The following is a 72,089-nucleotide window of genomic DNA, read 5'->3' as shown; positions in this document are numbered from 1 at the left end:
AATGGACCAATTTCCATACTTAAGCCTTTTTTTAAAACTAGCAAGGACCAGATTTGACAAAAAGAAATGTATACATAACTCTCTTTTCTCTGAAAATTAAAATAGAACCAAAGTTTTTCCTATGATTGCAATTTTTTGCCAAGGAAAAGGCCACAAAATCATGTATATACAGCCAAGATATACTCCTTTGAACATACAAAATGCTCTTTTATGACATAAAAACCAATTGTAATATAAAGTTCCGGATAAGACTGAACGTACCAAAAGGGAGTGACACGAGTCAAAGTATGAGTATGAGACGAATTTAACACTATGAAAATACAAAGAACTTCGCTTTTCTCTTAACTTATGAAATATAATATACTCCTTATATATATAAAAGGAGACTATTTATACACGAATATTGTAAATCTAAAAACTACAATACCCCGTATATAAGGGGGACATATTCAAATTCTTTTTTTCAAAATGATATGCAAATTTACAAAAAAAAATGATAGTTTCTTTAAATGCGAGAATAAACACAAAATAGACAGTGTAGGAAAATGCTCATACTTTGGAATTCGAAGGTCAACCGTATAGTACGGATCCTTAATACTGGGGTGCCTAACACCTTCCCCAAGGGATCATCAGAATCCTTACCTAGAACTCTGGATTACGAAGGTTTTTTCACGGCATTTGAATAAACTCTTCAAAATCGGTTTTCCTAATTTCCAAAAATATAGGTGGCGACTCTTCTAAAACAAAGTCTAAAAGAGCGCCAACGAGTTCGTAGTAGCCTTTTACGCCTTAACTACCGCGTGAAAAGCGAACCGCAATAGATAAGGAATGTTAATTGGATCCCAAAGAATCCGCAAGTATAAGATCTTAACCTTTGGTATACGGGGGAGATGCGTAAATAGTTAGTGAGTCCAGTGGAATATTGAAAACACGAAGGGTTAGCATGAGATATGAAGAACCTTAGTTCAGTTAGGATGGGTTAATGAGATAGTCTCCATAAGGAATATGCCTCGCATGTAGAAGAAACCAGAAGCAAGTAGAAGGATCGTCGATAAACTTACGTCCAGATCAGTTACTATCGATTAAGTGACCACTAAAAATCTATAAGACCATGCCCAGTTATGTGTCACGAGGGTAGTCCCATTGCCCGAGACACTAATCTTCAGGGTGCTAGTCAAAGACTTAACGTACAACAGTACTATGAGTAATTCAGGAAGTATCTTAGAAAGAAATCAAGTATGGATAGTTAACTCATATTGAGGCAGACAAGAGAATTATGACGAGAGGAGTTCACTGCTTAGAAAGTCAAGGAGTTCGACTTTTGGACTCTAAGGATGGTGGTGGTGTTGTTCGGAACAGAGCTCATTCCTCCTTAGTTATCGAAGTTAAAGAAAAGCAGTTTAGTGATCCCTACTTGTTGCAATTGAAAGAGGGGATTCACAAGAAAACGCCGGCTTTTGAACAAGGGGAGATGACGGTACCTTGAGATACCGAGGTAGATTATGTGTTCCAGATGTAGATGGACTTAGAGAGTGAATTATATCAGAAGCTCACCATTCTGGGGTCTCTATTCACCTATGTTCCACGAAAATGTATCGTGACCTTAAGGAGAGTTATTGGTGAAATGATATAAAAAAGAATGTAGCAGATTTTGTGGTTAAGTGTTCAAACTGTCAGCAAGTGAAAGTCGAACACCAGAGGCTTGGAGTGGTGGCCTGACTCAGAAAAATGATATTTCTATTTAGAAGTGGGAAATTATAAACATGGATTTAATAAGATGTCTACCTCGTTCATCCCGCAGACATGATTAGATTTGGGTGATTGTCGACCGACTTACGAAGTCAGCGCACTTCTTACCAGTAAAGACAACAGATTCCGCAGAGGACTATGCTAAGTTGTATATTCATGAAATTTTCAGATTACATGGGACTTCAGTGTCCCTTATTTCAGATCGTGGTGCCCAGTTCACAGCTAATTTCTCAAGATCCTTTCAGAAGGGATTGAGTACCAAGGTAAACCTCAGCACAGCTTTTCATCCTCAGGCAGATGGCCAGGCAGAGCGTACCATTCAGACTCTTGAGGGCATGTTGAGAGCATATTCCAAGATTTAAAAGGTAATTAGGATGATCATTTACCTCTTATTGAGTTTGCTTACTTTAACAGTTATCACGCGAGTATTGGGATGACACCGTTTGAAGCTCTGTATGGGCGAAGGTGTAGATCACCCATTGGGTGGTTTGAAGTTGGTGAAGCAGAGTTGTTAGGGCCATATTTGGTCTATCAAACTATGGAGAAAGTCAAGTTAAATTAGGAGGGTTTGAAACCGGCTCAAAGTTGCCAGAAGTCTTACACAAATGTAGGACGAAGAGACTTAGAGTTCCAAGTTGATGATTGGGTGTTTCTTAAAGTTTTTGCCCAAGAAGGGAGTTATGAGATTTGAAAAGAAGGGGATGTGATGGTTCGCTTTTTTGCGCGAGTTTAGGGCGCAAAAATGCTACTACGAACTCGTCGGTGCTCTTTTGGACTTTGTTTAAAAGAGTCGCCACCTAATTTTTAGGAAATTAGGAAAACCAGTGGTGAAGGGTTTATTCAAAAGCCGTGAAAAAACCTTCGTAATCCAGAGTTCTAGGTAAGGGTTATGATGATCCCCTGGGGAAGGTGTTAGGCACCCCAGTATTAAGGATCCGTACTATACGATTCACCTTCAAATTCCAGTGTATGAGTATTTGTTTAAACTGCTTATTTTGTGCTTATTTTCCCATAAAAAGAACTGTCATATCATATTTTTTGGAAGAATTTAAATATATCCCCTATATTTATAGGGTATCGTAGTTTTGGATTTATTATCTCCGAGTGTAAATAGTTTCCTTTTATATATAAGGAATAAATATAAGTTTATAAAGAAGAGTAAAAGAAAAATTGTCATTTTTGTAAGTTATTTAGTTTGTACTCATACACCGAAGCTCAGGTTGACTCGTATTGTTACGTTTCAGTCTTATCCGGAACTTTATATTACGCGTAGGTTCTTTAAATGTTTTATGAAAGGTTTTTATATTTGAACAAGTATACCACGTCTGAAAATATAAGCTAATTTGAGCCAACATTGGGCCAAAATAGTGTTTGTGCAAAAAATTGTTTCTGTTTTCCAGAAATGAGCTTTCATATCTTGGTGGGAAAAATCTGGTTTTGTTTGAGTTAAACACTTGGTCCAAGATTTTTTCAAAAAGATTTGCAACTTATTAATACAAGTTAAAACCAATTGCGTTACATTATTCTATTTGAAACTGATTTTTCAGAAAATTCAGTCATTAAGTTAATTAACTCATTGTTTGTGAAAATATCCCAAAATGGGATTGCCATTTTTAACTTTTAGAAAATCAATAGTGATTTATTATTTTTTTTATTTTTTTTTTAAAGCAATTTGAAAAGAAGGTTTTATTTTTTGTACTTTAGTTGTAAAAAGACATCATGTTTGAGTTCGTGGTATTTGAAAGTTGCGTACGGGGACCTAAAGTCGACTAAACGGCATAAGAACCGTTGTCCTAAGACGTCTAATTCCATTCATAAGTATTTTTCACTATAATATGAGTTGAATACACATAATTACATACACATGGGATCATACATATATGGAAACAAATTTAAACTAGCAGCGTACCGAGCCCCCAGTGGACATTTTTCCCATGGCTGGGCCTTCTGCGCGCCTCGCTATTATTTTCTTCCCGGACTCGATCTTAATTGAATAGAGGTCCTATTGGGCCTTTGGCCCAACAGGAGGCTGGTCTTGACCCGAATGGCCATGCAAGTGGAGAAGGGAAAGAAAAAAAAAGGACCCGGTTAGTTTATAAATGTTGAACTTATCACTAAGGTAAATGACTAAAGTTTTAAATACACACACACATATATAAGATTAAGTATACGCACATACACACATATATATAAGATAAAGTATACGCACATACACACACACACACACATATATAAGGCAATCCACACTTGATCCATACTTACCCCTTCGCCTACTCCAATAAAGCTCAAATTATCCTAAGACTTTAGAAATGGCATGGGGACTAGGTCTTGATCTCGTATTTCCGATGTCGCACAAGTTCCAAGGGGTTTCGAGGAACCCCAGGCATGGCTAACACCGGGAGATTAAGACAACCCCGAATTACCACACTTGGCCTTAGCTTTATTTGGGTCTTATTGACAGAGGACAGAGAGAGCACAGAACCAAAAGTGCTATAGACATACAAGTAGCATGCTAGGAGTTAGTTCAGTTTCAATAAGCAGCTAGGGAGCAATATACAAGTATACACACTGAAAACAGACATTGTGGAGAACCTTGATGTCACAAAATAGCACTTTGACAAATTCAAAGACAATTTCTTTTGAAGGGGCAAAGGCAAGCAGCACCAACAGTGGCAAACAAAAGGCAAAGGGGAAGAAAACAGACAGTTGCCCAGGACAAACAAGGCAAGCCAAAATTACTTGTATAGGCACAAACAATTAAGCAAGATGACAGCCAATCTCAAGAAATACTTGTATAAGCATCTAATGTCTAGTAGAATGATAGCCAACCTCAACCAGTTTAACCAAATATGACTAGACTTACGCAAGTGTGTCAAGTATGCACACTAAAGTGAGAAGAGGTATGTTTAAATTTATTCAGAGGAATGTGAACATCAACCATGATCACATACTCAAACAAATTGAAAAGGGTCAAATAAGTACTATAGAGTGGTGGCTATGTCATGGCATCACAGGGATGGGCAAGGGCAAACCAGGTTGATAACCAACTAAAAACATCAATGCAGAGCTAAGTGGAGTATGACTTCATATAGTAGGAATAGAGAGGTGAATACTCTCAAGTATGAGGGGGCACAGCAGCAGACTCGTCATGGGTTTGGAGTTAACAATGGCATTGCAGCTTGGCTAAGAGCTCAACACACTCATGCAGGTACAGGGATCAAGTTATGGTCACAGGATGCATGACCAGGTGCAGGTAGCAATGCCAAGCAAGATGGAGTGCCTTGAAGGTCATGAGATCACACACACAGATACAGCTGCCAAGACAAGGTCAAAACATGATCATAAAAAAAAGTTTCACTCCACAGGTGCAAATAAGAAAAGTGTCAATAACAATGCCACATGGGTATAGGGCAATTAAAACAAGAGGCTGGGGACTTCAAATGCCTCACAACAGTTTGGTCCTAGCTCTATACCATGGGAGGGGGACAAGATAGAGTATCAGCAAAGAAACAACATACACAGTCATAGACAAATAGGGGTTCAAATAATATTTTAGACCAATTTCAAACAAACAAACAAGGCTCAGGAACCTACAAACCTTTCAGACAAAAGGATTTTTTTTTTTAAAAAAAAAAAAAAGCAAAGTAGGGATCACATAGCACTCAGACTGGGCAGATATTTGCAGTAGATTATTTAATTCTAGGTGTATCTTTCCTTCCCTGTTAGACATGCTTAGACTGTTCTCCCCTACTTTTATTTAAACGTATGCCACTTAAAGCTATCTTGAACCTAGCATGATATAACAACATTTAGAAGAACCTTTTAGACTTAATCACATCACAGCCACTCAACCCACATGTCCTGCTCAGGAGCAGTCTAACAGGTTTCCACATTTTTTACCATAAACAAAAACAACCAAACAAAAGGCACAACTAAGTGATACATCTTGTTCAAGTTAAAGCTCTTCCCCCAAGAATCACCCCTTTTTTAAAACCTTTGTTTCAATATCTTATTACAGCCCCATAGTGCATAGTTTTATCAAGTAGGCAAGGTTCAGGTGAGACAACAAGAGTTAGGCCAAACAAAACAAACAAGAATCCACAGAGAGCACACATGATAATTACCAGTTTTGGAATCAAAGTGCCATTAGAGAACAGACATGGTCTGTCCAGGTCCAGCACATGACAACTTCAAACCTTCAAATAGACCAAATCACTAAAAAAAACAATGTAATACCTAGAATGGATCCAATAAGCTTGTGACTTCAAACTAGCCTCATGAACCTAATTTTATTATATGAGATACACAGGACTAGACCATTCATAACTTCAACAGACCTATCCTGACCTTAATTCACAACACAGAACCTGTACTAAGTAATGCACTAGCATGAACCACAAACTAGACCCTTGCATGAAACACTTAAAAGTATTTAGACAGTCATGATAAGATAAAAAAAATACAAAAAATAAAAAATAAAAAGGGACCAGAAGGAAATCCACATTAGACAAACTCTCTCCCACTTAGACTATGGTCCCAAAACTACCTTCAGGGGTCTTTAATCACAACTGAACAGCCAAGGGCACAAGTAGGGAAGCTAAATGAAAATATAGGTGAGGCAGGTTCATTGGCTTAGTATTCTAGCCTGTGTTAGGTGCTATGAAAAAGGACCAAACTAGTTGTGCAAAGCATGAACAAAGATCCTGACTAAGAAGTTAAATCAAAACAATCTAATCAGCTTGAAAATTATTCTGTAACTCACATGAGACTCCCTAATTGAGTAAAAATACAGACAAGATCAAAGAGGAATCTCAACAAGTACATCAGGTTTGAGCTTTGCTTTGAGCCACAAGCAGTTACATAGACTAGGCACAATGTGGACACAAAAATAAAAAAGAAAAGAGTGAATCAAGCATATTGACTTAAACATCTGCCCTAAACCCTACACATACCTTGACTAGGGGTAATGCCTGCAGAACCAAGATATAAAGGATGACAAGCTAATACAGTAGAATCAAACACCATCATAGACCATACAATTACGCTACCTGGACATCCTCAAACAGGAACTAAACATAAAGAACAATAACCACTTAATCCTCATCATAAAACTCTCACATTATCCTATTAACTAAGCATCATATAAGCATAATTCAAGTAAGAAAAAATAATGGACTAGAATGCTACCATAAACAAACTTTCTTCAACTAAACTAAACTGAACACAACATAAACAAGAAAGCAATAAATAAAGTACTAGCCTAACCAGAATCTTCATGAACTAAACAAGACATAAAATAAGAAAATGCATTAAACTAAAAGGTACTTACCTTTTTTGAGTGCAACCGGGGCACAAGCGATGGATTACACCTTTATGTTCCAAAACTCCAAACTCAGGCCACCACCAACACCAACAACAATAAAAATACAAATTTTAGAACTGGAAACTTAAAGAAACTTAAGCTTAAAACGAAAATTTTAACTTTGGAACTCTTAAGACTAAATATGGCAAATTTTCAATCTATATGTGGTTTTCAACCCTCTTACTCGAATGAATGGGGGTTTCTATTTATAGAAACTAAAGAATGGCTTTGAAAACTACCACTATCGATGTGGGACTTGCAAACTTATGCAAGTCATACTCACAAACTCGAACCTACGGCCCAGATCTATGGTACAACAATGAAATCAATGGCTTACAACCCTCCAAACCAACATTAATAGCAGAAAATAAAAGGGAAGGGGAGTCGTACCTTTAAGGTTTTGTTTGGCCCGATTTTAGGGAGAGAAGGACGAAGCATTGAATGCTTTGCCTTCTCTATTCACGCCACCAGCTATTTTAGATAGGACGGGACCATAAAAGGGGAGGGGGTGGGTGTTGAACAGGAGGCGGCACTAGGGATTTGCTCCCTAGCCGCCTCCCTCTTCTTTTCTTTACAAACAGACCCCTAAGGTCTTTCTTTTTGTGGACAGAGGAAAGTATAATACTCCCCCCATTTAACTCTTATTGGATCGGGTCTCGGTCCTTTGGGCTGGGCCTGGTCCGTTATTTTCTGAAAGGAGCTGGGCCTAATCCCTTTATATATATATATATATATATATTGTATATGCACCATGTATATATACACATGGTGTATATACATATATGCATAAAAGGGTCGGGGAAAAATAAACTAGTAAAGAAAAAACTAATTATTAGTCCATTGGGACTCAAAATAATTTAAAACATGACTCATAAACAAAATAAAAATCATTTTTGCAGATACTGCTTTGAATTAATTAACTAGATAAAAGAAACATTAATCAACTACGCAAACGCACACAGAAGCAAGATTTAAAGGGTAAAGATGGTCAATTCTTTTAATTACTCAAAATACCTTGGACGGTAATATGGAATAAAATCATCTATTAATCTAATTTTTCCTTGATTTAATTAGTGAGACAAATGATTATCAAAAAGGGTTTTCTCGTCCCTTTGATTAATTTCAACAATAAAAGAAAATTCTTCAAATACAATTAACTTCTACAAAAAAATTAAAAGTAACCTGGAAGCTTCTTTATCAATTTGAAAAGGTGAGATATTATCCCAAATGATTTCATAAAAATTTACCTAGACCCTTTAGGGTACTCAACTGATTTTATTTACTGTCCAAGGACTCCGAGCACTTAAAATAAATTACGGAAAGTTAAAAATTAGGTGGCAACAGGGGAAGCTTAGTCCCACTATATTGGACCATACAGAATCCTGCAAATGGTTGGTCAAAAGGCTTATGAGCTCGAGTTGCCACAAGAATTGGTTGCTATGCACCCAGTATTTCATGGGTCCATGTTGAGAAAGTGTCTGGGAGACCCATCGTTGGTTGTCTCGACTGATAGCATAAAAGTCAATGATAGTTTGACTTACGAAGAAGTCTTAGTGAAAATCCTTGATCGTCAAGTTCGTAAGTTGAGAACGAAAGAAGTTACTTCAGTGAAAGTCCTATGGAGGAGTCAGAAAGTTTAGGAGGCTACGTAGGAAGCCGAATAGGACATGAAGTCCAGATATCCCCATCTCTTTGAAGACTCAGCAAAAAAAAATGTTGAAGGTAATTTACCTTCCTATTCAGATTCCATTCTATATTTTCCATGTCTTTCAGTCAGTCCAGTAGTCACTCAGTGCAGCGTACATTCAGTTAGTTCAGTAGTTATTTAGTTCAGCAAACTATTCAGTTCAGTATTCCTTTCAGTTCAGTGTTCATGTGTTCATAACAGTAGTGTACATATGTTCCAGTCAGTTTAGTTAACCAGAACCCGTTATTCAAGGACGAATGAATCCAAGGAGAAGATAATGTTACACCCTGTATCTTAGAACTAAGGTTAGACTCGTATCGTTAGAGTTTTAGCGCAAAATTTGAAAGTTTGTACATATTACGAAAGTGGTTGACAAGCCTACTTCGGGCATCCGTAACCCCTTGATTCGTTGAGAATTTGTAAAAGGTTCCTTAGTGAAAGTTGTAGTATGTAGAAACACCTTTCCACGCATATAAGGACCAGGCCAATTGTAAAAGGTTCTTAGGATTCGGTAGAATCGACTAAGTTTTCAATACGTCTGCCTTCTAGCCCAATTTTGGGAAAATCCATTGATAATTTGAGAAAACTTAAAACATAAAAGTTGTATCCCTTTGAAATATCTTTCCAAAGGTATATTGTAGAGCCCGAACGGAGCTCTATGCTAGGACCTATGCCCATTTTACTGAACGCTATCGACTGAGTGTAAAAATGATAGGGGAGCTCGTCGAGCTCGCCTCAAAGTTAGGCAAGGGCTCGCCTTGGACCGCGCTCAGCGAGGTAGGGGTCCAAAAGTGGGAAAAATTCAAGAAAACTTTCTAAGTGCAAAATGGACAAGGGAGCTCGCCCCAAAGCAAGGCAGGGGCAAGCCATAGACCGCGCTCGACGAGCCTGGGGGTCCAAAATGCCCCATGCTATTAATTCAACACTTAACTCGAAATTTCAGTTATTAGACATTACAACTTCCTTCTAAATTCCTAAGAAGTTTTTTCCTCCTCTCCTCATCCTCCCACGTCAAGGTAAGATCGCTCTAACGATTCCTAAGTAATTCCAACATTTATTCATGATTAGTAACATGATTCTTCGACCAAAACATAGGATTTCCAAGGTATATCCTTCTCAAGCAATTCAAACCTAGAGCTTTGATGTTCTTCGTTAGAAAAGCAGTTTAGCTCGTTAGATTGGAGCGATTACAGGTATGTGAAGCTAACTATCTACGTAGGGGTGTTCATGGTCCGGTTTGACTCGGTTTTTGGTTAAAACCAAACCAAACCAAGTAAGTCAATTTTTTTTAATATTCAAACCAAACCAAACCATTATAGTATAAATTCTATCGGTTTCGGTTTTATCGGTTTGGTTCGGTTTTTGCGATTTTTTCGGATTTTAAGAATGTATTAATACAAAGAACCTTTGAACTAAATGGTAACTAAATACGGCTTTGACCGTGATCCATTCAAATCTAAGAATCTTCTTAATTAATTCATTAACTTTGTTTAGGTATAGGCCTATGGATGTGGGTATAGGAATTGCAGAAACATAACATCTACTTTTCATGATTCTAGTTACCTCCCTACATATAGCCTTTTGATATTACGTAGCCCTCCGAAATTTTTGTTATCTAGACTCATCGTGTTTATGAAGCATTGAGAAGAAAGCACAAAAGTTAAAACGGAAAATGATAAATAGAAAGACAAAGTCATCCCAAATCATTTTATATTCCAATTGCCATTTTCTTCCCTTTAATTTGTTACGGATAAAATGCTAGTTTATTAGTAGTAATTCAGATGACATGTAAAAGAGGGAACCGTAAAACTGGATAAGGGAAAAAAAATATTTTACCTTTAGCAAATTTTTTTATTTTTATTTTACCTTAAACTTAAATGGGCTACCCTTTTCTTTCCAATTATTGAATTTGTGTTGGACTTGGAATGAGCCAATATAAATATATATATATATATATATATATATATATATATATATATATATATATATATATATATATATATATATATATATATATTTAATGTGTAAGTATCTATTGGTTTGGTTCGGGTTTGTTTGCTTTGACACCAAACCAAACCAAGAATTATCGATTTTGAAAAAATTGAAACTAAATCAAGTCAAACCAAGATGGTTTTCGGTTTATTAAGTCAGTTTGACTCGGTTTACCGGTTCGGATCGGTTTTTCGGTCTCATTTGAACACCCCTATATCTACGTTAGGGAATATTCATGATTCTCCCTACACCTCATTGTACATGCTTATCAGTAATTTGACTCAGAATACAGTTTAGCCCTAGTTTCTTGAATAGTTGTAGAACTGCTATCTCCTAGGGTTTTAGTTTCATAATTCATTCATGGTGATCATTTTGAATATCATGAACTCAATACGTAATCATTATAGAGTTGTATATTGACATTGCATGAGTCTCAGTCAGCGTATAATCAAATATTGGCTTAAGTTCCATAATCAGAAACAGTTATCATGCTATCAGTTTTAGCCAGTCTCAGTCTTGTAAATTGTTTAATGTTGAACAGTTGTATCTGTATTTTTGGGCCCTAGGCCACAATTTATGCATACGTATTGCTTGGACCTGAGGCCACAGTTTTGTGCACATTATTTGGGCCCTAGGCCACAGTTTATATTTACAGTCATACAGGTGATTCTTAATTCAGAAAACAGGGAATATTCTTATCTTTGCTCCACATGTTAAGTTCAGTTATCAGTTTCAGTTTCAGTTTCATACTTACAGTCTTTCCTTCAGTTTGTTTTACATACCAGTACAATTCAAATGTGCTGATGTCCCTTTTTATTGCTTGGGGGCCTGCATCTCCCGATACAGGCAACAATATACAGGTTGACAATTCAGCAGGCTAGGACTGCCCGTATCAGCTACTTGGTGAGCCCAAGTTCCTTCGGGGCATTATGCTGCTTTCAGTCTTTCCAGTATTTTAGACAGTTATCTTTTCAGTATTCTTAGAGGCTTCATAGACATAGTCCAATTCATAGTCCAATTAGTCAGATATTAGTAGACTTTTGATGTGCTAGCCTTGTGGGCTATTGATTCAGATTTTACAGTATTTCCGCAATTAATATTATTTCAGTCAGACTTTTAGCAGATCAGCACGTGTTAGTCTTATTTCCTTATTTTAGCATATTTTGATATCACATGTTGATTTAGACAGCCTATGGGTTCGCTCGGTCACATGCAGTTAGGTATCGAATGTCGTGTTATGCCTAGACCATAGTTCGGGGCGTGACAAAAATAGGGTGAACAAATGTCTAACATAGCATTCAAAAAGGCTAAGGGTTCACATTTGGCTTATCAAGAAAATAGGTATGGATCAACCAAGCTCAAAAAGGGTTAATTTTGGATATTCAAGCATTAAGGTAGGTGAATCTAGGCTCTAAGGTTCACAAGAAAACCTGCGATTCTTTCCAGCTCAAGAATATCCTAAAATTTTGCCTCAACTCTCATTTTAGACAAGTGCTCGATGATTAATAAGGAATGAAAATTATTTCTGAAAGACAACTTGTCCACATAAGTTTTCCTGCATTTTCTTGGGAATCACAACAAAAGATCATAAAGAGACTACAACTAGGAGTCCAGAACCTAAATGATCCAAAAAAAGAAGAGATGAACCAAAATACCGTAAGAAAAAAAAGTGGTACGAAAGTACCTTTAACGCAGCTTTTTTATGCGTTATATAAAAGTGAGTTAACGTCCCCTGTTAAATCCGGAGTTCGGAACCAAAATGGCCCAAAAATAATATTTTGAAACAAAATACCCAAAAAAAAAGGTTACAAAAATACCTTTAGCACAGTAAAATACTGCGCTAAAGCACTTCATCGTAACGGTCCCGTTAAGTGCTTTAGCGCATTATTTTACTGCGCTAAAGGTATTTTTCTCTAACCTATAGCGCAGTAAAATACTGCGCTATACCACCCAACATAAATCCCGTCGGGTTCCACCACTGGTCCCTCCAGTGGCAAAAGTGCTTTAGCGCAGTATTTTACTGCGCTAAAGGTATTTTTCTCTAACCTATAGCGCAGTAAAATACTGCGCTATACCACCCAACATAAATCCCGTCGGGTTCCACCACTGGTCCCTCCAGTGGCAAAAAAAAAACGCCATTGGAGGCGATACAAAGGTGGTCCCCACATCCAAAAACATCGTTTTCTATTAAATTTTGTCGGGAAAGTTTAGATTCTCGGTATATTCAAGTCAAGGAGCAAGATTCTAAGTTCAAATTTTGGGAAAAAGCGGCGTACAACTCGATTAAAATAACTCTACAAAAAATCTTCGATTAAGGTTTTCTACTATGAACTTTTGTTATTATTTTGTTATATACATTATATTCTAAGATTGTGTAACATTTAATCCTTGTTATTTTCCAAAAAAAAAATCAATTTTTTTTGTTCTTGATCGGACTGGGCAGTGGCTTTTGCCACTGTTCCGGTTTTTTTTTTTTTTTTTGCTTAATTTATTATTTGTTAAATGTTTATGAATTGTTAATTTTTAAATGTTTATGAATCTTTAATTTGTTATATGTTTAAGAGTTGTTAATTTGTTAATTGTTTATGAATTGTTAATGAATTATTATTTTGTTAATTGATTATTTGTTAATATTGATTATGAATTAATTAGTTGTTAAATATTGTTTATGAATTGAAAGAAGTTGATTGGTAATGAATTACTCCCTCTGTTTCAATTTATGTGAACCCATTTCCTTATTAGTCCGTGTCAAAAAGAATGACCTCTTTCTATATTTGGAAACAATTTACCTTTATGCAATGATTTATAGCCACACAAAATATATGTGACTCATTTTACACCACAAGTTTAAAAGTCTTCTCTACTTTCTTAAACTACGTGCCCAGTCAAATGATTCACATAAATTGAAACGAAGGGAGTATTATTTTGTTAACATTTTGTTTGGATGATTGTTATGTATTGTTTCATAATGTATCGTATTGTGTTGTACTGTATAGGACCAAATCAGTTGTTACATAAAATAGGACCTTTCGTCGTTACATAACGATGGATTTAACGATACGATACAATAAAATTAAAGTAACAATCAAAGCAAACATTGTATTTAAACTAACAACACAATATAATACAATAGGTAACAACCATCCAAACAAGTTGTAAATGATTATGAATTGTTAATCTATATTATTTTAAAAGCATGAATATATATGTTAAATAAAAAAAGATTATCTACAAAAGAATAGTTAAAGTTCTTTTTTTCATAAATACATAAGTTAACGATAAAAATGTAAAGTTTGTAGGAAAATATGTGGTCGACGAATATACTCTTTTAGTCTAATTTTATCGTAGTTGTGTTGGCAATTTGGTCAACTAAAAATGTATCACATATTCAAAATAGAGTTCTAAACAAATATTACTACTGAATTTCGATTCCCAAACTAATTAACTTAAAAGTCTTTGCCATCACATAATGCAAAACTAATTAACTTAAAAGTCTTTGCCATCACATATGTGTCCTTACTATCACATATTAAATTTACTGCATATCCCATGTTAATTATTCACAAGATATAATACTACATAATTCACATATTCCCTACAAATTATTCATTAGTTAATATAATTTATCTTTCATTTCAAGAATAATGACTAATTTAGTTTGTACAGATCGGACTCTTTCATGGATCCGAATGTTCCCCCTAGGCCCGATGATCACCCGGGGCCCGCTGATAGATCAGTATTGTCTTTGCAAGGCAATCATAGATCAGAGATATTATGAGTCGGTACTATAGGGATATCTACTAGGCTCCGTCCCCGTAGGTTGCAGAGAGCGTGGACTCTTTTACGCGAGCACCCCCCACACCCTCACGTCTTGGAGATATTGTTTCGGGGCGGCATCTACCGTTGTGTGTCCGTTGGTCGGGTACAGCGTGATTGGGCACTCATCACGGCTATGGTTAAGCGGTGGAGGCCAGAGACACATACCTTCCATCTTCACACTGGTGAGGCCACGATTACACTTCAGAATGTGGAGATCCTCTTTGGATTGCCGGTAGATGGAGAGCCACTATACACTCGGTACGAGCCTCCTCCTGGTCAGACGTGGGTGATAGAGTTGACTAGGCTCACCCACTTCGTGCCTGATGTCGCGGCCCAGATATCGGGATAGATTCGGGTTCAGCTTAGTGCACTCTACACTTATTTGGAGGGTCTGGATCCGGTTGTTGATGGCACCCCGCAGGACGATGTTGATCGTCATGCCTGTTTGTACCTGCTTATTATATTCTGGGGCATCTTGTTCCCGAACTCATCGGGTGCCTTTGTCAGTTTACGTTATTTGGTTTTCTTGGAGCATTTAGACCGCTTGAGAGACTACAGCTGGGGTGGTGCTGTTTTGGCGTATCTTTACAGATGCCTGTGCCGAGCGTTTATTGGTGCTGTCAGAGATGTGTGTGGAGTTTTTGCTCTTCTCTAGGTAATATTTTAAGTGTGTGTTCCTTTAATGTAAACAAACCTCTTGAAACGACGACATAAAAATCGTATTTTCTAATATCGCTTACAGTTATGGGCAAGGGAGAGGATGCTGCCTTTTCAGCCCGCACCTAGGCATCACCTCGAGATCGACGTGCCTTATGCGAGGAGGTGGACAGTGGGTTTTGACCGGGATATGGATACGCACCACAGTATTCTTCCATTCCGGGACCAGCTTGATCACATGACGGACAATGCGGTAAAACTATTTAACTTTACATTATTAATTTAATTAAACGTCTTTTCTACTTGGTGATCACTGATTTGTATTTATATGTTGTGCAGCTATTTATATGGACGTCGTACACTGCTATATTAGATGATTTGTCGGCCTTTTGCAGGGCAAGTCAGGGGGTTTGGAGGTCGCAGTGTCCATTGATACACCTGGACATCGTAGAAGACCACATGCCCGAGCGTATCTTACGACAGTTTGGGCATACACAGAGTATACCCCCTGACGTCCGTCATGAGTTCCGATACGACCAGCGGGACGATCAGGCTGTCGTTGATGATGATTTTCTGGCATTCATGGATGTCTAGCTCCAGCGTTGGGAGAACAGGTTGGGCACTTTAGCGGTGGTCGGCCATTTGACTCCCATTGAGGATTACATGCGCTGGTATCATCAGATCACACGCCGATTGATCGGCTACCCAGCTTTGCGTCCCGCTAGGGATGTAGGATACTCAGCACTCGCGGGGCAGTATGTGGCATTGGTAAGTTTATCGTATTTAGATTTATTTAATTGCATTAATTGTTACGTTTTAAAAAATAACTCTTTTTTTACTTTGAACACAAATGCAGCTGGTGGCCGTACAGCGTTTACGCATCTTGGGGTTAGAGCATATGCCTTACCCCGGGCTTGCGGGGCTTCCGTCGGAGATGGTACGGATATCCGAGGATGGTATCCGGCAGGCAGGAGAGATTAGGCGCATGGAGGAGCCTGTTCCGGAGGCTGAGTATCAGGTAGCGCCAGGAGGAGGACCAGGTGCTCCCAGAGGAGGAGGCCGTGCTGGCAGAGGACGACGTGCTACTGGAGGACGCGGTGCTGCTGCTAGAGGACCTGGTGGTGGAGGACACCATCTGGTAGATGAGGCAGATGAGGCCGATCCCATTCCAGAGGACGTTCCCGGTCTAGTCCATCCGCAGCCGTTCCAGGCCGGTGGCAGCTCACTTGGGGACTCACCTACGTTTACGCCGGCACTCCTACTTGCTGAGACACCTGAGTCTTCATCACAGTCGAGCCAGAATGTATACATAGAGGAGCGTGATAACGACGATTAGGTGGCGTTACGCGTTTCATTAGCTAATGAGCGACCTGTGGGAATTTAGAGGGAGCCAGGATTCTTGACTTCGATGAGTTTTTGATCCCGGTTAAATTTGATCTCGGTTAGTATTTAAAATACTTATTTGTTTATTGAAATTACTTATTTTAAATATATATATATATATATATATATATATATATATATATATATATATATATATTACTCATTATTTAGTAATATATTATATTTTAGGATTCGGTGCCAACGGGTCCACCAGAGCCACCCACTCAGGCGTTTTCTCATGGGCCTGCCGAGCCAGCGATGTCTTCCCATGTGACTGTCGAGCCACATGTAAGCTTTTTATTAAAATTAGTTTTATTCAATATAAGGTCAATATTTAATATACATATTTGATTATTTAAAGTACTTATTTTAAATATGTATGTTACTTATTATTTCGTTTTTTTCATATTTTAGGATTCGGCGCCAGTGGGTCCACAGGAGCGACCCATTCAGGAGCATTCTTATCAGCCTACCGAGGCAGAGGTATCTTCTCATGAGACTACCGAGGCGCATGTAAGATTTTTACTTAAAATTAATTTTATTCAATATAAGGTAAATATTTATTTAATATTTATAATCTTTACTTGGACTTCAAACGGCATCTCGTCCAGGAGACTACCTCATATTCACCACCAGACCCATCTCAGGAGCCTACTCAGGCGCCCGTTGACACACAAGTTTGATTATTCAACAAACGTTAATGTATTCAATATAAATAAGAAATGGTACTAATTATTATATACTTTTCAGGTTCATCCTTCGGTGCCTGCGGTGGCGACTCCCGACGAGGAAGAGATCGAGTTTCCAGACCCAGGTCAGCATGAGGTTCTGCCCGTGCTAGCGGGACCAGATCCCAAGAAGAAGCACATTCTAGTCAATGGCGCACGGGCTAGGGGAAGAGGAGATGATCATGACCTGGAGCGCCCGATTATTAAGAGGGAAAAGGGCGATGGAGACGATGGCGAGGGCGGTGGGGATGGTATGAGCCTTAGGCCTAGGGATAGTCACCGGCATACTACATGTGGGACCCATCCTCGATAGTGTATATACATTAGTGTTGTACAGTTTATCGTAAATATTATATATTTTTTGCATATTTATAAATATTATCTTAGTCTTTATTATTGTTTATAGTTTTACATCCTAAATTGATAATAAAAAAATAAAAAAACGTGACACATTCGAAATAAAGTTAAGCATTAATTTAAAAATAACACGAAACCGTAATGACTACAAGTCTTCAAACAAAAAAGGACTTCGAGCACTTTTCAACCACTAAAACGACAATCCAAACTTTTGCGAATCCTTGATGTATTGAGCCTACCTTATTAATTGTACAAATATAAGTAGGGTTCAATATAAAATATTGAAGTTCCGGAGTCTCAAATCATGATTAATATACGGCTAAACTACGTAAAAAAGAGTGAAAATGTAATAAGAGGCTATTTTTGGAAAATGGTGAACTCCTATAGCACAGTAAAATACTGCGCTAAAGCACTTAACGGCTCCGTCATGGTTAAGTGCTTTAGCGCAGTATTTTACTGCGCTAAAGGTATTTTTGTAACCTTTTTTTTTTGTTGGGGTATTTTAGTTCAAAATATATTTTTGGGGTCACTTTTGTTCCGGACTCTAAAATCCGTTACCCGAATTTTCTTTTTTTTTTTTTTAAAAAAAAAGCCAAATTACATAACGCACTATTTTAGTGCGCTATGCAGGCCATGAATTTACTTAACTAACATCTAACTATGTATCCATTTCAAAAACTATGCAAAAGTTTCCATCTTTTAAAATATTTATAATACTCCTCCGTTCACTTTTACTTGTCTAATATTCTAAAATTACATTTTCACTTTTACTTGTCACTTTTAGCATATTAAGAGAAGATAATTTTTTCCCTATTTTACCCATAGTAGTAATTACTCATTTTAAATCATTTTCAAGTCCATTAAAAATTTACATCAATTAATATGAATATCGTGATAAATTATGCATTTCATTTATTATTCTTAAGGAATGTGCAAAGTTCTGGGCAAGTAAAAGTGAACGGAGGGAGTATTAATTTATCTTCTAATACTATAAGAATCTTTTAACAAATTGTTACCAAAGTATGTATTCTCTTATCTCTTGATATTTATAAAAAACATTTATTTTTATAGAACGTATTTATTCTCTTACTTTTTAATAATTATCTTTTAACAAATTATTTATCCTCTTGTTCATTGGCTTGTTGGTTTTTTTTTCTTAATTAATGGTCGTTTAGCTAATTCTAAAAACAATCTAAGTCTAAGATCTATTTACCGATAAAAATAAATAATTTGATTATAAGTGACGATTAATTACACTAAATACCAATGTAAATAAGAATTAATTCGAGGTACATACCTTGTATTTTAAAATTGAACATTTACACTACTTATACTGTGAAAATCCTACCTTTGATTTTAAAATACAAGGGGTGTATCTCGAATTATTACATGAGTATTTAATAGAAAGATAATTAGAATTTTAACGCATTTGGAAAAAAAAAATCTTAATTAAAGTGATGTATTCCTAATTTTCAAACAAAAAACTTAATTTCTTAAGAAATATTACGCAAATGACAATTTATCGGAATAAATAATTTTTAAATAATTTTAAAGCGGAAGAATAAATAAACTAAAGATAAGGAATTCTTATATAATAAAATATTATAACTAAAATAACTTGCTACTTAATGTGCGAGACAGTTAATAACAATAGTTGGTATATTTTATTAAGTAATTTGTGTTATTTATAATTTTAATTTATCTTTTAATAAATACATTTAGTTACGACTATACCCCATAGAGAGTGTATGTGCATGATTCTCATAGTATAAATGGTGTAAATGTTCGATTTTTAAATACAAGGGGTGTATCTCGAATTAATTTTTATTGCATGAGTATTTAAATAATTAACCCTCAATTATAATAGAAAATTGTTTACTTTTGTCGGTGGTAAAAAGATCATAGACTCGATTGTTTTTAGAGTTAGCTAAACAAACACTAACTAAGAAAAGGGAGCACCAAGTCAATGAACAAGAGGTTAAAAAAATTGTTAAAAAATATAATTATCAAAAAATAAGAGAATAAATATTTTTATAAGAATATGTACTTTCATAAATATCAAAGATAAGAGAATAAAAATTTGTTAAAAGGTTCTTATGGTATCAGAACATTAAATTAATATTATAAATATTTTAGAAAAAATTAATGTTATAAATATTTTAGGAAGTTTGATTAGCTACCAACAAATATATATATTTTAGAAATGGAAACTTTTGCATAGTAATGAATGGATACGCTAAGTATAGATGACATGGCCAATTTGGTTACATAGCGCACTAAAATAGTGTGTTATGTAATTTAGTTTTTTTAAAAAAAAAAAAGAAAATTTGGGTAACGGATTTTAACGGGAGACGTTAACGGGTCCGGACCAAAATGACCTCAAAAAAAAAAAAATTGAACCAAAATACCCCAACAAAAAAAAAGTGACAAAAGTATCTTTAGCTCAGTAATTTACTGCGCTAAAGCAGTTCACGGAGACAGAGCCGTTAACTGCTTTAGCGCAGTATTTTACTGCGTTATAGAAGCAGTTAAATTTTTTTTTCTATGACGCAGTAAAATACTACGTTATAGAAACAGTACCAAAAAAAAAACATTTGGCCAACTTTATTTTTTGCAACACTTAGTGTTTTTTTCCATACTTTGACCAATGATTAGTCGTGTGTCAAGACTCCGAAACGTTAATATTTTATATAGAACCTGATATTTTTTTCTGCATACAATAATGTAGGCTCAATATATCAAGGATACATAAACGTTCGGATCGTCATTTTAGGGATTGAAAAGGTGCCCGAAGTAAGTTTTGTTTGTAAACTTTAGGTTTAAGTGTTCTATATACATAGACGTCCATTTTTGTTTGAAGATTTGTTGTCATTAGCTTAAAAAAAATTTATTTTTAGGGTTTAGATTTAAGTGTGTTATTTTTTAAGCGTAACTTTATTTCGAATATACGCGGTTTTTTGCGCTCGGACGTCTGATTTACGCAATTTTTTTTTTTGCAACATATTCAAAATAAAGTTACGCATTAAAAAATAACACACTTAAGGAACACTTAGTGTTTTTTTCCATAAAAAGATCGCAACATCTTATTTTAATAAATCTTTTCTTTGCAGCACTTAGTGTTTTTCCATACTTTGATCAACGATTAGTCGTGTGTCAAGACTCCGAAACGTCAATATTTTATATAGAACCTGATATTTTTTTCTACGTACTATAATGTAGGCTCAATACATCAAGGATACGCAAACGTTCGGATCGTCGTTTTAGGGGTTGAAAAGGTATCCGAAGTAAGTTTTGTTTGGAAACTTTAGGTTTAAGTGTTTTATTTTTTAAGGTTTTGATTTAAGCGTGTTATTTTTTAATCAAGACATAACTTTATTTTGAATATAAATATAATTCTAAAAAAATATAGGGAGAAAAGCTAGTTGTAAAGTGGTCAAACTTTAGATGGTCATAACTTTGCGCTCGGACGTTCGTTTTACACATTTTTTTTTTGAACTTGTGTATTTTTTCGAGATCTACGCGAACAAACTACCGCAAGGCGGTTTGGCCGAGCCGATTTTTAAAAAAACACCTTTTATCCCATTCAACTTCAATTTTCCCCCAAATTGGCGTGAAATTTTCAGTTTTATTTACTTATAAGATGATGATACGCAATAGATTGCAACGTAAAAATCCCGGGGTAATGTAGCTGTGAATGTCAATTTCACTTTTGCGAATAAAGCTAACTAATTTTCTCGACATATAAAGTTGACTAAAATAACCTTACAGTCAAACACTAAGTTTTTTCAAACAAAACTTACAGTCAAACAAGTTTTTTCAGTTGACTAAAATAACCTTACAGTCAAACAAGTTTTTTCAGGCACCTTTTCAACCCCTAAAATGACGATCCGAACGTCTACGTATCCTTGATGTATTGAGCCTACATTATTGTACACAAAAAAAAATATCAGGTTCTATATAAAATATTGACGTTTCGGAGTCTTGACACACGGCTAATCGTTGGTCAAAGTATGAAAAACCACACTAAGTGTTGCAAAAAAAAAAAGTTTGCCAAATTTTTTTTTTTAGTGCTCGCTATTTTACTGCGCTATACAAACAAAAAAAAATCTTTAGCGCAATAAAATACTGCGTTAAAGTAGTTAAAAACCTTTTGGCAACGGCTTTATTTTCAATAAATCTAAACCCTAAAAATAAAAAACCTTAAGCTAATGACAACAAGTGTTCAAACAAAAATGAACGTCTATGTATATAGAACACTTAAACCTAAAGTTTACAAACAAAACTTACTTCGGGCACCTTTTCAACCCCTAAAATGACGATCCAAACGTTTACATATCCTTGATGTATTGAGCCTACATTATTGTACGCAGAAAAAAATATCAGGTTCTATATAAAATATTGACGTTTCGGAGTCTTGACACACGACTAATCATTGGTCAAAGTATGGAAAAAAACACTAAGTGTTGCAAAAAATGAAGTTGGCCAAATTTTTTTTTTTTGGTACCGTTTCTATAACGCAGTATTTTACTGCGTCATAGAAAAAAAATTTAACTGCTTCTATAACGCAGTAAAATACTGTGCTAAAGCAGTTAACGGCTCCTTCTCCGTGAACTGTTGCGCTAAAGGTACTTTTGTCACTTTTTTTTTATTGGGGTATTTTGGTTCAAAAGGTTTTTTTTGAGGTCATTTTGGTTCCGGCTCACTTTTATATAACGCCTAAAAAAGCTGCGTTAAAAGTACTTTCGTATCACTTTTTTTTCTTGGAGTATTTTGGTTCATTTCTTCTTTTTTGGGGTCATTTAGGTTCTGGACTCCTACAATTACTTCTTGGACTCATATGTGCTTCAACGTGCACTTTTCTAATCGGAAAAGGATTAGATTTGTCCTTGTACTCCCACGAATAAACTATATTTATCCGTCATTATACTTTTTGAAATATTTGTCCTTTTCATTCAACTTTCGGAATATATTTTCCCTTGTACTCTAAAAAAAGGGTCATATTTACCCCTACTTCGTTAAATCCCCGTTTCCACCTTAGTTTCCCTATGTCTATGTGGCAATTTTTTTAAGAAAATCTGGAAATACTTCTTTTTTTCCTTTCAAAAAAGTGGTTTTTAAAAAAATATGAAAAAACTGCTTTTTAAAAAATAAAATATGTGGAAAACCCATTTTTTAAATCTAACTGGATTTTTTAATTCAAAAAATTGGAAAACTGATAATATTTTTCTAGATTAAAAAAAAATCTAATTTTGCGGAATTATTTTTTTTAAAATGATTTTTCCACATTTTTTAAAAAACCAGTTTTTCCATATTTTTATAAAACTCCAGTTTATTTTGAAAAACAAATCCACTTTTTTTTTAAAGTGTCCTAAAAGAATCATGAAATTCTGGAGATTTTACACTTTTTTTAAAAATATCCAGTTTTATTTTATTTTTTTTAAAATCCATTTTTTCCAGATATTTTAATTAAAAAATCTAGTTTTCCATTTTTTTTTAAATTAAATTTTCCAGATTTTTTTTATATAAAAAAATCAGTTTTACTGTTTTTTAAAAACAATTGCCACGTAGCATAGGAATACTAAGGTAGAAATGGGGATTTAACGAAGTAGTGGTAAATATGACCTTTTTTTAGAGTATAAGAGCAAATATGGCCCGAAAGTTTGATGAAAAGGACAAATATATCAAAAAGGTATAACGAAGAGTAATATAGCTTATTTGTAAGAGTGAATGGGCAAATCTGACCCTTTTCCGTCTTCTGATTTATATTTGATTAGAATTAGTGAATAATATTATCTATTTTATATGCAAGTATGATCATGTAATACTTCCATTACATATATTTTTATGGATATTCCATCATTTGAAAAGGAGATGATCCCGCTTTTCGCCTCAATTCGCTATCAATTAAGCATGGCAATGGTTCCATTTAGTAAACGTATTAAGTATAGCATGTAAAGTCTACGCCAAATAACCTTCCACTTAGTGAACTCCATGAGAACCCAAATGTCTTTGTCCCATGTAGTTAAAATTGTTTCCCCCTTCATAGTTCTTGTTTAGCTTCAAATTTGATTAGTAGTCATAAATGTACTAGTGTCATTTGGCTTGTGCTAAGCCCGAGCCCAAATCAACATAAAAATTATTTGTAGACAAGTTTTTAAAAAAATTCTGCTCTTACTTCTTTGTTTACGGGTCTGATCACCTAAAATGGAGAATTGACGTGGGAATACCTTGTATTCGTTTCATATGAATATGGTAAAAAAAAAATATCTTAAAATGTTGGTTAAAGCTTTGTAGTATGACTCTTGAGAGGTGAAACATGACATGTATTTTGAGACGGAGGGAGTAAATGCTTAAACCTCTTATATTGAAATTTCATCTTATCCTAATGAGGTGGTCAAGTTAATAAAACATGAATTTTTCCGTTATGACTTATGCGCTTTCGACTAAAAGAGTTTTTTTTATACTTTCTTCCCAAAATATCTATCACGTTATGCTTTTTGAGAGTTAAATTATATAAATTTTGACCAACATTGTAGGATATATTTTTTCACCATATTAATGTGAAGAGAATTGCAACTTACGTAAAAAAAAATTTACTTTAAAATATTAAACTAATCTAGTCTAATTTAATTCCAACAATAAGTTAAATTAAAATGCGAGAAAATAAAACGTGACAACTCTTTTGAAACAAAGAGAGTAAAAAGCTTCCCTTATAAGTTTTAAGATTTTCTTGTTTTGTTGACAAAGGTTAAAAAGAAAAACCAGCACACGTTGATTTATCCATGTGGCAAACCAATGACTAACCATCAATACATGAATGACGCAAGAGGGACCGGAGACTAAATTTGGGCCTTGAAAAATTTCTCAAACGTTGCCATTATTCACCAAGCTACGTGGTGGCAACTGAAGTAAAATAAAACTAACAAGGGTAATATATAAAAGAGGGACAACTCAAAATGTAAAAGTTGGACAACACATGTAAAGGGTATTTAGAAAATACCAAATCTAGCCCCGTGAGGACGACAAAAGCACAACATCCTCTCTTATATATAGTTATAGTTATAATTTAAGAAGTGTTAAAAAAAGGGTTAAATATATCGATAACCTCTTAAATTTATTAATAAACTTCATTTAGAGATTTGAACTATTGCATATTTAATTGAGCATCTGAAGATATGATAAAAAAAATTAATTAAATCCGTCCAAATTTTGGGAAAATGTTTGTTCGTGTTTTAGAACGCTCGTTACATAGTCACATAAATAAGTTACCTCCTTTAATTAAATATTAACATCAATAAGGACATGTCTGAGGTTTTACGGCTTATTTAGGCTAATCCGTATAAGTAAAGGATATGTCATATGACATTTCAAATTGGATCATAATTTAAATGTCTAAAATTTAAAGGGCAATTTGCACGATTGGCCTTATCCGGGGGTGGTCTGTAAGTTTTGCCCTTTCGCCTAAAAATTCATGGGTTCCAAATTCGAACTCCCGCTCAGTCAAAAATTTAAAAAAAATCGCAAAACAGAGTTTGAATTCGCAAGACAGAATTTGTCTGAACTCTACCTTAAGATAGAGTTTGAACTTTAAGGCAGAGTTTGCCTTGTAAATTTAAAACTCTACCTAGCAAATTTATTTTTTAATTTTTGATTGAGCGAAAATTTAAATCGGAACACATAAAGTTTTAGACAAAAGACAAAAATTAAAGCCCAGTAAAATTAAAGACGAGTGCCTTTGAAGGACAATCCGCGCGCCTAAAGTTTAGAAAAGATTTTGTGGAATAATGTAGAAGCTCTTCTGTCTCTAAAGAAGATACTAGATTACACTCGAATTGTACCAGTTTCTCGATTCACCACCTTCGTTTTCAAGACACCCCACTATAAATATCACCGCACCTTCTCTCTCGTTCATCATCATCATCAAATCAAACACTGTAATCAAGTACATCCTCTGTTTTTTCCAACCAAATTGAGCAAACATGTCTCTGATTCCAAGTTTTTTTGGTGGTCGCAGGAGTAACATTTTCGATCCATTTTCACTCGATGTATGGGATCCATTGGAAGGCTTCCAAATCTCTAATATCCCATCCACTGCACGTGAAACCTCAGCTTTTGCAAATGCAAGAATCGATTGGAAAGAGACCCCACAAGCCCATGTTTTCAAAGTGGACGTTCCAGGGATCAAGAAAGAGGAAGTGAAAGTCGAAGTTGAAGAAGGAAGAGTTTTGCAGATTAGCGGTGAGAGGAACAAAGAGCAAGAGGAAAAGAACGATCAATGGCACCGTATGGAGAGGAGCAGTGGTAAGTTTTTAAGGAGATTTAGGTTGCCTGAGAATGCTAAAATGGGGGAAATTAAGGCTGCGATGGAGAATGGAGTGTTAACTGTGACTGTTCCGAAAGAAGAAGTGAAGAAACCTGAGGTGAAGGCTATTGATATTTCTGGTTAAAGAAGAGCGGATCAGCTGTGGTTGATGGAAGTACTTGTTAATAATGTTTGTTTCTTCTAGTCTTTTGGTTGGTTGGAGTTTTAAGGTTTTAATCTTGAATTATGTGTCTTGTGTAATTTCTGTGGCTGTGGTCTTCTACTTGCAGTTGTGATCAAGGAAATATTGTGAGAGTTTGATTACTGGATTATTTCCTTGATATGTATTTAATGGTTGTTGTTTCTCCTTTTCATTTTGTGGTACTGTTTGTTAAAGAAATGATCCTCATGAAAATATGCTTTAGAAACTTAATAATCATTGGAAAAATGGCCGGTTCAGCAACTGCTGATCATAAATCCTCGCAAGGAGGGGACAAACTGTTCACTGTGAAATGATCTGAATCAACCGAATGGGCTGTGAGAATTATTCTCACCCAGCCAAAAACCACACTCCTATTTAGGGTTTTTCGAAGATCACCTTCCATTAGCATTTCTAGCGTATAGCATTGAGATATGTTGAAGTACTTCTTGAAGGAGTATTTATACATATTGCAGAATGACATGTCTATGTAATAGGGTGAAGTGCTACGTATTCATTTTGGCCTTGATAAATTTATGCTATTATCACTCACGAAGCCGTAAATTTATGTAAGAGAATTTGAAAAATTATAAAATTGTGACACTTAGAATTTGAATATGACTTAAAACAAAATTTGTATCCTTTTACCAGTATAAGAATCTTCCTGTTAAGGAAATTCAATAAGTAGTTTATTTATGACTAAAAAATTTCGTTTTGTACTCTGCTTATGCTATGTAATTTTCGACCAAGGTAAGTCAATTAAATCCCCCTAATTTTGTGTCATTTAGTCAAAGCACAAAAAAGTTGTGATCAAAGATTTAAAGCGATTACAGAGGAGAAACCAACTAACCCCACGACCTGATCCGCCCCATCAACTAAAACCCATTAATTACTCAAATTTTCCTCATCCATCGAATTGCAGCTATATGCTTTGACAGATGGGCTAAATGAAGTAATGTTCTAATCTTTTTACTCCTACTATTACTTAGTTGAACCACATTGATAGCTATAAAGTCCGCATCTTGCACAAGCGGTTTCTTAACACTGAAAATTGATGATAAAAATAGTCAAACCAAATATACTTGCAAACATTGCGGCAGCAAAAGCCTCGGATTGACCAAGCAATCCCTTGTTGATATGAATGCCTACACCAGAATGCTCAAATGATGACTAATGGATATGCACATTTTATGTTTAATAGCAGATTATCCATTGATGTTCGGCCAAAAATGCATATAATTAGTCATTATTGCCTCACATTCTAGTACTTTTAATAGCCTTTTGAGTATTATTATATCAATTTGTGCTTAGTATTATAATTTCATTTTGTAGGAATAAAGCACCGCGAGAATGAGAAGATTTGGAGAAAAATGAAGTAATGTGTTTGAAATTAAGAAAGCAGAAAACAAATTGGACGACGTAAAGTTGTAGCTGCAACTGCATATTGCTAGAGGAAAGTTCAAGTGAATATTGAAGATGACCTCAACAAGGAAAAGAGAAGTCTTGAATTATTGTATTATATGGGGAGGGAATTAATTAACATATAAGGTGGCATTTGTTTATGGTATAAAGTACAAAAGGAAGGTTGTTGTAGGAAGGATTAAAATAGGAAAAAAAAAGGGCTGCTGGACGACGTGAAAGTGGGACTCCTAGTCCCACACAGTAAAGGACGGCACAAAAGAAAATTTACTTACAGTTGGCGTGCCAAAGGGATGCGAAAAAAAAAAGAAGGCATAATGTGTAACTATATAAATACACCTTCTACACGATTTTGGGGATAACTTTTGATATAGAGAGAGCTTAGAGCCGTCGTGGAGGCCGGAGTTATAGGATTTTACCTTCTCTTCTCTGTAATACTTATTTTGACGTTTTTATTCAGATGATTTGTTATTTTTCTTCCATGTCTATGTGAAGCTAAACTCTTTAGTTCTAGGGCTTTGACACAAAAATGAAAGTTGAAGTTTGATTATCGTTTCTATCTATTGATTTTTCATCTTTGGGTTATTTATTTATTCTTGGTCTTAATTGTTTAATTACTTGATCACTAATTAGACACTATCTGTGGCGTGTGAATTGAACTAGGGATAGGGAATTTACATGCGTAATAAGAATAAATAGAGTCTGTTCGATTAATCGTTTCGCTAATGAGGATAGGAATATACTCTTTATCCTTGCTTAGTTGAATACAGAGAAGTAAATGTATTCTTGTTACCTCTGGCGACCATATGAATATAGGCGTTATAGTAGCATCTACAGGCTTGTGAGTGTAACATCCCGTAAATTTGAGTTAGGTGTCAATGTGAAATAATTGGGGTTTAGACGTCATTTTAACCTTTTGGGTCCCTTTGGGATGGATAATGGTGTTAAATAATTTTTTCGGGATCAAATGACATAAGGAAGTTCATTAAAAATCCTGAAATTCGTCTAAGTCTGAGACAGTTTCAGTTATGCCCAGTTTTCGAATATTTTTGTTGGGAATTTGTCAAAACTCAAAACGTGAAAGTTATAGGTATTTGAAATACCTTTCCATCCATATATCATGGAGGTCAAAAGAAGGTCTGTACAAAAAGTTATGACCGATTTACCAAAGCTGTATAAAATGGAAATTCAATTCTTGTAGGATTAGGTTTTAAAGCCCAAGCCTTTATAATAACCTATAAATACAACCCAAAAACGTCCAAGGAGAGGATTTTTCCATCAGAGCCATATATCATCTCTCTAAGGTGAGTTTTTACTCAAATCCCTAAGTTAATTACCTTAACAAATTACTAGATTAACACCAAATCATTGCATGAAATCGTTAGATTGTGGAAACTTCATTCAAGGTCAAATATGGGATGAAGCTTTGGGATTTCTTCAAAAAGGTAACACCCTCACACTTTTATGGATATATGGAATTATTATTATGTTTTAGACATGGAATAGTTGGTAGAATCATGAAATAGGATTGATTTAGATGCACTTTATTAAAAACAAAACCCTAATATGTTTGCTGTAAAATTTCCTTCGACCAGCCATATTAAATTGACGTTTCCGCTAATCTAACCGTTGGATCGAGCCCAAATTTTAACTGAGTGGTCCCAACATATAGGTATTAAATGTGAACGGTGAAGATCGGATTTCAAGGTCTGTAGCTATGCGTTTCCAGCTATGAATAGTAGCTGCAAATTTGGTGGATATATATAGTTTATTGGTCATACAAACCTCAATTAGATGTAGAATGATTCTTTGAAGCATGGAGCTTACGTTTGGATATTTTAACGGGATTTAAGGTATGTCTCTTTTGAACATACTCTTTCTATCGGTTTTTACGAACTCTTTGGTTGTGATTTGTATGTCTCTTTAAAAATAAAATCCTTTTTGCATATAAAGGTAATTTATATGTCTCTTTTGCAAACTCCCTTGAAAGATTGATTCTTTAGAAAAACATGTTTTGAATGATATGATGAGTTGGTTTTACACTCTTGAAATTTATTACATGTTTTGATTAATGGTTAATGTGCGTGAGGGGACAAGTCTACATTAAACCTTGATTGTATTATCCTCTGTATACGTATATGAAATCATAATCATGTTCTTCTATAAGAGATGATCAGTGATGATGGTTAATTGTTGGTATTGATGATTTTACAAAGGAACTATGACAAAGGAATCTTGTTTAAAGAAGTGGAAACATTTTCAGGATTATCTATGAAACTTTGGATTTTCGTAATGGCATAATGAAATTTAATGCTATTTGATGGTGTGACTACTTTGAGATAAATTGTGAATCGGCTTCTATGCTATGAACTCTGTTGATGTGTTTATGCCTAGCCATTCGGGAGGATGAGTGGTCACCGAGATTTTTATATTCCAGTGTGTTTATGCCTAGCCATTCGGGAGGATGAGTGGTCACCGAGGTTTTCATATTCCGGTGTGTTTATGCCTAGCCATTCGGGAGGATGAGTGATCATCGAGAATTTCATATTCCGGTGTGTTTATGCCTAGCCATTCGGGAGGATGAGTGGTCACCGAGGATTTCATATTCCGATGTGTTTATGCCTAGCCATTCGGGAGGATGAGTGGTCACCGAGGATTTCATATTCCGGTGTGTTTATGCCTAGCCATTCGGGAGGATGAGTGGTCACCGAGAATTATATGTTCCGGTGTGGTGCGCTATGCGCGATATGATTGATTCTTGGGCCTGTATTGGCATGTGTGATATTCTTATTCTCTCATGGAACTGTTGTTGACAATCATGATGAATTTGCAAGGCATAATTGAAAGTTATAAATTGACAAAAGGCTTTGTAATCGGTTTTGATAGTTATTATTGAGGTACATATGCTGAATACCTGTTTTTATAATGATTAATGGCTTTGTAAACTGTTTAACAAATGATATTAAGAATCATAAAGTGGAATGATTGTTTTTATACTATCTTTTCATAACTGATTTTTTTATGTATTATTATATTTTATTTTTATAATACTTGTTGTCCCCGAGGCACTCACTGAGTACGAAAGTACTCAGGTATACCATTGTTGTTTTTTATGGTATGTTAGGTACCTGAGAAGAGCAGGTTCGTGATACTCTCGACGCTTAGGAGAACTTGCTGCTGCTGTTGATTTGGTGAGCCCACATCCTTGTTCGTGGGACACTTCCTGTTTCATTTAATATTCTAGATTTCCGGGTTGCGTCCCAAAGTTAGATGATGGTTGTGTCTCTTAGAAGCTCCATAGATAGTTGTCAGAATTGTAGGTAGATTGTCAAAGTCTCGTACGACTTAATGGGTGTTTGCCACGTTTATGACTATTTACTTATAAAGACTTCCGCTGATTTAATTCATATATTCATGATTTGTTACATTTAATTTATAAACTGTTGGAGGCGAATGTTGAACCTGGCGGGTTCAAGTATTATTATTGTGTTGTTTTGGTTCTTCCGATGTTGTTCATGACGTCGGATGCCGGTCACGTCTAGGGTGGGTTTTGGGGCGTGACAGTGAGCAACTCGGAAGATACTCATAAAGTTATAATTAACTCGTCAACTAGTAACCCGCAGGTAGAATGATTTGAAGGCCCAACTGGATTGTTAGTGGTCATAGCCCTAGATCTATCTCTTCTCCGATAAAAATCCGCTCTTTCTTGGTTAAAGTTCATCATTTGTTTTATTTTATTTAGTTAGTTTATAAATATAACTTTGGATTTTACTTCTTGTTTAGATAATTAGCAATAGTTTAATTTAGTACACAGTTAATCATAAGTCTCTGTGAGATCGATATCTGGACTTAAAAATTCTATATTACTTGTACGACCGCGTATACTTGCGTGTGCGTTTGGGAGCAACTAGTTTTTGGCGCCGTTGCCGGGGACTTAGAAATTAACAGTTTGTTCTAGATTAGATTTTTCCTTTTATCTTTACAAGTTTTTATTCTATTTTATTTTTGCTTTGTTTTGTGTATTTTTCTTTACATGGAGTTTTCATCTTGTCATTACTTGGCATCTTTGGAGTACAACTTTAAAATATATGTTGCTCAACGTTGTTGACACCCAATTTTGTCCCTCCTTTAGTTAATTCTATTCATTCGGACGTCTAAATTTATTGACGAGCTAGATACTTTATTTTTCACTGCTATTTATATTCGCTACTTTTTAACATTACAAGTATTAATTTATCACAAATTTTAAATGTTCATCGTCATTTCACTTTCGGGTTTTAGAATCGTTAAATTAATTACAAGACAACACTTTGTAAATCCTTACTTTCTATATACTGTTGACACCTAATTTTGTCCCGCATCTCCTCCGAAATACCTATTTATACTTCTGGTATTTCGAGAAATTAAAAAATATGCATTTAAGTTTTACTATAATTATTAGTCTTTTATTAACACCCACGTTTTATTTATTCTTCTGCAGTTTATTATTATCATTATTATTATTATTGTTATTATTATTATTATTATTATTATTATTATTATTATTATCCTTAAATTATCATTTATTACTAATTGTCATTTATTATTATCATTCTTGTTATTTCCATTATTATTATTATTATTATTATTATTATTATTATTATTATTATTAATTACTAATCATTATTATCAGCGTTATTTTTTGTTATCAATTATTTATCATCATTATCATCGTTATTTTATTATTAATTATTATCATTATTTTATCAATAATTGTTATTTATCGTTATTATTTTTTATTTATTAATTTCTATCATCTTTATTATTATTATTATTATTATTAATTATTATCATTTTTTATTATCAATGTTTGTTATTTACCATTATTATTATTATATCTACTATTATTTTTTTTATCACCATTATCATCAACATTATCATTATTACCATTATCATTGTTATTTAGCAGTATTACTACCGCTATTTATTTGCTACTATTATTCAGTATTATTGAAATTTGCATTTCTCAACATTTCTACCAACTTCCGCACACACATCACATTTATTTCGCACATTTAAATGATAGCGTTTGTTATTAAATATTATTGCACGGTCATTTGCGACATCATATAATTTTTACCCGGGTCTTTTTATAATTACATATTTCCGTATTAGGTGATATTCTGGCACCCTTAGTACATCGTTAATCAAAATGAGTCTCTTATTCAAATTTAGAAGCCAAACTATTTCTTGCACTCGGTCCGTATTTTGACTTACCGGACCCCAAATCAAAGTCCGATTAACTCCTAATATCTTTTAGACTAAACCATATTTTTTATCTCAAATTTTTAGACCAGGCTATGTTTTTAATTCTAGACATTTCTTTCAATACTCAGTCCAAAATTTGACCCAGTCCACAAATGGACGGGGTCCGGCCCATTTTCACTCAAATTAAGGGAAAACCCTAAAGGGTTTCCCCCTTCACTCTTTCCTTTCCTTTTCCCTCCTTCTTTCCGCCTCCCACTCTCCTTTCCCATCTCACTCCGCTCCCTTCCACTCGCCGCCTCACGCCGCTCCCACTCACCCCCTTTCCCTCCTTCTTCTCCGCTCCCCACTCACCCCTGTCCCCCACTTGTCTCTCTCTCCCGCTCCCTTTTTTTTTCAGTATAAAAACAACGAAAACAAACTAAGAACGGAGGGAAGAACGACAACAGAAAAAGAGGGAACAAAAACAACGATAACAAGGGGGAGAGGAGAAGAAAGAGGGGGAGAACCCAGGGCTGAAAACAAAAATCCCCCTACCAAATATCAGTTTTAAACAACAAGAAACAGTCGACAATAACTTTATTTGCTTTTTTTTTTACTCCTCTGTTTTAAAACTTTAATCACTTTGATCGGGTTTAGATTCGGATTCTTCGAGTTCGAGGGTAGATTCGACGATGTCGTCATCCCCTTCACTGCACCCACAAAAGGTCGGTGAATCCTAAGCTTTAACATTTTTCCTTTTTTTTTCTTTCATTGACGAATCTGTCTGTTTGAAAATGAAATTAGAGTTTCTAGTGTAAAAATCGTGCCTTCAGAATGTATTAATGTCATATATGGGGTGTTTTTGTTGATGTCGGATATCTGTTATATTGGTATATTGTGAAAGTAGACATCGAGCTTTGCTTTTGTCGATACCTGCGTTATTTGGACTGAATTCATTTTTTAGAAACCATGTATTAGGTTTGCTGTTGCTTTCTGCCTATTTAAATTTCGGAGTTCTGCTACTGTCCAGACAATTTCCATTGAATTTTAGCTTTGTCTGCTGCTTGTTTAAAGTGCGACATGGTTTGGTCGATTTGATTTTATAAGCATATTAGTATAACGCAGTCTGAGTATGCAAATTGAGAAGCATGAATCATTTATAGCTTTCAGTGTTCTTTCCATCTGTTCATAAATGATTTAGTTTGATATTCAAAGTATGGGCTGTTATGTAATGTGATTTAGCCTCCGAATGCATACGTATTTAACTTCGCGTTTCTGTTTCGCATTGGGTCTGTTCTGGTCTTCAGTTAAATAAATTGCCCTTTATCTCCCCTCCCCCTTTGCTAAAGAATCTTGGCTTAATTGTTGGTTTCCTATTCTCCATAGCATAGCATTCTTTTAAATTTTGATTAGGAAATCCTTCTCTGTACCTGTCAAACTTGTCAAAGAAATCTTGCACATATAACTGCTTTTGCTGGCTTTTATTCCTGAATATTGTGTATATCATTCGTAGCCTATCTCTTAAATAGTTTCTGTGAGCTTCTTAAATATGGAGAACTTAGAACTCTCAATGTTTTATAAATTGTGTTGTAGGGACTTTCTTTACCTAACAGTGTTCTTTACAATTTTAAAATGCTCTGTTTGATATAGTTGTTGTGAAGTAGCTTACCTACTTTCTTTTATCATGGCTGCTGCATACCCAGAATACTCTGTGACACTGTTTCCTTCTGACCTCTGTATTCCTGCTTATTTTCTGTTCTCTTTAACTTGTTTCCCTGTTGTGTGGTCTTTCCCTCCTGCTTCTTGTCCTAGTTAAAACATACTGTATGTTTGTGCAATCATATGGTCCCCATGGAATTTCATCTTGCTTAATGTTGTGACCTGTTTTGATCATGCATCCTATGTTTAGAAGTCTTCTCCAATGATTCTTCTTCTCTCTGTTTCTTTGAACACAAACTGCTGAACCTTCTGCCCAATTCCCATGAGCTGGTTGTCTTACTTATCTTCTGTTGCACCATGGTCTTCCTCATTCCCTTTCCTCTTAAGGTGTTTATGTCATCTATACTTGCTACATAAGGATGAATCTGAATTTTGACATAATATTTTCCTGTACTCCAGTGTACTTTGATCACTTATAAGACTATGTTAATGTATAAGTGTTTGAACATGTATTCTTCTGTTTTTTTTTTTGTTTTTTTTTTTAAAAATGAAATTTTCCCTATGCAAAATTTGTCTCCTTCTAACTCTAAACTAAACATAGGCTAGATTAAAGAGGTTGCAAACAGTAGGGGCTATCTGAAATTTGGCCTGATTGCTACAGCTTGACCTTTAAATTTAAGATCATTGGTATTCTCAAATTTCTGCCAACTTAAGTGATGCAATTGTTACTTGTAAATTGCCATGTTAACTGCCCAAATTAGTTAATTCCCCGCACTAATTCTACTGTTAGTGTCTGCATATTTGTGTGCATGGAAGAATGATATCGCCCTCTTTGTCTTGCCCCTTTGTCATTTGATATTTTGGGAATTTAGCTTAGTGAAAAATGTGATGATAGCTGTAGTTTGGGCAGAAGCAAGCATTGGTGTCTTTTCTTTTACCTGAAAGTTGTACGATTAATATCGTGGTCACTTTTTTGCAAAGTTCAGTGTCACTGCTAATAGCTGATATCTCCTAGGCATGTTTGTAGTTAATATTGTTCATTGACACTGATGTGCAGACGCAGTTTGCCATGATATATTGTGCAATTGTTTTTCCTGCATTGTTCATTGCTAGCTTTTTTCTGTGCATTAGTATGGGATGCAGCACATTAAGTCCTTCTTTGAATATTAGGATTATATGAAATGCTCTAATGTATCAAACCATGCATCTGATGGTATATTAGTATTTGACATCTGTTTTATGCGCACCATACCGCATCTTTTACCTCTTTTAGTCTCGTACTGTCCTTATACTTTCGAAAGTTGCCTAAACATGCTAAGGAGGTGTGAACATGTCCTTGTGGATCTGGTTGTTGATTTACAAGTAAACATACCATAGATATGCCTGAATATATCTGATACATGCGATCTCACGTGCTGTTAGCGTAAGGGAATTCGTATATTAGTATAAATCAAGTATATCATTAATATAGGTATAGATTTTGTAACCCATGCATGCAGTTTTGAGTTAAGCCCTTTAACTATTTATTGTTGGGCCTCTTCATATGTCAAGCTGTTTTGTTAAGTTTCAGCCCAATCTGAATGGGCTTTAAGTGATTTATTGATTTGGGTTTCCTTTCCATTGTTTGAAGTGGTTTAAGGCTTTGTCTGTTCTTCTGTCTCCATTTCATTTTCCCCTCGCCTATACACTACATCTATAAACCATCTGTTGGTTGCGAATTTGCTAAGTTAGTATGTCAAGGTTAGTTTCTTGTTTGTTATTGAGTGGTACTTAATATCCTTTTTCTGCTATCTGCTTACCCTTTTTTTTCTTTTTTTTCTTTTTTTTTTTAAGAACAGTTCTCATGAATATTCACTTTACTCATCCTTTTCTTTTTTTCATTTTTATGCATGACTATCACGCAAGAGTCCAAGGGACTCATCATCTCCTACATTCGGTGTTGGGCCAAAGCCCAACAAAATCTCCTTCTGTGTCAGCCCAGCCTGCAGCACTAATAGAAGATAAAATTTGGGCCAAAGCCCAATAGCAGCAGTAGCGCAGCAGCAGTCCTTAGAAATGGGCTGAGCCCATTTGACCTATTTGTTCTTCCATTTTATTTTTTGTGCATTTAATTGGTAATTGTATGACTGATATTTTTACTTGTTTATTTGCTTAGATTAATTAAACCTTGGCAAAATTAGTGGAGTCTGGTTTTAGTAATAAGTAGTTAATTTAAGGAAAATCAACTATTAATTCCATAAGTTTAACTACTCCAAACTGTCCTTTTCCTATTATTAGAACAATTCATTTCAAAATAGCATGATTATATATTTCAAGTCAAAAGAATCATACTTTATTTTATTTAAATTCGCAAAACGTCACTAATATGTAAATATTAATCCAAGTATCCTTTATAAACATTATTTTTTAAGACGTATTCAACTATGCATATTTTTAGCCGAATTAGTTAAATAAGTTAATAAAAAATAATACTCACCTCCTTTGCATTCTATTTATAAAATAAGTCTAGATTTTTTTTTACACCACTGTATTCATATAACATCATTTTTTATCTAAAGATCACTTTTTTATGAATTATCTTTTAAAAACTATCAATCATAAGCAAATTATCCTACTTTTTTTTTACGAATCTTATTTTTTGAATAATATTACTATATTTTCAATTTAGGCTTTAGCAATATCTTCATGCCTCATTTAACATTTAAAATATTTTGTTGCGCAAATTGTTATGTTTTCTATAAGTATTATTTTAAACAATACTATGATACTTTCGTTTAAAAACTTAACGATATTTATAAGTCGTATTTTAAAATAACGTTAGAAGTATTCTTTTACACAAATTATTACCTTCTACAAAAATCCTATTTTTTCAAACAACATTTCTGTATATCTATCTGTACCTTTAGCTATATTTACATAGTTATTTTCTTTTCTACAATACTATATTTACACTTAGCCTAATTAATTATAAGTTCGGTCGGTTAACCATTGTTAATGGGTCTTAAAGGGTGCCTAATACCTTCCCTTTAGACTAATTGAACCCTTACCTAGAACCTTAAGTTTCGCAGACCTTAAACAGAGTTTACTTTAAATAACTTTAATAAACTTTAGGTGTCCTAATTCACCGTAAATAATTAGGTGGCGACTCCTTAAAACAAAACCAATAAAACATAGGAATCTCCAATACGTCGTATTTCTAATTTTAACCTCCGGGTTAAAATGGGGTGTGACAAACGTGATAGACTCTCGAATGGTATTATTCAAATAGTTAAAGAAAAAATTGAGTTTTACCATGAGGTTGAAGATTTTTGTGTCGATGTTCACTACTTGAATAGGGATTTGAATGCAAAGGTTGATGCTTTTAACGATCAACAATTTAGTGATGAGTTGTGTGAAGCTGAAAAAGATCTTCTAGGCCAAATAGAGGAGTTAAAATTCGAGAGTAAATCATTAGACCATATTTTTCTTAATGATGCTAATGTTGAGACAAGTGCACTAGAGTCTTGTGAGGAAGTAGATAATATTATTTTTGATGACTCTAGCTTGTGTATATATGGGGATGGAGATAGTAGTACAATTCATTATTTAGGACACATAAGACCTCATTCCAATCATTTTTCCACATTGTATTTAGATAGTAAGATGGTAATCGATCCATCTGAGCCTATGGGGGAGCCAAAGGGTGAGGATGATAGTGTCTATATTCTTGAATTTGTTGTGCCAAAAAGCGAAAATTACATTCCTCATCTTAAGGCCGAAAAATGCAGAGTGAAAAATTTATTACTTGGCCTAGTTATCTTTGTACCTCCACCAAAGGAGCATAACCGCAGACTGGATGCCCTGTTAGGGGTACAATTCATAAGTTCAAGGTGGAGGAAAAAGTTGATTCACGTCGTGTCGCAACATTAAATGAAGCGCTTATTGGGAGGCAACCCAACTTGTATTTTTTTCTTTTTCTTTTTAATTTTTATAGTGTCACGTTTTGTTTTGTTTTTGTTGTGTTTTTTTGTTTTGCAAATTAGGGGAAGTCTGAGTACCCGAAGTTGAAAGCTGAGGAGCATGCCAGAGTTTTAAGTGTGGGGTCATTCACCCCTTGATGATGAGAGCATGTTGCTAGCTAGGCCCTAGAGGGTCCCATGGAGTATTTCTTGCTTTACGTGTTTTTTATTTTTCTATCTATATGCACTGAGGGCATTGCATGATTTTAAGTGTGGGGTGAGAAATATGTCCTTGGTAAGGTTGAAGATGATGATTTAATATGCCTTAGGATTTTGTTTTATTAGTTTTGAGTCTTAGTGCCAAGGAAAAAAAATGAAAAAAAAAATTGAAAAAATTCGAAAAAGATTTTTTTTTTAATTTTCTTTGATTTTCTTTAGTAACTTCTTAAGTCCCACTCTAGTGGCATTCATCATCCACCCCCTTGGTTTTTTCTTATGGCCTCAGTTCTTTCCCGGGGGGGGGGGGGGGGGGGGGGGCTTTGAACCGGGCAATTTTTTTTTATTGTTAAGATTAGTTTTTTTTTTTTTTTTTTTTTGTAGTATAAGAGGGAGAAGAAAGACCTTGTGACTTGTTTGATACTAGCATATTTAGACCTGAGCTTGAGTAGTACTTTCCTGTGAGTGCTTGAGTAATGAAAAAGATAACAGACTTTCTGATACCTAGCTCATGGTTGTGACTCTCTATGTAGCCTTTTCTTATTTTGTAGTTCGACATGATCCTATCTGTCTTAGAATAGAATTGTTCCATCTTGATTGATACTTGTGCCATGTGTGGTGAGGATTTTCTACATTTATTCCATGTTTTGCATATTAGTCTAGAATTTGCCATGTATGTTATTGAAGCGAAATAAAAGTGTTAGCTCTGTTTAGAAGATGATAATAGACTTTCTTTGATAAGTCTTGTAAATTTTAGCCTTTTCAGAAATTGTATCACTAGTTAGCCCTTTGAGCCTGTAGCCTTTCGTTTGGTAGCCGTATTTTTGCCTTGATCCTTTTGTTGAATCTCTAGTTTTTGCACCCTGCTTCCTTGAGCAATGTAGCATAGACTGTGATTTTAATTGATAAATCTGAAGAAAAGGGATGGTCAAGTGAAAAAATGGTGACCAATGATAGCTCCAAAGTGATGAAAAGGCCCTCTTAGAAAGAATGTGACATGAAAAAAAAAATGAGAAAAAAAATTGCTTGAGGAAAACATTGAAGCATTTTTGATATGATGAGAATTGCTAGAGAAATAATTGATGAAGAGAGGGTTGAAAATAAAATAAAGAGGAGAAAATAATGGGAGGTGAAGTCTAAAAGTGCAAAGTGGTTAGGGAAATGTAAGTCACTATTATATAGTTTTCCTACCCGTCCCCTAGCCAACATTACAACCCGTTAAAGTCCTATTTGATTCTATTCGAGTATACTTGATTAGTAGAGATGTACATAATGGGCAAGCTTATGGTTCTTTGTGCATACATGTGAATTTCTTTTGAGAGCGAGAGTTGTGCTTTGATGCTTAAGTTCTTAAATTACATTTGATTATTTTATTTGAGTGTGTGGACTATTTCTTCTTGTGAGGGCACTTGTTTCATGATAGATAGGTGATGTTATTAGATTTCTTTGACAGAGTAGGTGAGCAAACTTAAATTTGATGAGTTAGAGTCCGTCTTTGAAGTTAGGAGGTTAGAAGTTTGTTGTTCGATTGAGTTCACTTGTATATCTTGCATGATGATCAGAAAGTGTATGTTAATGGTTTGAGTTGCTATAGGGCCTAATTGTTGGTATCAACCAAAGTGGTGGTGTTCCTAGGCTTGATTATTGAGAGTGGTTTTAATGCTTACTCGAGGACGAGCAAGAGTTTAAGTGTGGGGTAGTGATGTTCAGCCAAAAATACATATAATTAGCCATTATTGCCTCACATTCTAGTACTTTTAATAGCCTTTTGAGTATTATTATATCAATTTGTGCTTAGTATTATAATTTCATTTTGTAGGAATAAAGCACCGCGAGAATGAGAAGATTTGGAGAAAAATGAAGTAATGTGTTTGAAATTAAGAAAGCAGAAAACGAATTGGACGACGTAAAGTTGAAGCTGCAACTGCCAAGGATATTACTAGAGGAAAGTTCAAGTGAATATTGAAGACGACCTCAACAAGGAAAAGAGAAGTCTTGAATTATTGTATTATCTGGGGAGGGAATTAATTAACATATAAGATGGCATTTGTTTATGGTATAAAGTATAAAAGGAAGTTGTTGTAGGAAGGATCAAAAATAGGAAAAAAAAAGGGCTGCTGGACGACGTGAAAGTGGGACTCCTAGTCCCACACAGTAAAGGAGGGAACAAAAGAAAATTTACTTACAGTTAGCGTGCCAAAGGGATGCCGAAAAAAAAAAGGACTATGTGTAACTATATAAATACACCTTCGGCACGATTTGGGGGAACTTTTGACATAGAGAGAGCTTAGAACCGTCGTGGAGGTCGGAGTTACAAGGTTTTACCTTCTCTTCTCTGTAATACTTATTTTGACGTTTTTATTCGGATGATTTGTTATTTTTCTTCCATGTTTGTGTGGAGCTAAACTCTTTAGTTCAAGGGCTTTGACACAAACATGAAAGTTGAAGTTTGATTATCGTTTCTATCTATTGATTTTCCATCTTTGGGTTATTTATTTATTCTTGGTCTTAATTGTTTAATTACTTGATCACTAATCAGACACTATCTGTGGCGTGTGAATTGAATTAGAGATAGGGAATTTGCATGCGTAATAAGAATAAATAGAGCTTGTTCGATTAATCGTTTCGCTAATGAGGATAGGAATATACCCTTTAGCCTTGCTTAGTTGAATACGGAGAAGTAAATCCGTTCTTGTTACCTCTGGCGGCCATAGGAATATAGGCGTTATAGTAGCATCTAAAAGTTTGTGAGCAACTCGGAAGATACTCATAAAGTTATAATTAACCCGACAATTAGTAACCCGTAGGTAGAATGATTTGAAGGCTCAACTGGATTATTAGTGGTCATAGCCCTAGATCTATCTCTTCTCCGATAAAAATCCGCTCTTTCTTGGTTACAGTTCATCATTTGTTTTATTTCATTTAGTTAGTTTATATAAATATAACTTTGGATTTTACTTCTTGTTTAGATAATTAGCAATAGTTTAATTTAGTAAACAGTTAATCATAAGTCTCTGTGGGATCGATATCTGGACTTAAAAATCCTATATTACTTGTACGACATCGTATACTTGCGTGTGCATTTGGGAGCAACATCTTTCTAGTCAGTAATGTCTAAACTCAAATGGTAGTGTTACAAAATAGATACATAGTACAGTCATATTTCCAAATATATAATTGACATTACCCTCTCGTAAATGCATTTCATCAGCTCCTGTTCGATTAAATGGGTTTTAGTTGATGGGGGCGGGTCAGGTTGTGGGGTTGGTGGGTTGATCCGGTTAACATACTTAAAAATTACTGTAATTAGATTAGTTAGTATTATAGGTAATCAATTAAAATCTGCAACGTGTTTAATGAAAAGGGGCAGTTAGCAATAAGGGTATATTAGACCCCATAGACAGATGGTAGGGATATTTGGGGACTCAAAGGTGGATAGAGGGTATTTTTGCACCAATTTCAATAGTTCGAGGGTATTTTAGGCCCTTTTCCGAAATACTAGATGAGAAATTCATTTATGATGTTCTGCCCTTTCTAAACAATTTAAGGAAATTAGAGAAATTTTGATAAACTTTATAATGTTCCCCTTTGCAATTAATTATCGGAAAATATTGAAAATGTTATGGTCGCAATAGGCCTCAAATTTACACAAAACATTTTTTATATATTACAAGTTCTTTGTTCACTATTTATAGGACCTTCTTATTCAAATAAGTGAAGAAAAAAGAAACAAAGTTACAGATGACGGTTTTGTACTAGAAGTAAGGTGAAATAGTTTCAGAACATAAAAAAGAGACAAATGCCCTGGGATGGAGAGAGTGATGAGGTAGAGGGTTAGTTTGGCCAGTTTCTAAAGTTATGATGCCATTGTAATATGGAATTGTAATATTCGAATTAATAACTTCAAGATTATTAAGTCGACAAACATTTGGTTCATTGCACTAGAAATGATATACGGTGTAAAAAAATGTGTTTAGTTTTAAGTTGAATAAATTTCTGTTTTACAATTTTGCCTTTATTTGATATGTAAATAAGAGAAAAGAAAAATGAAAAAATGAAATCAAAGGTATTTCGGGTTTTTAGGTGTTCCAAAGATTGTTAATTTTTGGTATTAGAATCCATGTTCTGTCAGTATTAAATAATAGTAACAGAGTTATGATATAAAATAATTCTGATACTACTTATACCGAAAACAAAATTAGTTTATATGGAGACTATTTTCAAAAGGAGAATGTTTAAATTTTATCCTTATTAGTTAAAATTGAGTAAGTTTGTCCTTCCATTAAACTTTTGGTCTATCCACGTCGTATTTTCCATTATTACTGACGTGCTACAATATAAAATGAGTTGTCTCCACGTGTTTAAATTCTTCAAAAATCAAAGATTTAATGTTGTCCCTGAACTTTTTATTATCAGGGGCGGAGCTACTCTTGCCTGAGAGGTGTCAAGCGACACCCTTCGCCAGAAAATTATATTGTATAGATAGGTGAAATTTTGATTTTATAGTTATGTATATCAGATTGGACACCACTTGACACAAGATGAAGGTTAGTATAGTGGCTAAGGGGTTACAAAAAGTTTCTAAGGTCGTGTGTTCCAACCTTGGTAGCTACATATCTATATTTTTTTACACCCCTTAATATGAATCTTGACTCCGCCACTTTTTATTATGGTTTAATGTTATCCTCGTATTAAGACTTCATTAAAGGTCAATGGCAAATTAAATTATTTTTAAACAAAGTTAATAATAGATCAAAAGTTTACTGTAATGCAAAATTGTTAAATATAGCAGACTTAACTGTTTTCCTTTTTTTTTTTTTTTTAAATATCGCGATAACCAAACTACGACTTAGGGATCGTTTGATAGCTAGTTAAGAGCTAAGTTATTGATGTATTAAATTTTGTATAAGTAATATCACGGTTGATAACATTCTATTGTTAAGTATAAAATTCGACACACCTAATACGATGTTTGATTTGCAATTTAGAAACTCGCGTAACTAATATAAATATATGCTATGAGAGATTATATGTATTATTTTAGGCGAGATAGAATATGGAAAAATTAAAACACGAATAATTAAACTCTACATAACTAATTCATCCATAAGATATTAGTACATAAATTTTCTCATACCTAATCCGAGTAGGGTGGCAAACGGGCGGGTCGAGTCGGATATGGGTCGGATAGAAAATGGGTTAACCAAAAATGGAACAATTATCCGACCGCTCATATTTAACACGGATAAAAAATGAGTTACCCGACTGATAATATGGATATCCATATTATTCAAAACTACTTCAAAGACGTTGGCTTCGTCTAGCTAATATGGAGAAGATTAATTTACCTTCTTGTCCACAAATCCAATTCCTAGTACATAGTTGCAACTCGTGGGAATAGTAGAGCTTCAAAACTTTCCAATGACACGACCTCCAAGAAAACCTTTTTCGGAAAATACCTACCCAAGCCCCGTCATTCCCACCCCAACCCCACCACTCACCACCCACCCCAAGCACCCACCCCACCCACTCCCTAACAAAAATCCCATCCCCACCCTCGAACGCAATTCATCTTCACCTACCCAACCACCCCAACCCCACCGCTCTACCCAACCCTCACCAAGCCATTCAAAATTTTCTATTTCATATATTTTATTTTACTTTTATAAAAAAATTTATAAAAATGAAAAAAGAATTCTTACCCTCCCCCCACCCCACCACAATCCACACTAAATTTAATTACGCAAATTCTCAATTTTTATAAAAGCAAATAAAATACTCCCTCTGTTTCAATTTGTTTGAACCTATTTCCTTTTAGTCTGTGCCAAAATGAATGACATCTTTCCTAATTTGGAAACAAATTCACTTTATGAATGATTTACAACCACACAAATTTTCAAGGCTTATTTTGAACCACAAGTTTCAAAAGTCTTTCTTCTTTCTTAAATGTCGTGCCCAGTCAAAGGGGTTCATATAAATTGAAACGGAGGGAGTATATGAAGTAGAAAATTCGGGAGGGGTAGGGATGCGGGCGGTGGAGGTGGTGTAGAAAACCAAAATAAATACTTTTTACAGAAATTTAACTTTTTAGAGGTGGAGGGAGGGGGGGTCGCAGGGGGGTGGGAGGTGTAAAAAACCAAAAAATAAAAATAAAAAAAATTAAAACTTTAAATTTTTGTGGAGGGGGTGTGGTTGGGTGGTTAGTGAAATGCCAAATGTGAGACTTATTTTTTCTAATTTCATTAGAAAAGTCATTTTCCTGATTTTTAGGAATTTGTTTCCTAAAAAAAATAGTTTGCACATTTTTTACCAAAGGAACATGAGAAAATTAGCATACTGAACACACCTTATATATTGCGAGTTTTATCTATTAAATTTCCCATATTTTAAATAGATAATATGGGTTGACTCATATTGGATCCATTTTAAATGGGTTGAGTCGCGCGGATAACCATATTTTTTTACCCATTTTGCCACCCCTAAATCCGAGTATTACTAATACTTGCATAATTCTAACCTGTAACCAGCTACCAAACGACAGTGTCTATGGAAGTAATATTCCCTACGGTTCAAAAAGTGTATCCAATTAGCCTTTATTTTTTGAGTTAAAAAAGAGTGTACAATTAGCCTTTCTTTTTTGGTTAAAAAAGAGTGTCTACTTAGAAAATCAAGAAAGAATTAATCTTACTTTTTCAAATTTGCCCTTATTAGGTGTTAGATGACCAAACTTTTTAATTAAGAGCATTTCAATCAAATTACTTATTTTACATAAGAATTAATATTTTTTTAAATGTGTGTAAATAGCTAAATGGACATTCTTTTTCGACCAGAAGAATGTAATATTTTTACTCCAGAACGAAAAGAACAATTAAAAGAAGGCAAAGAAAAGATAGGGTGAGGGGAGCAAGAAGAACCTTTTGAATTTGCTAGATAATTTGTCCACTCTTGGCCTCCAAGTCAGCCAACACATACAGATAAAGCTAACCATAGTTAACTTAAACTCACCAAGGTTAGGTCAATCACACTAAAGAGCCATTTCACCGGTTAGCGAGAAAGGTCCATGATTAAAATATTGACAATTAAAATTATTAAACTGACGCCCATAAAAGATTCCGTTTATCAACTTAACGCCGTCAAGGAAAATACAATGTATAAGTAAGTCACAGTACCGTCGTAACGGAACGATATAGACGGTTCAAACGATAAGCTCTTTACACCGTTGGATCATTAATTAACGGTGGGAGATTAAACGGCGTGTTGAAGTTGAAACGGGGGTGTTTATATTAAATATGGGTTCAAAGGCAAGGGAGGCCATTTTTTGTTGTATTTAGAGTGGGAGAGAAAGAAGAAGAAGAAAAAAGATAGTGAGCACTTTCTTTCTCTCTGTTTTTTTTTTTTCTCTGATACTTTTCTTTCAATTTTCTCTGGAAAATTTCCTTGGAATTTTGGTGAGTGCAAAATGTCTTGGATTGTTAATTGCGTAAAGATCTAAATCTTTGTAATTCCATCATTTCTTCGAAATAAATCGTTAAACGAGATGCACAACTGTGTATATTTGAATGTGGAGCATATTATCTATGAGTTTAATCTGTAAAATTTTACATCTTTTTGAATTTTCTGGGAACTTGTTTTTGATCTGCAGATACATTTTAAGGAGGATTGAGACTTTCTTCTGAAGGATTTTGAGCTTTGAAGATTTAGGATTGTGCGATTATGTTTCTTTGAGGTATGTAATTTGAACTGTTACTCGATTTTCATTCGGTTTTTCTCGGTAAATTTCTGTAATTGAAATGATTTTTTGCCTTTTCAGTTCAGATATTGGAAGGAATCTGAAGTAGAAAGATCAGTTTGTAGGATCGGAAGATCGGAATTGAACTCGAAATCTGCTGAATGAAGCGTTGAAATGTCGTCATTTTTACTGAAGAAACTCTTTGAATGATATAAGTTTTGAAGAGTATTAATAATCTCAATCTCTTCTCGAATCGGTTCAATTCGCCATTGACGAAGAAGATAGAAAAGATTTGCTGGATTGAAAAAAATAAATCAAAATAGTTAAGGTATGTTTATTAGTTTTGGGTGAAAATCGGTTTCAGTTATAGAGTTTGATTTGCGTATTTGAATAACAAAATTCCACGTTTTGTTGTTGTAGCACACTGTTTACGGATCCTGATTTTCATAGAGACGCTTTTTCAAGTGCTGATAGACCGTCGATTTGCAATTTGGTTACGAAGAAAACGAGCAATTTTACAAAGGTAATGCAAAGTTTGTTCGAGAAGAGTAGCCTATTTTCTTCAGCAAAACATCTGCTTTTTCATCTGGCAGTTTCTTTCCTTCATTCCATTTTCATCTCCAAAAAATCTGTTTTTTTATCATTTCTTCATAGAGTTTTCTTGTAAACTCTGTTTTCCCTCATCACAGTCTTGGACTTTGAAAGCAATTCTGGGACTAATTCTTCTCGATTCTGAAAAATTTCTAATGATTTTTATGTACTACGGGTGAAATTGTTGATTCTCCAATGGGTTTTTTGGCTGGTGTTTAGCCATAGATTTTGGATCAGATTTTGAAATTTTACCTTCAAATATCTGTTTGGCAATCAGATTTTGAAAAGTTGTCTTCAAAATATTTTCAATTTCCAAACTCAGACCAGCCTCTTTTCTCTGGAGAAATTTCAATTTCACTCACAGAACTTCAAATTTTTTCAAGTAAAATGCATATATCCATAAAAACCTTCAAGTTTCAAAAATCACAACTTTAAAAACTCATTTTTTTTAAGTTTCAATTTCAATAGCTACGGCCAAACGGGAGCCATTGGTTTCTCACCAACTCGGATTTGTTTCTTCGCATCTTTTACAGAAATTTTGGGGCTGATTCTTCCAGATTTCTGAAATTTCAAGGACTTCCATAGTACTGGTGAAATGTTGTTTCTCCAAACATTTTTTTTTTTAATTTCTCCAAATATGGCTTTTTTTGCTTTCAAAGCTTTGTATGAGTTATGGCCTTCATATATTTTCAAATAAGAAAGCATCCATTTTCCTTCTTTCAGATGCTCAGTTATAGAAAATCTACTTTCCTTGAGACTTTCTCAGCTACCATACAGATGGTTCAGTTGTTCACACATTGATTTAGTTTTCCCCTATAATCTTAGAAAAAAATCTTGTTTTTCTATATGTACAGTTTTACCCGAACCGTATCGAATTTCAAAAAAATTATCTTTCTGGATTTGGACAGTTTTTCGCTTTAATCTTAGATAAAAATCTAAAATTTCTATGTACAGTTTTGCCAGAAGTGTATCGGATTTCAAAATTTTCATCTTTCTGGATATGGACAATTTTCCCCTAAAGTTAGATGTGATAACTCTCTATTTCTGATCATGAATTTATTTTCTGCCAATATCCAAAAATATAATCTTTTATTTTTATTTTTTTTATTGCTGCTATAATTAGTGGTAAAGTAACTGCAGTTAATAGTAATGGAGTAAAAGGTTAACCATAGTTAATTAATCAGTGTGTTTGACTGGGTAATACATACAGGTATTATATAAAAAGGCACAAATGGAGAAGAATTCAAGAGAGGGATTATTATTGAGATCAGCTCATCATCAAAAGGAAACAAAGTCAGGTGCAACGACGTCGTCTGATTTCGTGTTACAGTGGGGGAACCGGAAAAGACTTCGGTGCATGAAGGTACAGAATAAGAATAATAGTCACAACAACAATAATAATAACAATGACTCTGCCGATTCGGTGGCGGTGCAGAGAACGGGTCGGGTCGATCGTCGGTTTGTGAGATCCGGTCTAAACAAGGACTCAAGCAATCAACAACCCGCTACCACTAACACTGCAGCCGGGGCTAGTAGTAACGGTTATTTGAATCTCCGGCAAAGAGCGGCGTCTCCTTCTCATCGAATTCTCAGGTAAAAACTTTTTTTTGCCGTTTTCCTTCTGAAAATGCTTGTTTGACTCGTGATTATACACGCTCCGGCGTGCTGTGTGAAGTCAGTAAGGGTAGATTAATGGATCGTAATCTAACTTCTAATGTTCTTTCTCTCCTCCTTTTTCTAGTATCTAATTTTTGACAATTTTTAATTTTGGAAATTATTAATTCAAACGAAGGAGTATACATACAATTTTCAGAAAGAGCATTACCTCCGGTTCAAAAAGAGTAAAAAGAGGAAGGAATTAAGCTTATTTTTCATATTTGCTCTTCAGTGTGAAGTGTCCAATCTCAATACCTATTTAGCAGAGATTACCTACTTCAGTTAGGTTGTGAAATGGCTGAGTGAACCATCTTTTCTAATCGGACGGAGCCAATTTTAATTTGATTTTTATAGAATGTCGGTATAAGTTTGGAAAAAGCATACTGCTACTAATAGCAAAATCTCTTAAAAAGCTTTCTTATAGCAAGAAGCCAACTAACTGCAAAAGTTATTAAGCACACTTTCATTATGAACAGATCACTTAAATAAAAACTATGAATGAGAAGGGACAGTGTATTGACAACAGAAGGTTCTTGAAATTCAAAGTTGGTATGGTGCCTAAAACTTGATAGCCCAAGTTTAATGACCTTGACCGCTACTGTAGGAGCTGGTTTTATTGCGAATTGCCCTTCTTTTGGGGTGGTCTTTAAATTTTGCTCCTCATATTTGAAATTTTTAAATTTTATCCTTCGACTAAATCCTATGGGTTTCAGGTTCGAATCCCCACACAGTTAAAATTTTAAAAAAAATTCGCGAGACAGAGTTTAAATTTCGCTATGCCCCCACCGGCATACACTTGTGAAGGAATTATCAAAGTTATGTCGAACTCGACATACTTATGCCTTATGAGCAGACTTGGTATAAGTATGCCGGATCCGGCATAACTTTAGTAATTCCTTCACAAGTTTATGTCGGGTTCGGTATAAAAGTTTGCTCAAATTCAAAGTTGGTATGGTGCCTAAAACTTGATAGCCCAAGTTTAATGACCTTGACCGCTACTGTAGGAGCTGGTTTTATTGCGAATTGCCCTTCTTTTGGGGTGGTCTTTAAATTTTGCTTCTCATATTTGAAATTTTTAAATTTTACCCTTCGACTAAATCCTATGGGTTTCAGGTTCGAACCCCCATACAGTTAAAATTTTTAAAAAAATTCGCGAGACAGAGTTTAAATTTTACTATGCTCCCACCGGCATATACTTGTGAAGGAATTATCAAAGTTATGTCGAACTCGACATACTTATGCCTTATGAGCAGACTTGGTATAAGTATGCCGGATCCGGCATAACTTTGGTAATTCCTTCACAAGTTTATGTCGGGTCCGGTATAAAAGTTTGCTCATTAAAAGTATGCCCCCATTGGCATAAACTTGTTAAGGAATTACCAAACTTATGTCAGACCCGACATACTTATGCATTATGGGCAGACTTGGCATAAGTATGTCAGGTCCGGCATAACTTTGGTAATTCCTTCACAAGTTTATGCCGGGTCCGGCATAAAAGTTTACCCATTAAAAGTATGCCCCCATCGATATAAATTTGTTAAGGAATTACTAAAATTATGTCGGATCTGGCATATTTATGCCAAGTCTGCCCATAAGGCGTGAGTATGCCGGGTCTGACATAAATTTGGTAATTCCTTAACAAGTATATGCTGGGTTCGGCATACACGCGATTCAAATCTTGCTTTGTAATTTTTTTTTTTAAATTTATGCTTGAGCGAGGATTCGAATTCAGAACCTCATGATTTTTGCGTGAACGCTCAGAGTTGCAATGCGAAGGGCAAAAATTAAAGACCCTCAATATGAGGGGCATAATTTAAAGATCAGCAAAATTTAAAGACCACCCAAAAGAAGGGCAATCCGCGCAAAAAAATGGTTTTATTGCACGCGTTAAGGGTGGGTTGTTATGGTCTTTGATATTTTTATATTTTTATTATTATTGTTATTATTATTATTATTGGTATTATTATTATCTTTAATAACGCTGAGGGGTAAAGAGGAGGAGGAGCAGTAAAATTATTGTGCGGAAAACTTACCGATCCGTGATACAACTAGACTCAGAGCCTCGGTAATAATGGATGAACTTTTCTTCGCTGGAAATATTGGGAGAAGTCACGTGCTAATGTTATGAACTTTTAACCAAGCGTCTAGGCTGGATACCCAAAAGAGGAAGGGTTTTGAATGAAATGATTGAACACAAGTGGCCAAGTGTCACATTGATCGGTCACCGTGGCTTGAATGAGGTGGATTACTATTAAATAATTGGTCCTCTCAATTTATATTTGGTAGATAAGCTGTATTTGAAGTTAAGCTCTTTTTTTTTTTTGTTCCCCCCCTCCATTTGGATCTTTTTTCACTGGGTCAATTTTGTGGTTCTGTTTGGGCTGAATAATCAAATCAATTGTGACCTTGACATGAGCTCTCCCTGCTTCCAGATGGGACGTGAATTGCATATAAGACAGACAGTTCTTAAAACATTAATATCCTACTACCTCTGAGTATTTTGTCTGCATGCTCTTGGCTATAACTATCCTACGGATTAGATATGTTGAATGGCAAGAACACACCCAAAAAAAAAAAAAAAGGCGAGATGATCTGGTCTTATCTTCTTTAAGGTCTAGTGGTCATAATTAATCTATCTTGTTGTGGCAGGAGGTAGCACATGGTACTTACTAATAGTAATAAAATAATTGAGGTGCGTTATAGGGAAAATAGGAAATGCACAAAATTATAGATTCAATTTTTCAAGTCAATATACTGTGAATAATGAACAAAGTAATTAAATATATTTTAAGAAAATTAATTGAGCATGGATAAATATATCGAGATATTGGGTGGAGTGGGCAAATGGTGGGTTGATTGTTAGTATATGTGAAGCAGAAGAAATTCCTACTTTTAAATCGTCATACTCAACAAGGGGGCTTAGGTATGTGGGTCCACGTTTCCCCACAATTGATACCATCCCACAGCAATAACGATTCCAATCTTGTAATCAAGCCACGTAACCTTCACTATAATTCCATCGGACGGCTCCTACTCTGCCATTGCACTCTACTTTTTCCCGTCACATTTTTTTTTTTTTAAATCTAGGACTAATAATCACACTACTATACCCGTTTGTATTGTTCATATTCTCTCTCTCTCTTTATGCACATCGGATTCACTTTCACAGGTCCATCTTCTTTCTCCCCTTTATTAGTTACTCCATTATTGTTGTTCCATCAAGCCCCAAAACACCCATTCGGCGAATCTCAGATCTAGACCAACGCAAAGGTTATTTTGGTAATTACACTCCTGGTCATACCTTTTTTGTTTATTTTATTATTTTTGACAATTAGAAAAAAGGAACAAACACTTTTGTTGTTATTATATGGTTGTGTATGACGAATTGGGTGTGTTGTTGTTATTGACAGGAATTCGGAGAATTCAATTGGGATGAGAGAAAGGAGCAACGGGTTAAGAGGAATGGCATCACCGGACAAAGTGGGTGGTGCTCACGATAAGCGAGGGAGCGCGCACGTTAACCACCACCAACACCAAAACGCTAAGACCAACAATGATGATGCTAGCAACCACCACCAGGGTGGGTCTGCATCATCGGAAACTGCGCATGATAGCAAGAAAGGAGGAGGGGGAGGTGGGTCGTCATCAGGAAGTGAGGCGGTTCCGATGGTGTGGCCACCGAAGTTTGTGATAGGGTTAACAAACAAGGAGAAAGAAGAGGATTTCATGGCTATCAAAGGCTCTAAGCTACCTCAACGACCCAAGAAAAGAGCCAAGTTCATTCAACGTACCCTCAATGTAAGCTTTCCCTTTTTCTCCATTATTTTGTTTTTATTTTATTTGCTTTCTTACTATTTTTCTCTCAACTTTACTTGATAAATAAATATTTTGAGTCAAATGATTGGTCTGAGCTCAATCTTAACCAGTTGAAGCTTTACTAATATTTGATAAAAGAAACTTGCGCTCTTAATTAGTTAACAAATTTGGGTTTTGCTGTCAATTAGTAAAATTCTTATACGACTAAATTAGAGTTGAATTAAGTAGTACGCATTGAATGGGTCTGTTGAATAATCAAATGGACTGTACATTGTGTTGTATTAATAATCTTAATATTAATAAAAAATAAATAGAAGGGTATTTGGTGGGGCTACGATTGAAATTTATGGATGTGTTTTTCTCACGGGCACAAAGGGCTAGGAGAATAAAGTGTAACAGTGCTACAAGGAAGGCAAGTGGGGGTTTTGAGTGGACGCGTGTTTGCTTTTTAGCGGACTCTTCTGCGCATGTTGGGGCACCACTAAAATTTTGGAGAATGTCCGGTAAAAACTTTCAGTAACATTATTTTTGTGATGTGTGGATTAGGTTAAAATTTAAACCATCGTCAGAAGGGACAAAAAAATATCTTTGGACATAATATTTTATAAATAGTCTTAGCATAATATTAATGGCTGTATTTTGGTATTTATGGCGGATTAGGTGGATGTGTCATTTATGTTAGGCCGTGAGTATCGTGTGTGGCTGACCCAGGAATTCCACTTGTCGTCTTAGAAGATAAAAGGCTAATAAAGCACGATAGAAATGTCTTCCAAGACACGTCAACAAAATTGTTTCAATTTTTTCTTTCTTTTTGTCCTCTTTGCTTCTTTTTGATATCTATATTTAATTGAGTCATATTTTCTAGGAACCATTTTGTAATTTCTACAAAAAAAATTTGTTTGAAAGTATGGAATATTATATAATCAATTGACTAATAATCTTCATTATCCAATTATGCAGCTGATAAGTCCAGGGGCATGGCTATGTGATTTGTCCTTGGAGCGATATGAAGTTAGAGAGAAGAAAGTATCCAAGAAGGTATAATTTATGATTTGGCTGTCTAAATCACTTCCCATTTCTATCAACCATTTCGTATTTTTAAATGGTGAAATTTATATGTTGTTTTGCAGAGACCAAGAGGGCTCAAAGCAATGGGAAACATGGAATCTGACTCGGAGTAGACTAGACTACTGTCTTCTGTTTTGAAACCGTTTCATCGAGTGGGAAAAAGGAAAAAAGGCAAAAACAACGACTTGAGTGAGAATATGAGCTTCTTTTGGTGTTCCTTAAGATCAAATGTACTTTTTCTTGATGTTTTTCTCGCCTTGGCATCAATTAAAAGATAAAAAATGTTTAGCCCCATATGCATTTCTGGCCTTTACTTTGTTTCCTAACAGTCTTGCTTCTGAAAAAAGAAAAGATAAAAAGACGAGAAATAATGAATAAATCCGATAACCAAAGCTTCGTCTTCCTTTTTTCTTCCCCTCAACTTTCCAAACTTTTCTAATATATATAAGTGCGGTGGGGTACGAACGCAGCTACTCCGGCTTATATCAAAAGCTTTAAAAAATGTATCCGCAATGAATGTTTATACCATAAGTTATATAAATTGTACAGTTTAATCAATAATTTTTTTTATCTCACGTGGACATTGAATTTTTAATATATATAAGTGCGGTGGGGTTACGAACACAGCTACCCTCGCTTGTACCAAAAGTTTTAAAAAATGTACTCGCAATGAATGTTTGTACCAAGCTATATAAATTGTACAGTTTAATCAATAATTTTTTTTTATCCTATGTGGATATATGTCATTGTACTGAATATTTATTCTATCCTTATGTATACATATATGCATCTTAAATTTAAGTGCGGTGGGGGTACGAAAATAGCTATCCCCGCTTGTACCAAAAGCTTTAAAAAATGTACTCGCAATGAATGTTTGTACCATAAGCTATATAAATTGTACAGTTTAATCAATTACTTTCTTATCCCACATGGACATATGTCATTGTACTGAATATTTATTCTATCCTCATGTATACACGTATGCACCTCAAATTTAATTCTCCGACACATTTATTTTCTTCGTGCACTTTTATTTGTTCGTAAATGAAGTACTCAACATTACTTTTTGAATATTTATTCTCTCCTCATGTATATACATATGCACTTCAATTTTAATTTTCTGATACATATTTATTTCTTCCGTGCACTTTTACTTAGTTCATAAATGAAGTACTTAACATTAAAATTATGCACGCAATAAATGCTTGTACCAAAAGTTATATAAATTGTACACTTTAACCAACTACTTCTTTATTCACATGGACATATGCCATTGTACTGAATATTTATTCTATCCTCATGTATACATGTATGCACCCCAAATTTAATTCGCTTGTACCAAAAGCTTTAAAAATTGTACCCGCAATGAATGCTTGTACCATAACCTATATAAACTGTACTTTTATCCGATGTGGACATATGTCATTATACTGAATATTTATTCTATCCTCATATATACACGTATGCACTCCAAATTTAATTCTTCGACACATATTTATTTCCTCCGTGCACTTTTATTTGTTTTTAACCAACTACTTTTTTATCCACATGGACATATGTCATAGTACTGAATATTTATTCTCTCCTCATGTATACACATATTTATTTCTTCCGTGCACTTTTACTTGTTCACAAATGAAGTACTTAATATTACTAAAATATATATATATATATGTTCAAATTACTTGTTCATTTACAAAATCAAGATAAAATTAATTAAATCTTTTCCATTTTACCCTTAGTAATAAATGTTCTTGAAAATAGTCAATTTTGATTAGAATGTATTTATTGGAGAGAGATAGGGTAAGATAGTAAAATACATCTTTTATATATGATTTTTTAAGAGGCGTGCAAAAGGAAAAGTGACAAGTAATATGGGATGGAGGGAGTATATATTTTACCATAATATTAATATTTATTAGTGTAAGCCTCAATAGCCTTCTTAAATGATTTGAAAATGAGTAATTAATGTGAAGGGTAAAATTAATAATAAGAACAAAAATTTATTTTTCCATATTACTTGACCACATTACTAAAAATATATGTCCAAATTATTTGTTCATTTAAAAAATCTAAGATAAAATTAATTACATCTTTCCCATCTTACCTGTAGTAATGAATGTTCTTGAAAATAGCCAATTTTAATTATAATGTATTTATTGGAGAGAGTACGAACAATAGCAATGAAAATTTGTACCAAAAGTTATATAAATTGTACAGTTTAACCAACTACTTTTTTATCCCACTTGGACATATATCATAGTACTGAATATTTATTTTTTTCTCATGTATACATGTATGCACTTCAATTTTAATTCTCCTACACATATTTATCCCCTCCATGGATTTTCACTTGTCCACTTTTGACTTTTCACGTTCTTTAAGAATTAACGAATGAAGTATATATTTTATCATAATATCCATATTTATTGGTGTATAGTCTCAATAGCCTCAGAAAATTATTTGAAAAAAAGTAATTAATGTGAAGGATAAATGAAAAAAACAAAAAATTCTTTTTTTAACGTCGACAAGTAAAAGTGAAGGGAGGGAGTGACTCTTATCCCCGTTTTCCTTCTTTGTCAATACTTTACTTATTTTACTCTCCTTTGCATTCTCTGATTATTACATCTTTCTAATTTTGATTTCTTTGTAACAATCCTTTTTATCTATAATTGTTAATATAAAAATTATAATATATTTTTAATTAATTTAATAAAAATATTTTATTAGTTTTTCTTTTAAATACCAATATATACAACAATGGTTCTTATGTTTGGATCTGAACAGTTAATTAATTGAAATGAATATCAATCTGTCGGTATACATATAAGATATTAAAGAATTTAAAAGAAAAAATCTAGAATCAAAATATTAATTTTCCCTCATATTCTTACTAATTTTCTTTTTGACATCGATGAACAACTTTCGTTGTCATGACAATGAGAAAAAAGTCCGATTCTTTCCATCTCAAAGACTTAATTCCATCATATGTTTTTAAATTTTAAACTCCATTTTTTAATTATAACTAAAGTGATGATATATAAAATACATTTTGTATATCTTGTTATATATAATAACAATTAGAATGTTTTTAAAAGTTATTTTCAAAATACAAACATTAAAGACTGACTAATTAAAGCGAATAGACATGCTCGGCCCGTGCATCGCACGGGCATGTATTGCTAGTAGAAAAATAAAGAAGGAAATAAAAGTTGGTACTCTGGTTTCAATTTATGTCACCCTCTCTTTTGGTTCTTCTCTAAAGAGAAGGGAAATGGGTCTTATTTACCCCTCTACTATTGAAAAAAGGTTCAATATTATCCTCTATTATACTATTAATTTATACCATTCTAAAAAAGGAGAAATTAGCGCTACTTGGTGAAGTAGGTTCTTTTAGAATAAATTTCAGACCATATGTTAAGAGGTCGTAACAATCGAAACGATCCCGCTACATCAATATCCTTTCGATGTTGCACAAAAGAAAGCCCTTACTTTACGTTCAGCTAGCACTAAAAAAGCTCCTCCTAATAGAAGTGGTAGAATTATTTCAAGTATTTCGGCTGGAACAACTATGTACATTTTTTTACCAATCATGGTATTGCAGGGGACTTTTTCTCAATTTTTTTTAATGTTACTATCGATCTATATACGTTCTTAACGTTATATAAGTGGTTCAGATTTCCTTCGTAACTCATCCATTTTAGTCGAAATCGCATGTCAACTCATCACACCAATCCTTCTCCTTATTTTCTTGCATAACAATAAAACCTCTTTTCTAAAAAAAATTAGGATGGTAAAATAGGAAAAATACAAATAAGAAAAATAAATGAAATGACATAAGATTTTAAAAAAAAGCTCAAAAAAGAGCTCATTTTGATAGCACACTTAAAAGATTGTACGTGCAAACAACTGAAACCAACAATGATGAAATAAAAGAGAAAAAAGAGAATCCGTAACTTTTGTAGTACCAAAAAAAATAATTAAACCAAACTAGTATAAAAAAAAAAAATTGCATTAGTAGTATTCACGCACGAAATTCGTGCGTGAAAGGACCAAAGTGTAAAATTGGACTTTGGGCCAAAATTGGACTTTGAGCCTTTCACGCATGAAATTCATGCGTGAAGGAGAACCCAATTTCTCATGCTTCTTTCTTACTAATCATGACTTGCAAGTTGTAGGCATTTGTTATCATGATTTGCAAGTTGTACGTGCAAATAGGCTACAGTATTTATTATTAGAGTTCGAAATCAAAATGCCCCCAAAAAAATCACTTTGAACAAAAAAAAAAAAAATCTATAACGCAGTAAAATACTGCATTATAGAAACAGTACAAAAAAAAAAAAAATCTATAACGCAGTAAAATACTGTATTATAGAAACAATGCTAAAAAAAAATCTATAATGCAGTAATCGTTGGTCAAAGTATGACGTTTCGGAGTCTTGACACACGACTAATTGTTGGTCAAAGTATGGAAAAAAACACTAAGTCTTTTCAAACAAAACTTACTTCGGGCACCTTTTCAACCCCTAAAATGACGATCCGAACGTCTACGTATCCTTGATGTATTGGGCCTACATTATTGTACGCAGAAAAAAATATCAGGTTCTATATAAAATATTGACGTTTCAGAGTCTTGACACACGACTAATCGTTGGTCAAAGTATGGAAAAAAAACTAAGTTTTCAAACAAAACCTACTTCGGACACCTTTTCAACCCCTAAAATGACGATCTGAACGTCTACGTATCCTTGATGTATTGGACCTACATTATTGTACGCAGAAAAAAATATCAGGTTCTATATAAAATATTGACGTTTATGAGTCTTGACACACGACTAATCGTTGGTCAAAGTATGGAAAAAAAATTAAGTTTTTTCAAACAAAACCTACTTCAGGCACCTTTCCAACCCCTAAAATGACGATCCGAACGTCTACGTATCCTTGATGTATTGGGCCTACATTATTGTACGCAGAAAAAAATATCAGGTTCTATATAAAATATTGACGTTTCGAAATCTTGACACACGGCTAATCGTTGGTCAAAGTATGAAAAAACAGTAAGTTTTTCCAAAAAAAACTTACTTCGGGCACATTTTCAACCCCTAAAATGACGATCTGAACGTCTACGTATCCTTAATGTATTGGGCCTACATTATTGTACGCAGAAAAAAATATCAGGTTCTATATAAAATATTGACGTTTCAGAGTCTTGACACACGGCTAATCGTTGGTCAAAGTATGAAAAAAACACTAAGTTTTTCCAAACAAAACTTACTTTGGGCACCTTTTCAACCCCTAAAATGACGATCCGAACGTCTACGTATCCTTGATGTATTGGGCTTACATTATCGTACGCAGAAAAAAATATCAGGTTCTATATAAAATATTGACGTTTCGGAGTCTTGACACACGACTAATCATTGGTCAAAGTATGGAAAAAAACACTAAGTGTTACAAAAAATAAAGTTGACCAATTTTTTTTTTTTTGGTACTGTTTCTATAACGCAGTATTTTACTGCTTTATAGATTTTTTTTTTTTTTTTGGTTCAAAGTGATTTTTTTGGGGGCATTTTGGTTCCGAATTCTAATAATAAATACTGTCAAGCCTATTTGCACGTACAACTTGCAAATCATGATAACAAATGCCTACAACTTGCAAGTCATGATTAGTAAGAAAGAAGCATGAGAAATTGGGTTCTCCTTCACGCATGAATTTCATGCGTGAAAGGCCCAAAGTCCAATTTTGCACTTTGGTCCTTTCACGCACGAATTTCGTGCGTGAATACTACTAATGTAATTTTTTTTTTTTTTACTAGTTTGATTTAATTTTTTTTTTTTTTGTACTATAAAAGTCGCGGATTCAGAAAAAAGAAGTGCAAAATGACACAGCAACCGCCAACCGGAACTTCCAAGGGCGAACAAGAGACCATTGCTAAGATTAGATTAGTCGGTTTTCTTTCTTGAGATCTTCTTTAAATTTTATGCCATTTCTTTTGCTTTTTTATTTGTATATTTCCTATTTTACCCTCCTAGAACTTTATAAAAAATGATTTTATTGTTTTGCAAGAAAATAAGGATGTTGGTGGTGTAAATCATTAAAATAAATATGATAGGGTGTAAATCACTTGCTACTAGGGGTATTCAAGGTTTAGTAAAAACCTATGCAAACCCAAAAATCGAATCAAACTGATCAAATAAAGCGATAGTTGTTTGAGTTTGGTTTGAATCAAAACAAATCGAAAAGAAAAAAAATCAAATCAAACCGACAAATTATATACACAATTTTTATAATTATACATATATAATATATTAATTTTTATAAATATTTTGAAATACTTTATTTACTTTTTCATCAAAAAGTTCTATATATCTAATAGGATAATGAATTTTACATCTTAAGCCCATTTCTTTAAAGGAATACATGAATCCAAACTCATTTGTTCAAAGAAACAACTAAGAGATTTACGTAAAAAACTTTATATTTCATATAAAGGAAATTCACTTGATTGAAGCTTATAGATCCTATGTTATGGCCCACATAATTAAAGAGTAATAATGGATTATAAGTTGGAAAAGTCTTTCCTAATCATAGGGAAAAATAAGTTCATGAGAAATATCATTAGATTTTTAAAAACCAAAAAATCATAATAAACCGACAACAACCAATCCGATGGATATGTATTATAGTTGATTTGATTTTAATAATTAAAAAACCGACTAAATTAATTGATTTTGATTTTAACCAAAAATAAACCCATACCAACACATGAACACCCCTACTTGCTACTTTCTCAATGTAAGAATTCTCAATTCATTTAGTCATCAACCATTACTTATCTGTTTCAAGTTTCAACTTTCCGAGCAAATGACAAGTGAAGAGAAATTCAATTTATGTGTTTTGTGTATATGTGTATGTCTCTTTGTTAAGCTCATTGACAATATACCTTAAAATTGCTATCTACGGCCACCAATCAAGCTAACATAAAACTAGAGTTATCATTTTCTTTGAGAAATGTTGTTACAGAAATAAAAGAATAAGTTTGATGATTGTACCTACCATCATGATAGTTGATAGAAAATCCAAGAACTTACGGGAAATAATAGAATTCTAGTCAGCTGGTAACAATCTTTTCATCTTCGTGTTTAAAAATGTTTACTAATGGGGGATAACTACTTTCTTGCATAGCTTATGATCAGTGACCAAAATTACAAGGCATCCTTGAACAATTTAATCAAGGTGTTTACCCCGAATTTGGATAATCAATTGAATTTATGAGTGAGGTATAGGATATGTGGTTGTGCCTTAATCTACTTGTTAGAGGAAAGAAATATATGAATATGCTATGAAGAAGCAACTGATAATCAGTGGTTTACTATAGATTTTGTATCTAGTAATATATGAATATTGTTTGATCAAGCAGATTTAAAAGATGAACACGATGATCCGGGCCAAAATCAGATGTTAGAGAGAGAAATTTTATATATCTTGCTATTACAAAAATGTTCCTTTAAAAGAGGGGCAATGACCCCTATTTATAGTATTGCCCCATGAGCTTCATACAACAAGTGTTTCTAAAAAATAAAGAAAAACTCTGAAATGGATTAGGTTGATCGTACGATTTGACACCCGTACGATTGACAGTTAATTATGGCAGGACGTTATCGACGCGTGGCAATCGCGTAACGGATCTCCCGGACCAACGGCCACGATCAAACGAACTAATGGCCACGATCAAACGGAAGAACGACCATGATCAACTCGGCTATGGGAAAATCGGACCAAACGATGTTCTTCCCCTTTCTCGGTTCGAGCACTCCCCCGATCCACAAAGTAAGTCTTCATACCCGTGTTGATTTCTTTCTTCCCTCGGCCACCGGTCTTACCGGCCTAACATATATGCGACTTTTACCGTATACAGATAGTCCCCACACTTTCCGGACCGAAGTTTTATCGGAGTAACGGGAAGTGGATGAATCAAGAAACCGGTGACTCCATTTGTCTGTTGTTATCTTTTCATTTTGGTGGGAACAGTTATGTCACGTCCTTCTGCCATCGGCCACGTGTCTTATCCCGGATGGTCCGCTCTGACAACCGCCGCAACGCACGTCGCTTCAAGTCATTCCTCATTAATTGTGGGACACGTGGCGCCCCCCGGTTGGCCGGGAACCGTAACCGCCTGGATCCCCACGTCTATAAAACGTCTTCCAACATTTCATTTTTTCATTTTACGATCCCCTCAATCTCTATCTCTAATCCTTCACTTCTTATACCTTAAATTTTCCACTTCATTTCTTACTGCTTCAGTTCGTCATTTCTTCTTCATTTCACTTTTCATTCCATATTTCTCGTTGATTCATTATTGACATTACGCGAACGGAAATAGCTTTGCCAACTCCTTCATCTAACCATTTTTTGTTGAGTGTGCTGTTGCTTCTTCCTCTTGTTCTTGACCATTTTTGAATTCTGACTGTTCCCTTCACCTTTTAACTTCCTTTTCGAAATCACCCAATCTCTCTTTTACATACTTTCAAATGTCTGCCAACACCGAAACCACTTCCCATGATATTCCCTCGGTTTCGTCTTAAGGAACCGAGCCAACTTCACCACCTAAGGCAAAAATCACCTCCGAGCCCACTGTCTCGGACATTATACCGGTCAAACCTAATTTCAACAAAGATTTTGAGGTTGAAAAACCTTCTCCGGTATCCGACAGAGGGTTTGATGTGCGACGATATCCCTCATCCATTACCGAGGGAAAATTCTACTTAGTCCGGGCTAATTGCGGGTGGGACACCCGTTCAGTTCAAGTTTTGCCCCCGGGCCAAGCGAATCAGTCACTGACCATCGGGAAGGTTTCTTATACATTTATACTTACCCTTTCACTCTCAAGCTCGACCCCCCGGTCGATCTGGTCATCTTAGACATGTGCCGGACCTATAACGTAACCTTGGCACAGATTGGTCCGATTGTTTGGAAGGCCGTGGCCTGCCTCCTGCTGTTGGCCAATAATACCGGGAAGGAGTTCACGCTGGCCCACTTGATACGCTTATACTCCCCGAGGTTGCTCCGGGGTGGTGTAATAAAACTCGCAAAGCGTAGCCGGAATCCATTTTTCTAAAAAATGGACGAAGATAGAGACAGGGGCTGGTTGGAGCGATATGTCTGGGTACGGACCTCGGACATTATCCCGGACAACTACATGCCTTTTCCGGAAAGATGGAATAATAATCGTAAGTCTGAACTCTTTTAATAATTGCTTGTGTGTTTTGTCGAACTTTAGTTCATCCACCTTCTCACTACTATTCTTATTTATGTTAGCTATAGGCTGGATTCCTCCGGTTGTCCGGGATCTCAGCGAATGGGTTACTGCTCTCCTCAGCCAACATGTCCACGACGATCGGACGTGGGGACACCTGTCACGTGGCCGATGGGTCGCCAAGAACCACGGTAATACTCGGCTTATATCCGTATTCATTACATCTTCTACCCTTCTGTAACATCTTCGATTTTCAGGTTTACCTAAGGGCTCGGTGGATCCAAGGCCAAATTCAGCAGCAGAACCAGCAACGTCGGCACCCGATTTCGATTTAGCGGGTGCCTCTCGTATCCTTTCTGCCGCCGCCAAGAGAAAAAGGCCCTCGGACAAAGGGCAGAAACCGAAGAAAAGGACGAGGAGCGTCGTTAGGACTTTAAGGGACGAAGCAGAGCCCGAGCTCCTCGTTCGGAGGATCAGCGAGGCCCCTTCTGTGGCTCCCATTCCGGAGGAGGATATCACTGTGTCACCACTTCCTTCAGTCGGGGAAGGACCGTCGGCTCTGGCATTACGCACAGGTGGGGAAGAAATTCATTACCCGGCTCCTTTAAGGTCGATTGAATTCGTTGATATTTCAGGTGATGCTTCTTCCAAAGAAACCCCTCTGTAAAGGACAAGAAGATCCGGGGAGGCACCTGCTGCCGGAGCCGGTCAAAGGACTGAGCAGGTCCCCGAGACCGAAGCCCCCACGGATGTTGATCTGCTGCCCCACTACGAGGCTGCCGCAACTTCGAAGATACCTGCCTTTGCCGAAGCTTCTGAAGTCCCTCCGAGTTCTCCAACTCCGGCCTCAAGACCGGATGAGTTTGATGACATGTTCTCAGATACTCCTCCCGCTACCGGCGAAGCTGCTGGTTTCGGACATCTCCCGATCCCTCGGGCCACGAGGGCGGCTAGTCGGACCACCGAGTCTGGGGCCAGGGACAACTTGGTGCGCACCTTTCCAGCCCTAAGTGTGGAACCGAGGAGGACAAGATCGGCTACGATCACCGTTCCCGAGGATTGCAGCTTTCTTTCTCGCCCGGTGGGTGTGGCAAGCTATCTGAGGCCCCTTGTCTCGGACTCGGACAAGAGAATGATGAACGGGGTCCCTTGGCAGTGCCTCATTAACGAGGGTATGCACGCGAGCAACCGGGTAAGTTTATCAGCTATCCTTGTATAATTTCACTGAGAATTTTAGCCTCGTTTGTTCAAGTTTTTGACTTCATTTGCAGAGTGTGGTGCTTGTCAATGAAGCCTTTGTCCGTGCTCAGCAAGAGGTGGACGATCTTAAGGGCCAACTGGATGCCTAAGGCCAAGAGACAGAGAAATTTCAGCACCTTCTGCGGGTGAAGGAGGACGAGCTGAACCGAGCAGTTACTCTTTCCAACCTCCAACCCGAGCTCGATGCAACAAAGGCTGAAAACCGTCGATTAAAGGGTGAACTGGCCGAGATGGTCGAATATAACTAGAGTCTCGAAGCGGACAAGATCGGCCTTAGCCGAGATAACACTCGTCTTTCTTCAAAGCTTGGTGAGCTCGAAACTACCATCTCTCAACTCCGGGAGGAGCTGGACTCTGTCAAGTCCGAGACTACGAGCATGGCCGAGAGGCATCGGCTGCTCAAATCTGAAAGTGCCCGGTATAAAGAGCGTATGAGGGTGTTTGAAGAGAAAGCGGAGAAGAGGGCCCAGGTATGTGCTGATCTAAAAATCGAGCTCGAAGAGATGGTTGATGCTAATGACACTCTCAATGCTGAGCTCGAGTCGGCTACCCAAATGCAAAATGTCCTCGGAGAGGCTCGGGATGTTCTGGTGGCAAAGTTATCTCAGGCCGAGGCTGATTTGGAAGAAGCTCTAAAGAGCGTGGAGGCCGTCGAGGCTCATGCTACTATTGCTGCTGAGTATGAAAAGTGGAAGTCTCGGAGGATCACTCTTGAGCAAGCCGAGCATGGCTTTGCAGATCTTCCGGCCCTAATACTTGAGGTTAAAAGAGTTGAGGAAGAGGCTAAGGGTGCCCTCGGGGCTGACTCCGACGACTCCGAGCGGACAGTGTCCAAACCCTCCGGATCCAGCCATACCGGATAGATTAGGGGCTTTACTTAGCCTTTTATTTTTTGCCCTTGTAGAAGTCTCCGATGTAAAATCCTTTGTATAAATAGAACATGTATTTTCCTTGATTCTTTACTTTTTTTGAATGTTTGTTATGACTTCCGCCCGAATTGTCGGTCCGTTTTAAGGAGTCATTATTTCTGACTGTGCCTGAATATCAGCTTTTCTCTTCATCCGATACATTTTGTCCGGGAATTTTATGGAGTTTTTGCTTATGGGACTTATCTTATGCTTTGTGAATTCGGACGTCTCCGAATCACGACGGGCGTTTTTAGGGCCGGTATTTTTCGGACACCTGAGTCTCAGCCTTAGCTAAATTTTGATGTAAAAGTCCCCATTTGTGGGGTTAACGATTTTGGCTCGGTTCGCTATGACCTTGTTGCCTTTGTCGAAATTCGACCGTAGTACCCGGTATAGGGTATATGAATGAAGTAGTGCCGAAATACGACGGTTATCATCGGGGTAAAGTGTTTTAACAGGAAGACATCCGAGATATCGTTATCCAAACTTTCGATAATTTTTGCATTGCAAATATTTATATACATGAGAATGAATTTTTTCCTTCTGCCTTTGCCGTAGCAAATACTAAATGGACATGATTCATTCTGATCGTTTGGTCCTTACATCGGAACCTAATGCAGAAGGTCCGGTTTCTTGTTTTGCCGTAGCAAATATTGCGTGGACGCGATTCATTATGATCGTTTGATCCTTACATCGAAACCTAATATTAAAGGTCCGGTTTTGTTTTGTTGAGGGCGGCCTCCGGTTTCCGCTAACCGGGGTAAACTTCGAAGTGGGTATGATAGTCCCCTAGCGCTTATCCGAGCTGCAAGATCGGGTGAGTGCTATTAAGTCCCCACTCGTAGGGTGTGACCCCGAGTTTCTGGGCGTTTGTCTTCGTCTTCGTCGAGTAACACGTTGTACTTGTTGCCTCATTAAAAACCTTGTCGGAAAACCCATTTTGGGACAAAACCGTACTAAGGAAAAGAGTGCAACACGTGTTTTCAGGCCTAGATTCTAACTTTATCCGGTATTCGACTTCCTGCAAAAAAGAAAGGTTAAATAGAAAAACACGGGGAGTCCATACCTTAGCAGTAGTATCTTTTCAGATGAGCCACATTCCAGTTATTGCGCAACCGTTGCCCGTCCATGGACTCCAACTGGTACGATCCTTTGCCCGTTATCCCGGTTATCTTGTACGGTCCTTCCCAGTTCGGACCCAGTTTTCCTTCGTTGGGATTCTTGATGTTCAAGGTGACTTTTCGAAGCACCAAGTCCCCAGCTTGGAAATGCCAAAAATTGGCTCTCCGATTGTAGTAATTTTCCATTCTCTGTTTCTGGGATGCAAGACGTACCAACGCGTTTTCGCGAAGTTCATCCGTGAGGTCGAGTTTTATGGCCATGGCCTCCTCGTTTGACTCCTCGGTGGTATAGCTGAACCGGAGAGTCGGTTCACCAACTTCTACGGGAATAAGGGCTTCGGCCCCGTAGACCAACGAGAAAGGAGTTTCCTCCGTGCTAGATTTCGATATGGTTCTGTAAGCCCACAATACCTCCGGTAATATTTCCCTCCAGTGATGCTTTGATGCTTCGAGTCTTTTCCTCAGATTTTGGATTATTGTTTTATTCGTGGATTTGGCCTGTCTGTTCGCACACGGGTGGTATGGGGTTGATACAATTTTCTTGATCTTCAACCCTTCGAGAAAATCACTGACTTTGCCGCCCACGAACTGAGGTCCATTATCACAAGTTATTTCGGCTGGGATGTCGAAACGACAGATGATGTGATCCCATATGAAGTCAATGACTTCCTTCTCTCTGATTTTTTCAAAGGCCTGCACTTCAACCCATTTGGAGAAATAATCAGTCATAAACAAAGTAAAACGGGCTTTACTTGGTGCCCATGGTAATGGACCGACAATGTCCATTCCCCACTTCATGAAAGGCCAAGGTGACACCACCGAATGTAGAAACTCCCTGGGCTGATGAATCATCAGAGCATGTCTCTGACAACCGTCACATTTCTGGATAAAACTTTTCGAGTCCTCCTCCATCCGGTTCCAGTAGTAACCGGCTCATATAATTTTTCGGACCAAGGCTTCTGAACCGGAGTGGTTTCCGCAATTCCCCTCGTGGACTTCTCTTAAAGCATACTCCGTTTCTCCGGGACCCAAACACTTGGCCAGGGGTCCAAAGAAAGATCGTCGATATAATTGGCCATCTACCAAGCAGAAATGCGCAGATTATGTGCTTAGCGACCGGGATTCTTTTGGGTCACTCGGGAGCTTTCCATTTCTTAAGTAATTGACGTACTTGTTGCGCCATCCCAAGTTAAACTAGTTCTGTTTATTTTGGCATACCCGTTCTCTATCGCCGTATTCATCAAGCGCACCGTAGTACCGGGGTTAATTTCTCCCCCTTCGAGCGAGGATCCCAAATTGGCCAATGCATCGGCTTCACTATTCTGCTCCCTCGGTATATGCTGCATGGTCCATTCTTTAAACCGGTGTAGTATCACTTGGGTCTTCTCCAAATACCTTAGCATCCGTTCATCTTTGACCTTGAAAACGCCATTCACCTGGTTAACGACCAAAAGAGAGTCGCACTTTGCTTCAATTATTTCGGCCCCAATACTCCGGTCTAATTCCAAACCTGCAATCATAGCCCCATACTCGGCTTCATTGTTAATCAATTTAACAGTTCTAATGGATTGTCGAACAGCATCCCCCGCCGGGGTTCTAAGGACGATTCCTAGCCCGGAACCTTTGAGGTTTGAGGCTCCGTCCGTGTGTAGTAACCAAATACCCGAGGCTTCCCCCGAGGTTAGCAGAAGTTCTATCTCAACCTCGGGGACCATAGCCGGGGTGAAATCCGCCACAAAATCAGCCAAGATCTGGGACTTGATGGTCGTTCTGGGTTTGTATTCGATATCATATCCGCTAATTTCTACGGCCCATTTAGTTAGTCTACCCGATAATTCCGGTTTATGCATGATGTTTTTTAGGGGGTAAGTTTTCAATACACATATCGGATGGCATTGAAAGTAGGGCTTGAGTTTTCTAGAAGCACTTACCAATGCCAATGCCAATTTTTCCAAGTGGGATAACGGGTCTCCGCATCCCCCAAAGTTCTACTTACAAAATAAATAGGGAATTGCGTACCTGATTCCTCTCGGACCAAAACACCACTTACCGCTACCTCGGAGACAGCAAGGTAGAGAAAAAGCTGCTCGTCTACTTTGGTGTGTGTAATAGCGGTGGGCTGGACAAGTATCGCTTTAATTCTTGTAAATCTCTTTAACACTCCGGTGTCCAGACGAAATCATTCTTCTTCCTCAGTAAGGAGAAGAAACAATGACTCTTACCCGAGGACCTCGATCTGAAGCAACTCAACGCCGCTATCCTTCCGGTGAGCCTCTGCACTCCTTTGACGTTATTCACTACCTCGATATCCTCGATGGCCTTGATCTTATCCGGGTTGATTTCAATCCCCCGGTTTGACACCATGAAACCCAAAAATTTACCGGACACCGAAGGCACATTTTTCCGGGTTGAGCTTTATGTTATATTTGCGGAGTACATCGAAGGTTTCCTGCAAATGCTTTAAATGGTCCTCTGTTTCCAGGGACTTAACAATCATGTCGTCAATATAAACTAGGCGTTGGTAAGTTGCACCGGCATTTTTCAGTCCAAAAGGCATGGCATTATAACAGTAGGTCCCATATTGGGTAATAAAGGATGTTTTCACTTGATCCTCCGGGTGCTTGGTTATACCCGGAGTAGGCATCGAGAAAACTTAACATCTCATGCCCGATCGTCGCATCGATCATTCTATCTATGTGAGGCAACGAAAATGAATCCTTCGGGCATGCTTTGCTTAGATCCTTGTAATCAACACACATTCGAAATTTATTATCTTTTTTCAGCACCACTACTACGTTAGCTAGCCAGTCCGGGTACTTTACCTCCCGGATAGAGCCTATGCTCAAAAGCTTTGTTACCTCGTCTTTTATGAAGACGTGTTTTGCTTCTGCCATGGGCCTTCTCTTCTGCTTTACCGGGGGAAACCTCCCGTCCAAACTGAGTTTTTGAGTTCTTACTTCCGGTGGTATACCTGTCATATCTATGTGCGACCATGCAAAGAAATCGGCATTAGCTCGAAGAAATTCAATTAACTTGTTCCTGAGCTCCGAGGTTAACCCCGTGCCCAGGTATACCTTTCTGTCCGGTAAATATTCGAACAAGATGATCTGCTCCAGCTCCTCTACTGTTGAATTGGTTGCATCCGAGTCATCCGGCATGACGAATGATCTGGGTACACCAAAATCATCTTCTTCATACCCCGAATCTGACCCCGACTGCTTTGATTGCTATTTGGTACCCTTTTCCCCGGTTGAACCTTCTTCCTTTTGATCCGATTTTTTGGGCTGAGGTGTCGCTTCCTCGACCGCAAACATCTCCCTTGCAGCGGGTTGTTCACCTCAGATGGTTTTTATACCCTCCGGAGTCGGGAATTTTAGCAGCTGATGCAATGTCGACGGCACGGCCCTCATGCTATGTATTCATGGTCTACCCAGTAATGCATTATACTTCATATCTCCTTCGATTACATAGAACACCATTTGCTGGATAGTGCCATCGATGTTTACCGGCAATGAGATCTCCCCCTTTGTGGTTTCGCTGGCCATGTTGAACCCGCTGAGTACCTAGGCTGCCGGTACAATTTGATCGAGTAGCCTTAGCAGTTCGACCACTCTCCACCGGATGATGTTCGCCAGGCTACCTGGGTCAATCAAAATACGTTTAATTTGAGTTTTAAAGATAAGAATAGAGATTACCAATGCATTGTTGTGCGGTTGAATAATGCCTTCTGCGTCCTCGCTGCTGAAAGAGATGGAACCCTCTGGTATGTAATCCCGGCTGCGCTTTTCACGCACAACAGAGACCTTGGTTCGTTTCATCACCTGCCCTCGTGGGGGTATCGGTGCCCCCAATTATCATGTTGATTATATGCTGGGGTTCCACTGGCTCGACCCTCTTATGGGTCTCCCTTTCCTTGTAGTGACCTTTGGCTCTTTCACTCAGCAATTCTCGGAGATGGCCATTCTTCGGTAACCAGGCTACCTCCTCTCTTAACTGGCGACAATCCTCAGTTCTGTGTCCATGGGTTCCATGATATTCACACATCATCGGTTATCCTCCACCCGAATCTTCGACTCGTATCGGTTATGGACATTTGCCCATGTCACTGCCTCGTATTCCAGCAAGCTTTCCTTTAATTTGAACGAAGCCGTCGAGCTCCGAAAATTGAGCCCCTTTGTGAAAGCTTGTGCAGCCCATTCCTTCCGAACCGGGGGGAGCTCCATTCGTTCCCTTTGGAACCGGTTGACAAATTCACGCAGTAACTCATCGTCTCTTTAGGCTATACGAAAAATATCCGCCTTCCGAGCCTGCACCTTTTTGGCTCCAGCGTGCGCTTTTACGAACGCATCGGCGAGCATTTCGAAAGAAGTGATTGAATGCTCGGGCAGATGGTCGTACCAAGTCAATGCTCCTTTTGACAGAGTTTCCCCGAACTTTTTCAGCAAAACGGATTCGATTTCATCTTCCTCCATATCATTGCCTTTTATAGCGCAGGCGTATGAAGTCACGTGTTCGTGAGGGTCCGTTGTGCCGTCATATTTTTGGATATCCGGCATTTTGAACCTCTTCAGGATCAATTTCGGAGCCGCACTCGGAGGAAAGGGACTTTGGATGTACCTCTTTGAATTCGGCCCTTTCAAAATAGGCGGAGCCCCCGGGATTTGATCCACACGAGAGTTGTATGTTTCCACCCTTTTTTCGGTCGAGTCTACCCGTTTCGCCAATGTTTCGAGCATTCTCAGAACCTCGATGGATGAACCAGCCCCGGACCCATTGCTTTCAACCATCCGTGCCTCATCTCTTCCGAGTTAAGCAACACCCTTCGCCTTCTCCGGGGTCGTTTTATCTCTTCCGTTTTGCAACTGGCTATTGCGATTCCCTGTTCGGCAATCGCCGCTCTCTGTTCCTGCAACATTTTAAAAATTAAACGTAAGTCAATATTATCATTCGGGGTATCCGGTTCTTTCCGGCCCTGTGTCCGGGACAAAGTAATTGAATTGTGAGTATTTAAAGGGTCAGTGGCTGGCCGGGCGACATTATCCTGGTCCACAGTGTTTTGATGGTTGAGGCCCTCCCTCGAATTAATGGGGTTAGGGTTAGCGGGGTTCGGTAATCCTCGTGGCCCGCTGCCTTCATTTTCGGCCACGATCTCGTTGTTGTTGACGTGACCAGATTGCCCACAGTTAGCCATTTGGTCCGTTTTTTCAGAGACGAACAGAAGAAGTTTTTTATTTTGACGGGTAAGATAGAGACCATGATCTAAGACCACTATTATCCTAGCCCCACAGTGGGCGCCAAACTGTTTACTCTGAATTTGGATAATCAATTGAATTTATGAGTGAGGTATAGGATATGTGGTTGTGCCTTAATCTATTTGATAGAGGAAAGAAATATATGAATATGCTATGAAGAAGCAACTGATAATCAGTGGTTTACTATAGATTTTGTATCTAGTAATATATGAATATTGTTTGATCAAGCAGATTTAAAAGATGGACACGATGATCCGGGCCAAAATCAGATGTTAGAGAGAGAAATTTTATATATCTTGCTATTACAAAAATGTTCTTGGTATGAGAAAGCCAACCCTTTAAAAGAGGGGCAATGACCCCTATTTATAGTATTGCCCCATGGGCTTCATACAACAAGTGTTTCTAAAAAATAAAGAAAAACTCTGAAATGGATTAGGTTGGATTAGATTGATCGTACGGTCTGACACCCGTACGATTGGCAGTTAACCATGGCAGGACGTTATCGACGCGTGGTGATACGCTCAAATTACACCTATTAATGGCATAACGCGGACGTTGTCAAATATAGTAACCCAACGAGGTTGGGGTCGAATCCCACAGGGAATATGGTGTGAAAAGGGTACTAAAATCGTAGATGCTAAGTTCTAGGTCTAACGGCTTAATCTGATAAGTTGTGTAAAAGTTGGTTTTTCTATGACTAGTTGCTAAATTATTGCTTTGGTGAATACTTATGGTAAA

The 72,089-nt window shown here is 36.2% G+C and overlaps 2 protein-coding genes across 5 annotated transcripts; both read left to right on the top strand.

The window, feature by feature from the left end:
• The first annotated feature begins 25,639 nt into the window (after window positions 1-25,639).
• Window positions 25,640-26,360, top strand: LOC132635868 (17.8 kDa class I heat shock protein-like). Its single transcript, XM_060352452.1, has one exon. It carries the CDS (start codon window positions 25,714-25,716, stop codon window positions 26,179-26,181), a length of 468 nt encoding a protein of 155 aa, XP_060208435.1. The 5' UTR covers window positions 25,640-25,713; the 3' UTR covers window positions 26,182-26,360.
• A 19,630-nt stretch (window positions 26,361-45,990) lies between these two features.
• Window positions 45,991-53,847, top strand: LOC132635866 (uncharacterized). 4 transcript variants are annotated; one of them, XM_060352451.1, is made up of 9 exons: window positions 45,991-46,057; window positions 46,336-46,419; window positions 46,504-46,750; window positions 46,843-46,945; window positions 48,224-48,376; window positions 48,449-48,606; window positions 52,080-52,467; window positions 53,446-53,523; window positions 53,616-53,847. In XM_060352451.1, the coding sequence occupies exons 5-9, from the start codon at window positions 48,245-48,247 to the stop codon at window positions 53,664-53,666; spliced, it is 807 nt and encodes a 268-aa protein (XP_060208434.1). In that variant the 5' UTR covers window positions 45,991-46,057; window positions 46,336-46,419; window positions 46,504-46,750; window positions 46,843-46,945; window positions 48,224-48,244; the 3' UTR covers window positions 53,667-53,847. The 4 variants fall into 4 exon arrangements, with proteins under 4 accessions (XP_060208434.1, XP_060208431.1, XP_060208433.1 ...); XM_060352448.1 differs by having other exon boundaries at window positions 48,224-48,606; XM_060352450.1 differs by having other exon boundaries at window positions 45,998-46,141; window positions 46,509-46,750; window positions 48,224-48,606.
• Window positions 53,848-72,089: the final 18,242 nt, after the last annotated feature.

The sequence above is a fragment of the Lycium barbarum genome, chromosome 4 (assembly GCF_019175385.1).
Source record: "Lycium barbarum isolate Lr01 chromosome 4, ASM1917538v2, whole genome shotgun sequence".
Classification (NCBI taxonomy): domain Eukaryota; kingdom Viridiplantae; phylum Streptophyta; class Magnoliopsida; order Solanales; family Solanaceae; genus Lycium; species Lycium barbarum.
Note: the sequence above shows the minus strand (reverse complement) of the source record. Positions and strands in the feature narration are given on the sequence as shown.

What these genes read in the sequence shown, in the direction of transcription:
- LOC132635868 (XM_060352452.1), top strand. Translation starts at nt 25,714, where the DNA reads ATGTCTCTGATTCCAAGTTTTTTTGGTGGTCGCAGGAGTAACATTTTC.
- LOC132635866 (XM_060352448.1), top strand. Translation starts at nt 48,245, where the DNA reads ATGGAGAAGAATTCAAGAGAGGGATTATTATTGAGATCAGCTCATCAT. An exon ending in TCATTCAACGTACCCTCAAT is followed by an intron (nt 52,468 to 53,445) that starts GTAAGCTTTCCC and finishes CCAATTATGCAG; the next exon opens with CTGATAAGTCCAGGGGCATG. An exon ending in AGAAGAAAGTATCCAAGAAG is followed by an intron (nt 53,524 to 53,615) that starts GTATAATTTATG and finishes GTTGTTTTGCAG; the next exon opens with AGACCAAGAGGGCTCAAAGC.